Here is a 60,948-nt window from a genome sequence, read left to right on the forward strand (position 1 = left end):
GTAAAATCGTTAATTGTTACGTTTATTTCTGTTCAGTATAGATAGGTTAGCTTGTTAGCTAACATTAACTAACCAGTGGCTGGGGAGGCAGCCCAGGGGTCCTGAATAAGGATTTTGAAAATCGATGGGATCTTTATAACCACTATTGTGACTAGGATATATTTGTGGTCAGCTAGGGTACCTTCGTTTAGCTCAATGACTTCTGCACCGCCGATTGTTAGGAGGCTATGCCGTGTACCTGCTGATGTGATGACGTCCCCCGCCTCCGTCAGACTCCCGGTGGTCGTTTAATCTGTGGCAGCAAGACTCACCATCCAGGTCCAAAGTTCATGGTAACAGAGCAAGACTCTCAATTTATTCACACTTCTGTATTCTGTCCAACAGTTGACTTTTCGAGGTTCACTTTGGGCATCCGCGTTCGCCCAGCATCCGTCTTTCTTCACGAAGTTGTCCTGATGAGTCTGCGCAGTGTTATCGGAGCTACACAATTCCAGTCACGCCCATCTGAGCAACGTCCGGACTGATTTCGAGGAGGAGGGGGGGGCAAGCCATCAAGACCCACGCCATTGGCCGTTCGATAGCCAACGGGCTCTCAGCAACGCTTTCACCTCCTCGTTCGAGGAGAAGCAGTCCGCCTGCAGCAGTGCCGCGTCCAACCAGCTAGTTCGATTGACTGACAGCGAGTTAAATGCGACGCTACATGTAAATTAAGCAAGCTCGCTAACGAATTAGATATGGTTTACGGGTATAATTGCTTGTTTTCAGATACAAAAATAGTTCAAGTTGCATCATTGACATTGTCAAAGACTGGTATGACGCGTTGCACTTCATGAAATCAAGAACAAAAACTGGCGACTTTGACAGACTGAGCAGTAATTTACACTGGAAGAAAGTGAAAGACAACTCGGTAAGGTAGCTAACGTTAGTTACTATTATTTATCTGTCGATGATGTGTTACTCAGAAATTACATGTCTGTACACTGTTATTCCAATAACGTGTGAATGTCGTTACATATAAAACGGCACGCACCAGTATCATGAAAGGTAATCGACCTAATGGTAAATGTTAATTCAGAAATATTTTAATGTATGTCATGCAAACAAAATTATTAGTTATTATATTAATGCCATTTTTACAGTTATGTTTCCATCAATGACGGGTAGGCCCCCCTATTAAAAAAGGGGCTTATTATATTATAAAATGTAGCCTAAACTATGATATTAGATATCTATTTTTATAGAGTATTATTACAATCAAACTTATTCACACTGTTTTAAATTGAAGTGTGCTTGATGTATCTGACACCAAATTAAGTTCCCTCTGTGAAAATAAAGTTAGTCATATATGCTATGTTTTGTATGATGTGTTTCCAATAGCCGTAACTTGAATATTGAATCCATTTGTCACGTGATTGCTGCAACTGGACTGTGCTGTTTCTCTGCCACAGGCTATTTACTTATGTACAAGACACATTCTAATTGCTCTTCCATGCTGGCAACATTTCTGTCCTTTGTTTTCCCATATGTAGAGGGTCCAAGTGGAAGTGAGGTCAGCGAAGGAGGGGCAGGAGGAGTTAGCAGAGTAGGCCTCTATGTAACCTGAGCTGGATGTGGTAAAATGGAGAGTTCGATGTATGATAGGGGATATTTTAATGCAGATAAATGGTTAAGTCATGATCTACCATGATCTATTTCCGAATTGGTTAAAATAAGGTTAGGTTAAGGGGGTTGGGGTTGAAGGTCCAATGCAGCTGTTTTTATCTCCATATCAAATCATTTCTGGCCTGGGGTAAAATATTAAGTACCTTACTGTTATCGTATTCAATTAAAATGGTAAAAAAAAAAAAAAAAAAAAATTCTTAGCAAAGAGTGATTTTATCAAGCAAGAATTTAGCTAGGACTGTCAGAATGGTCTGATTGGAGAGGGGAAAACTGAAAATTAGTTATTGGCAGAGAGGTTTGGAAATCTATTTCATATTGGTCTGTTAACTAATTTACCGCCTGGTGATGTCACTAGCCAGGCCAAAATGCCATCCCACCAAAGCAGGATGAAATTCCATGCAGTCTTGTCAAACAGCTCTTACACTAAAAGGGCATTGTAATCATTTTCACTATATTATACAATATATATGAAATATACAATATATATATGGCCTCAGAACAACCTCAATACATCGGGGCATGGACTTTAAAAGGTTTATGAAAGCTGGCCCATGTTGACTTCAATTTTATTTAACGAGGCAAGTCAGAACAAATTCTTATTTACAATGACAGCCTACCCTGGCCAAACCCTAACCCACATGACGCTGGGCAAATCACGGCCGGTTGTGATACAGCCTGAAATCAAACCAGGGTATGTAGTGACGCCTCTAGCACTAAGATGCATTGCCGTAGATCGCTGCACCACTCAGGAGCCCTCAATGCTTCCCACAGTTGTTGTCTGAGATCCCCAAAGATTGGAAAGCTGCTGTGGTCATCCCCCTCTTCAAAGGGGGAGACATTCTAGACCCAAACTGTTATAGACCTATATCCATCCTGCCTGCCTTTCTAAAATCTTCAAAAGCCAAGTTAATATACAGATCACCGACCATTTAGAATCCCACCGTACCTTCTCCACTATGCAATCTGGTTTCCGAGCTGGTCATGGATGCACCTCAGCCACGCTCAAGGTCCTAAATCATATCATAACCGCCATCGATAAAAGATAGTACTGTGCAGCCGTCTTCATCGACCTGGCCAAGGCTTTCGACTCTTGTCATTCACCGCATTCTTATAGGCAGATTCAATAGCCTTGGCTTCTCAAATGACTGCCTCGCCTGGTTCACCAACTACTTCTCAGAGTTCAGTGTGTCAAATCGGAGGGCCTGTTGTCCGGACCTCTGGCAGTCTATGATGGTGCCACAGGGTCCAACGCTCGGGCCGACTCTTTTCTCTGTATACATCAATGATGTCGCTCTTGCTGCTGGTGATTCTCTGATCCACCTCTACGCAGACGACACCATTCTGTATACTTCTGGCACTTCTTTGGACACTGTGCTAACAAACCTCAAAATGAGCTTCAATGCCATACAACACTCCTTCCGAGGCCTCCAACTGCTTCTAAATGCTGGTAAAACTAAGTGCATGCTCTTCAACTGATTGCTGTCCGCACCCCCCGTCTAGCATCACTACTCTGGAAGGTTCTGACCTAGAATATGTGGACAACTAAAAATACCTAGGTGTCTGGTTAGAATGTAAACTCTCCTTCCAGACTCACATTAAGCATCTCCAATCCAAAATTAAATCTAGAATCGGCTTCCTATTTCGCAACAAAGCCTCCTTCACTCATGCTGCCAAACATACCCTCGTAAAACTGACTATCCTACCGATCCTTGACTTCGGCAACGTCATTTACAAATTTATCTCAACACTCTACTCCGCAAATTGGATGTAGTCTATCACAGTGCCATCCGTTTTATCACCTAAGCCCCATGTACTACTCACCACTGTGACCTGTATGCTCTCGTTGGCTGGCCCTCACCAAACCCACTGGCTCCAGGTCATCTATAAGTCTTTGCTAGGTAAAGCCCCGCCTTATCTCAGTTCACTAGTCACCATAGCAACACCCACCTGTAGCACGTGCTCCAGCAGGTATATTGCACTGGTCATCCCCAAAGCCAACACTTCCTTTGGCCGCCTTTCCTTCCAGTTCTCTGCTGCCAAAGACTGGGACGAATTGCAAAAATCACTGAAGCTAGGGTCTTAAATCTCCCTCTCTAACTTTAAGCATCAGCTGTCAGAGCAGCTTACCGATCACTGTACCTGTACACAGCCAATCTGTAAATAGCACACCCGACGACCTCATCCCCATATTATTACTTACCCTCTTGCTCTTTTGCACTCCAGTATCTCTACTTGCACATCATCATCTGCACATCTATCACTCCAGTATTAATGCTATATTGTAATTATTTTCAAGTTATGTACCCAGTAGATCCCTCTGGTCCTCTTGCACTTTAGTTACTATGCCCCCGGCCTCTGGAATATCCTGGCAGAGAACCTGAACGGGGCTGAAACTGGACATATTTAAAAAAATATTTTCTTTTTAGCTGTGATTTTCCTTTGGGTGCTTTTTAGTCGCTCAGTTTTTTTTATCCTCCTTTTTGTTTGTTTTTATTTGCAATATTTTATTCCTCTAAAGGACATTGCATAGCATTCCATGTTTGGAATATGCTCTCCTTTTCAGGAGAGAGCTTTACCCCCATGAGGGTTGTATGTAGTGTGTTCTGTGTCATTGCTACACAAATCTACTTTTATGAGGTAATAATTTCCTGTGATAAATTAAAGGCAAAATAATATCAAATTGCCTAATCTGACTAAATGAAGCCCCAATACCTTCATGTGTGTTTTTTATAAAGACTCATCTCCTCATTGCTTGTGGGTTTTTCACTTGGATCATAAAGTCAATCACTTTTCTCCTGTCTTTGATGTTAACCTGTCCTGTTATTCCTGAGTCTTTGGAGGCATTTACAGTCTTCAAAATATATAGTCCTCTGAAGAAATGTCTACCTTAATACCAGAAAAATGTCATACACCTCTATTAGGTCAAACACATAATGTCAATCATATTTTACCTGCAGGATGTGGAACCAGCACAGAAGAACATGAACATTTGGAAAGACTACCTTTATGGCCTCCACCTCCTCCATATCTTTGTAAATCATGAAGGCCCTCGATGTACTGTGACAATAAGGAAGAAAAGGGGCCTCCCGGATGGTGCAGTGGTTAAGGGCGTTTTACTGCAGCGCCAGCTGTGCCACCAGAGACTCTGGGTTTGCGCCCAGGCTCTGTCGTAAAAGGCCGCGACCGGAAGGTCCGAGGGGCGATGCACAATTGGCCTAGCGTCATCCGGGTTAGGGAGGGTTTGGCCGGTAGGGAAATCCTTGTCTCATCGCGCACCATTGACTCCTGTGGCGGGCCGGGCGCAGTGCGCTTAACCAAGGTTGCCAGGTGCACGGTGTTTCCTCTGACACATTGGTGTGGCTGGCTTCCGGGTTGGATGGCGCTGTGTTAAGAAGCAGTGTATCGGAGGACGCATTACTTTCAACCTTCGTCTCTCCCGAGCCCGTACGGGAGTTGTAGCGATGAGACAAGATAGTAGCTACTAAAACAATTGGATACCACAACATTGGGGAGAAAAGGGGGTAAAAAAACAATAAGAAAGAAGCGGTATAACATGTTAAATTTAGATTCATAAACTATAGAAAATGACTTGGTTATGGCAAGTCATAGTTATTCACTAGAAACAGTTGTCAAGGAGGAGCTGTACAAATACCTTGTCTCAAAAGTCATGAGCAACAGTTTGCTGGGGGGGGGGGGTCTATTAACTGATGATGAACGTTGTCACTGGGAAGCCATGCCCACTTTCATCCCTGACAACTAGTGCGTAGACTGCATAAGCATAAGTTGTGAGGCCTGAAATGTCATTGTAATATTATTGATTTACAGTTGAAGTCGGAAGTTTACAAACACTTCGGTTGGAGTCATTAAAACTTGTTTTTCAACCACTCAACAAATATCCTGTCAACAAACTATAGTTTTGGCAAGTCGGTTAGGACATCTACTTTGTGCATGACACTTGTGCAAGTCATTTTTCCAACAATTGTTTACAGATTATTTCACTTACCTCACTGTATCACAATTCCAGTGGGTCAGAAGTTTACATGCACTAAAGTGACTGTGCCTTTAAACAGCTTGGAAAATCCCAGAAAATTATGTCATGGCTTTAGAAGCATCCGATAGTCTAATTGACATCATTTGAGTCAATTGGAGGTGTACCTGTGGATGTATTTCAAGGTCTACCTTCAAACTGTGCCAAGACCTCAGAAAGAAAATGGTCTGGTTCATCCTTGGGAGCAATTTCCAAATGCCTGAAGGTACCACGTTCATCTGTACAAACAATAGCATGCAAGTATAAATACCACGCAGCCGTCATCCCCCTGAGGAAGGAGACGTGTTCTGTCTCCTAGAGATGAATGTACTTTGGTGCGAAAAGTGCAAATCAATCCCAGATCAACAGCAAAGGACCTTGTGAAGATGCTGGAGGAAATGGGTACAAAAGTATTTATATCCACAGTAAAACAAGTCCTATATTGACATAACCTGAAAGCCAGCTCCGCGAGGAAGAAGGCACGGCTCCAAAAACGCCATAAAAAAAGCCAGACTACTGTTTGCAACTGTACTTGGGAACAAAGATGGTACTTTTTGGAGAAATTTCCTCTGGTCTGATGAAACAAAAATAGAACTGTTTGGCCATAATGACCATTCTTATGCTTGGAGGAAAAGGGGGGATGCTTGCAAGCCGAAGAACACCATCCCAACCATGAAGCACGGGGGTGGCAGCATCATGTTGTGGGGGTGCTTTGCTGCAGGAGGGACTGGTGCATTTCACAAAATGTAATGCCATCATGAAGAACCAAAATTATGTGGATATATTTAAGCAACATCTCAAGACATTAGTCAGGAAGTTAAAGCCTGTTTGCAATTGGGTCTTCCAAATGGACAATGACCCCAAGCATACATCCAAAGTTTTGGCAAAATGGCTTAAGGACAACAAAGTCACGGTATTGGGGTGGCCATCACAAAGCCCTGACCTCAATCCAATAGAAAATGTGTGGGCAGAACTGAAAAAGCGTATGCGAGCAAGGACGCCTACAAACTCCGTTACACCAGATCTGTCAGGAGGAATGGGACAAAATTCAACCAACTTATTGTGGGAAGCTTGTGGAAGGCTACCTGAAATGTTTGAACCAAGTTAAACAATTTAAAGGCAATGCTGCCAAATACTAATTGATTGTATGTAAACTTCTGACCCACTGGGAATGTGATGAAAGAAATAAAAGCTGAAATAAATAATTCTCTCAACTATTATTCTGACAATTCACATTCTTAAAATAAAGTGGTGATCCTAACTGACCAAAGACGGAATTTTTACTTGGATTAAATCTCAGGAATTGTGAAAAGCTGAGTTTAAATGTATTTGTCTAAGGTGTATGTAAACTTCTGACTTCTGTATATATTTTTAAGTTTCACGTAATTGCCATACTCACCAGAATATGAAGCGTCCATAAAAAGTAGATTCTTCCCACCCTAAAATATTTTCTGCCTTTTTGAAGTCTGAGTATTTGTGGTTGATCTGTTGCTCTGCAGAGGCTGATGGTATAATATCTCACTATTAAGGTCTGGTTTCACAAGCGAGTCAATACTCCAGGAGTTGTTTTCATGATGCCTGTCCTAGGTCTTCATTCGATTCTTTATGTACATGATTTCCCTGAGAGATGGGAAGAATCTCCTGTCCGCCATGTCAGTCTACCTCCTGCTCTTCGCCTAGTTCATGGTACTGTTGGCAATTTCGTGGCAAACCTTGCAGACAAATCAAATTTTATTTGTCACATACACATGGTTAGCAGATGTTAATGCGAGTGTAGCGAAATGCTTGAAGAGACAAGATCTCAATATATGTGACCAGGTCTGAGTGGATGCTGTTTGTTCTGTTTGTCACATTCTCAGAGTGGGAATTATCATGGTCCTTGTGCTCCAGCAGCTTTCTGATGATGCACACTTTTGAGGTGGGCCCATGGTTGATGTCAATGCACACATAGACCTTACAGCTGTTTGCCGTGGTGTGCTGTGGCGACTTTCCTATTGCCTTGTGTCGTTCATAGTAAAAATTAAGGGGTTGTGTATTTCGACTTTTGCAGACATATGACCCATCAAGGTCACAATGTAGTTTTCGATATATTCCTCTACCTCTGGCCTACGACTCCTTTTGAAAGCGCTCTCTTAATTTAAAAAGATACTTGTCAAGAAATCCATTCTGGAAGAAAATCACAAATACAGCATATCATTTCACTCTTCTACGTTTACCTTAAACTGCCTCTACCCCCCCCCCCCCCCCACAATCAAATTTTTGTTCAATTTTGGGTTAGTGGGGCCCCTCAGCAGCATTTTTTTAAAACAGGCCCCCAATTCGCTAAGTCCCCTGCAAGTAGGCCTATAGAGAGCACTCTCTTAGAGGTGAATTACCTCTGAAGTGATGTACAAGCGAGCGCTCTTTGACTTGCCTATCAACCAAAAGCTATTGTAATATTTTGCATTATATACAAGTCCATTGTAATGATGGGTATTAAATCCTAGACAATCATTTTCTAACTATTTTCATCAATTACTGAGCCTTCACCTACCTCTCTCCCCAATAGGTTTCTTCTCACACAAGTACCCTTCTGAAGGGAAGACACAGGGGACAGCTGATTGACAGATAATTAACGTTTTCATATATTCAAAACCAGGAAGTTTAGTAGTAAAAGACAAGGTTTTAATTTAATTTATCAACTGCTCATCAGCAATTCTGCTTTATTTAACAGACATATGTACATCATTGTTATCAACCTCTTGCCCTGGGCTCCCGAGTGGCGCAGTGGTCTAATGCACTGCATCTCAGTGCTAGAGGCATCACTACAGACCCTGGTTAGATTTCAGGCTGTATTTACAACCGGCCATGTTTGGAAGTCCCATAGGGCAGAGCACAATTGGCCCAGCATTGTCCGGGTTAGCGTTTGGCTGGGGTAGGCAGTCATTGTAAATAAGAATTTGTTATTAACTGACTTGCCTAGTTAAATAAACAGCCTTATACCCTGACTACACCGCTCACATCACGGCCGCGAGCATTGCAAAATAGATTTAGGAATGTTATTCAGTTATTGCACCCACGCTGCTTGCGCTCGCCAACGAGCGTCTGCTTAGCCAAGGGCTAAAATAGAAGCCATTCCTATTTCTGACACGGATCGCGCTGCCTCTCCCATCTCCTCATTGGTTTATAGAAGCAGGTACCCACGTGCCATCTCCTCATTGGTTATACCCACGTAGGATACATTTGTCATTGCCACAAATACAAACGGTTTTGCCGGTTGTCGTGATAATACTATGAAAGTGTAGATGCTAATCACCATATAAGTTCAAAGATGAAAAGGCCTGGAAGGAGGTGAGATGACTAGAAATTATTGGGTTGTGTGGATTAATGTTTCTGTTGAAGGAATTTAATTCCTCTGTTTTAATTCCCAATTAAAATTAAACACTCTCAATTCATAAGAATTTGTAAGACCCTTATTTTATAGGAATGGACAGAGCCCGGTCTTAAAAGTCAAGTATCAGCCTTTAATCAAGAGAGTACTGCCACAATACAGGTTACCACAGGTTATAAACTGAAAATGACGTCCTTAGTTCCAGCCCCAATCCGTGCCATATCCGTTCCAGTACAAAGGCTGTCTCTCCAGCCTTCCCACATCAGTCTTCCTACCAATTTAGTATGATTTATGACTTGAGGCCTTTTTGAGTAGATAAGCATTCAAATAGCAGTCTGAAGATTTGTACCAAGGAACAGACAGAACAATGACTAACTTTTGCCCACGTTCACACACATTATTTTCAGTACTGGGATCAAGAAAGAAAATTCATATATATATATATATATATATATACACACACAGTAACATAATAGTATTCGGATTAGTCAGTCCTGATTGAAATGTATACATAATTAGTCATCATTGATTAAAAATTCCCTTAACAATATCCCAGGACAAATTAGCTAGCAACAGCAAGCTAGCTAAATAGGACAAATTAGCGAGCAAGTGCAAGCTAACTACCTAAATTGCCATACATGTTTAATGCTTTTCGACCTGTCCCCAAATCAATGTCATTAGTGTTGGATCTTGTGTTTTACATTATAGCCATTACCATATATATGATTGAATATTGTCTGCTGTTGGCTTGTGTGGATGTATGTATGTGTTAAGCAACATAGCTGACTTGAAACATTGTTAAAATCTTCAGGGCCATGGGCCTTTCTCATGATGGAAAAATACAGAAGACCGGAACTGTGCAATGAGCTGGGGAGGCACATTCAGAGCGTGGAGTTGCAGAACAAGTGGTCTTTTGTTAGATAACAGGAGCCAGGTGCGCGATAACGGTAACGAGCATGAGCGCACAGATATTCTTCACAGCAAGTTACATCTATCAACTGGAGCGCCCGGGGGCTGGTACCAGCTCGTACGACAACAATCAATAATAGGCTGGGTGAGTCTAAACCACGCCCAGTCTCTACTGTGATTGTCCCAACCTATGTCAGTATAAGAATACTGTTTACATACATCTTGTCAGTTCTCTGTTCTACCCTGCGTGGTATTACAGTGAGCCTGTATATACGAAAGTTGCATTTGCCATTTATTACTTAGCTAATAAAAAATACATAGTATAAAATCGGTGACTCATTGTTATATTTATCCTGATACCAGATTCGAATTTACGCAACCCTAACATTAGTTAAGAGTTTGTTTTGATATTTTAACCTGCATGTCGTGATCGCGTTTGGTGTAGGGGACAAAATAAATGTATGCACGATAGTGCACGCGCGCAGCCGGTGTGGGTTCCGTGTTAAGGGACATGGCAGAAGGACACAATGCAACTAACGTTATACAGACAGAGTAGGAGGAGAGAAAGGCATTCCATCACCAGCATAACTGTAGTTTTTCTATCTAAAAAAACAGAAGTTCTACTTGTAATCCTATCTAATTTCTTAGCGAGTTTGCTCAATTTACATATAGCATGTTATTTAGCTCACTGTTGGACCCGTTAGCTATTTTGAAGCTTTGGGCGAGGGATGCAGACTGATTCTCCTCGGACGCGGTGGTCGACGTGTTGCTGAGAGCCAATTGGCTATCGAACGGTCAATGGCGTGAGACGTGGGTCTTGATAGATTGGGAGCGTCACCGAAATAATATTTCTGTTCCTGTGGTTCCGGGGGGGTTACAAACGGATTACGCTTCGAACATACCGACTGGGTCATTGCCACAGTGCTGCATAACATTTTGCGCAGCTAGGCAACTATACTGAGGCAGGTATATTTTGCCAGACGGTCGAATGCGGTTGGACACATGGGGAGAATCATTTTCGCAGTATCCTCAAAACCGGCTTTTTGACACAACTGCTGAAAGCTACAGGGACATAAACACAAAAATGCTGCGCGTCCACGATAGTAGGATTGCCAGGTAAATTTGGTAGTGAGCTTGTATTAGCTGTGTCTAGCTAAACTAGCCAATGAATTGTGTGTGTGAAAGAAATGGTCAAATTTTATTTTTTCAATTTTGTATTTATTTCACCAGGTACGCTAGTTGAGAACAAGTTCTCATTTAAAACTGCAACCTGGCTAAGATAAAGCAAAGCAGTGCTTTATTATGATAGTTACTACCCCTAATAACTTGCCCAAATAACCATGTTTTAAAGAGTGTATGCGAGAGAGTGAGTGTGTATGTCAGGTAGATAGAAATGATGGTAGATACTTCCCCTGATAATTTGGTCAGATAACTGTTTGTACAGTAGGTGACATTTACATGATAGCTATCTAATAGCTATAGTTATGCTAGGTGATGGTTTGGCTTATCCTGTTCATGTCTATGTAGAAGAAGACTGGGAGGAAGTGGAGAGGACTCGGGGACAGGTATCAGAGGGAGAAGGGCAGAGAAAGAGAAGAGGTCTGAGTCAGCAGCTTCATCTAGGACCTCCTGAGATTATTATGACCCTCCCGGAAGTGACCACTGAAGGCCTTGAACAGGATGTGGCCGTGGAGACAAATGAGGAGAGAAACATGGAGAAATGAAGAGGAACAACGTCACACCAGCCCCCAGAACCACTCAACTCATTTCAGCAGAGTCTCCTCAAAGCCACCGAGAGGGATGCAGCCCAACCTGATCCTCACATTAAGGAGGATGAAGAGACCCTCTTTGCCATGAGCCTGTTGCCAACCCTGAAGTGGCTGTCTCAGCAAAGAAAAGCAGCAATCAAGGATAAAATTCAGTAGCTGCGTTTTGATGCAGAGTTCTATGGTGTGTTTTTTTTTTCTTTTTTCTTTCTCCACTACACAGGTAGTGTTAAATTCCACACTCCTCAAAAGGCTCATTACTCCCCGTCCTCTGTCATCTCAGGGAGAGGAATTAGTCAGGCAACTGGCCGGATATATGTCCGGTTCTTCACCTGGATCTCCACTGATCTAACGCGACCTTCGGTCCCAGGCATGGTCTTAGTTATACGGCCCACCGGCCAGGAGGCTCGAGGCAGCTGAGGGTCCACCATCATTACTACTTGGCCAGTTTCCAGGCTGGCCATTTCTCTCCGCCATTTCCCTCTGTGCTGTAGACTTTGTAGGTAATCCCGAATGAATCGGGCCCAAAAATGGTCAGCTAAGATTTGGCTGTGTCGCCACCGGCGTCTGCCTACGAGGTTGGTATCAGCATACATGGCTTGAGGAAGTGACGCATCTCGGCGTCCCATCAAGAGCATATTCGGTGTAACCGGATCGGGGTCAGCGACGTCTGCAGAGAGATATCCCAAGGGTTTGGAGTTCAGAATCCCTTCCACCTCTATCAGGACGGTCCTCAAGACAGTTTCAGTGACAGTTTGGTCCCCTAGTACGACTCGTAAGGCCGTCTTTACAGATTTGATCTCTCGCTCCCATGTTCCTCCAAAATGAGGAGCGCCTGGAGGGTTAAATTTGAATGAGATTTGTTGGTCCATCAGCTGATCCTGGAGGCTGGGTTCCATGGCTTGGAAAGCTTCCTCGAACCTGGCTTCTCCTGCCTTGAAGTTCGTACCTGTCAGCCAGGATCTTGTAGGGTTTCCCCCGTCGGGAGATAAACCACCGTAGGGCCATGAGGAAGGCTTCAGTATCCAAACTCTCCAGTAGGTCCAGGTGGACACATCTGGTTGTCAAACACTTGAATAGAATGCCCCAGCGCTTTTCCACACGACGACCTAACTTGATCATCAAGGGGCCAAAGCAATCTACTCCTGTTGACCAGAAGGGTGGTTTAAGGAGGTGCAAGCGAGCAGGTGGTAAATCTGCCATTTTGGGCACCGTAGCTCCGGCCCGCCATCTGACATTCTACGCAGGCGTATTGGTGCTTACGAATGGCTCCTCGTCCTCTAATTATCCAGTACTTCCGCCTCATCTCCCCATAAACCCTCTCTGGCCCTGGGTGGAGAAGCCGCTCATCATAACTCTTGATGAGGAGCCTGGTAAGAGGGTGTCTGGAGTCAAGGATAATTGGGTGGATAGCATCTGGGTCCAAAACCTCTGCTTGGCGCAGCCTCCCTCCGACTCTGATCACTCCAAGGATTGGATCATATTCTGGGGCAAGAGAGAGAAGATGGCTGTCCTTAGCCACTTCCCTACTGGCTTTCAGAGCTTTTAACTCCTCAGGGAAGCTAACCGCTTGTGCTTGCTGGAGGAGTAGCATCTCTGCCGCGAGGGAGGTGGGTATAGAAGCCACCCCATCTGAGGTCTGGTTTGTGGCGGTGATCAGATCCGGCAGTGTTTGGGATTGTGTTAGGTCAGGGATAGACGTTGTTGGTTCCGTAGAAATGCTGTAGCATTGGGCGGACTTCCTTAACTCATGAGCTTCAGTTGGTTGCGGAGGGGCCGTACGCCTGGGGGCTGTCGGCCACTCGTTCTCTGGTTGGGACAAGAATGGTGGTCCCAAGCTCCAGCGATGGGGTTGAGCCAGTTCCTGCAGGGTTTTACCTCTAGTAATGTCATCAGCAGGATTGTTTATGCTATCAACATACCTCCAGTCCTGGACTTCTGTTAGGTCTTGGATTTCCGCAATGCGAGTTCCGGCGAACACCTTATACCTGCAGGACTCAGACTTGAGCCAGGTCAATACAGTGGTCGAATCACTCCAGTAGATGACCCTTTGGATTGACAAGGTGAGCTCGGCTCGCAAGGTAGAGGCCAACTGGGCTCCGGAAAGGGCAGCACTGAGTTCCAGCCTAGGCATTGACAACTGCTTCTTGGGTGTGACCCTGGACCTGGCCATGACAAAGGAGACATGGGTGTGGCTGCCTTATCCTCCACTCTAAGATAGGAAACCCCCCATACGCTCGCTCCGAAGCGTCACAGAACACATGCAGTTCCAGGCATGATCCCGGTTGGTCAGCACAGGATGGTACATAACATCTTGGCATTTGGACATCAGAGAGCTCCGTTAACTCCGTTTCCCAACAGATCCATCGTTCCACTAGGTCAGCCGGGTGGATTGGTTCATCCCAGTCCCTCTTGGTCTGCCACAGGTCCTGGACTAGGACTTTGGCCCGTGTTGTGTATGGCAGGATATACCCAAGGGGATCGTATTGACTGGCCAGGGTCCGATAGATGGTGCGCAGAGTGGGGGTTTCGGTACTCTGGGATGAGCGGTGCTTATACCCCAGGGTATCCGGTATGCAGCTCCACCTCAGGCCTAGAGTGGGCTCTTCTGGGTTAGCACCCGACTGCGTTAGCCATAGTTCACTGCTACTGGACCTAGCTTGTGGCGGGAGGTGCTGGATAACCTCCGCTCTGTTACTAGCCCACTGTCGGACCTCAAATCCCCCTTTGGACAGGAGATTCCGTACTTTATCAAGGAGTGCTTTCGCTTCAGCTGTGGATGGGATGCTCTGTAAGCAGTTATCCACATAGAAGGCATTTTCCACTGAATCCAATACTTCTGGGTCACTGTCTGGATGCTCCCGTGCGTGTCTCTGCAGAGCGTATATGGCACAGCAAGGACTGCAGGTGGTGCCAAATGGGAGTACCTGCCATTCATAGATTGTGGGCTCTGCATCTCGTTCCATATCTCGCCATATGAACCGGAGCAGTGTGGTGTCGGAAGGCAGTAAACAAATCTGATGAAACATGGCTTTGATGTCTCCACTGATGGCTGTAGAGTGCTGCCGGAACCGGAGAAGGACACCTAGCAAGGAAGGACCTAAGGTTGGTCCGGGGAGTAGACAGTCATTCAGGCTTTGACCAGCAGCTTGGAATGAACAGTTGAAGACAAGTCTATACTTCCCACCATGTTACTGGATAACATGGTGAGGGATATACCAGGATTCACGGAGTGCGTTTCCCTCTTCATGAGCTGTCACTTCAGTGACGTAGCCTGCCTTCACAAGGTTATAAATCTCTCGGTTATGAACTTCTGCAAGCTCAGGATCTTCACCAGGCATAGTGGGTGTACAGCCCGTGTCGTGGTTGCCAGAGGAGGATGGTTGGGCACCCGTAGCAGTGGAGTTGCATACCTGCGAACGCCATCCATTTCAGTGGTGGTGGTGCTCTTCTCCAGGAGGTCTAATGCATAGGAGTCATGTTTCGAGCGAGTGACCTCCTGTAGCTTCTGGTTGGAGAAGGTGTCCATCTTCCAGAGCATCTCAACATTCCGAAGGAGGTCAGTGGCTACATCTGGATTGCTTCTGGTGAAGAGGACTTGCTGTGACTGTACAGCTTGGGTGGAGAGAAGTAGTAGATGGGATGGACCTTGCACAGCCCAACCCAAGGATGTATGGACAGCAATGGGCCATCCTTCTGGTCCAGCTCGTATAGGCTCAGTCGGGGTGACGAGATGTGGGTGGTCTGACCCAATTAGGATAAGTGGTGCGACTCTGGCCAGGTTAGGAAGAGGCAATCCTCGTAGATGAGGATATTGTTTCTGTAGAACACTTACCGGGCAGGAGTGCTCTGCGAGCTTCAAGCCATCTGCCGTGAAGGCATTGGTGATGTTATAGGCCATGTCCCTGTTTCCTGAAGGTGAAATGCTAAAGGTTACAGCAGAGCCTTTCATTTGGATAACATCATGTCGCACCGTTCTGAGATTAAGGGTCTCGGGGGTCCCCTCCAGGTTAAGCTGACGGGTGGCCGCCGTGAGAATGATTGTTCTTTCTGACCCATCATCTAGAACAGCAAATGTATCAATGCTTCTCCCTTCACTTTTCAGAGTGGCCATGAACCACCTTCAACATGACCCTTGGAGACCGCTTCTGCTGGTCGAGGTACAGCTCCTTTGCAGCTCCTACCATGAGCATACTCTGCTCCTCCTTTGCTTGGGGAATTAGATCATGCAACACAGTAAGATGGATCTCTTTACAGCGGTTGCAGGGTTTCCTCAATGTGCAGGTCTCCGCCTTATGGCTACAGGCACACTTGTAGCATCGCTCACCTGAAGTGATCCAGGCCTTCAATTGAGTTTGAGTGAGCTTTTTTACCCTGGGGCATGAGCCAAGGAAGTGCCCCTTAATATTGCAATATGGGCAGTAAGGCTGGAATTTGATGTTCTTGCTCTTGAGAGGGGTCTTCTTCCCGGGTTCCTCCCCGGCTTCAATATATAAGTACATGGTAGTGGGATTTGGCCTTTTCTGTCCCTCCTGGCGTTCAAACTCCTTCCTTCCCCCGGTGGCTATGGCTGAGATTGTGGCCTGGTGAGCGATGCTCTTCGCCTTTGCCTTCACCTCCAACCATGCGGCCAGGTCTCTAAGAGCATAGGTGCTTCTCGAGCCCTCTTTCAGGATGCCCTTATTCAAACAATGTTCAATGAAACTGTCTCTGAGGTCCACTGGAAGTTTGCTAAGAAGCCTGTCCACGTGGGAGCCACATTTCAGCTCATTCCCGTCTTCTCCTTCAACGGATTGAAGCATCGAGGTCAGAGATTGGACAGCGAGGGAGAATTCTTGGAAGGCAGCATGGTCTCCCATTTTAATTGGAGATATGTTCAGGATGTTGTTTAGTTCATTCTGGACTAGCTGACGTGGCTCACCATATCTCGCCTTCAGGGCCCGGAGAGCTGCAGTGTATGGTGTTGCGGAGTGCATAAAGGATTGGGCCAGACTGTATGCACTGGGAAACCGCAAATGATCCATTAGTACTTGGTATTTGTAGCGCTCTGACAGATGACTGAATACCCAGTAGGCTCTCCAATGCCATTTCCAAAAGGACAAATTCACTCTCCTTTCTGTTTTCAAAGTATAGCAGTTTGGGTCTGGGAATTCCATAGGCTGAGGCTACTAGAAGTTTCATAATGTTGGCTCCCTCTTCTGGTTGCGTGAAGGATAACCCCGGGACTTCTGATGAGCCCACTGAGGCCTCATTGGGCCGGTCCCCTACTGTCCCAGACCCTCCATTTGTGGCAGCCGGTATTGGGCGAGAGCCCTCCGACCTGTTGTTTGAGGACTGGCCTGGCCCTGGACGAAAGGAACGATTTGCCTTGGTTGGTAATTGGCGGAAAGGCGAAGGAGTGATGCTTTGTCCAGATGGAGGAATGCTAACTTGTGTCACTGGCATAGAGGGCGTTGGCGGAGCGGCCTGTCTCCCGTGCTCCGTGTTGGCTGTTGACCCCGGAGCCTCCGGGGACTGTGTGCCATGCTGTACCAGAGGGGCAGGTTGGGAAAGAAAGGCAGACAGGTCAGGTCCATGTGGAGGGGTGGTCACGTCAACTCCCTGTTCGTTCCTCTCCAGGAAGGATGAGACCATCCGTGCCTTCTCCAATTCCCTTCTGGCTTGACGGTGCCGTCGCTGCTGTGCCAGGTCCTTGGCAATGAATTCCCTTTCCTGTAGAGCTCTACGGGCCTGCACATCCAATTGGTGACATCGTTCGTCAGCCTGTCGTTCCTCCTCAATCTGACGCTCAATTTCCTCCAAAGCTAATAGTTTCATCCTCTCTTGTAGGACACCGGTCTGTGAATCGCTGAGGGCTAGTGAACGGCGGCTGCCATGGCCACTTCCAAAGGGGTATCCACTGGTCGAACTCCCACTCCGTCTAGAGTGCTTCAACGATTTCCCATTAGTTAAGGGGTGAGCGGAGCCTGCCTCTGGAAGCTGGTTGACCTGTGCGGTGGGAGTTACCTCCTCCATAGGTTCTCCATGTAGACCACTTTCCTGCTCCAAAGCAGTTTCCGGTCCTTGGCTCAGAGGGGATGATTGATGGCTGAAACGTATAGTTGATCCATCAACACTTTGAGCTCTGGTGGGCTTGCCCTTTGATGTTGGAAACTCGACCACATAATCCTTAAGATAACCAGGTGCTTGCCTGGTTCTTCTGGTGTTGCTGGTGGTTGAGGATGAAGCCTTTCTTGCTTTAGGCTTAGCTCCTGGATATTTCCTTTGTTCCAAGCCCTTTCCCTCAGCTGCTCTCTCGTCTTCCTTCCAGTGGAGACAATTCTTCCCTCTCCGCCTCCATTTCCTTTCCACCTGTCTTTGGTTCAGTCATCATCCCGCTCGAAGGACCATTGAAAGATTAGTGGAATCTGTGGGGGTAGCTGGACAGGTAGGATGACTGACAGTGAAGGTGAACAGGTTGTCACGTGTCAGGTGACAGGAATGGATGAGACTGAGGCAGGAATTCCTTTAACCATAAAGTGGTATATTTACTGAGTAGTCTGTGGTGGATTCATGGACGCACAGAACTTCTGGATCAGATGGTGTTAAGGAAGAGAAAGCAGCGAGATCAGGCAATGGCAATTTCCTCCTTTTATGGAGTTGAGATCTGTCGGACATTTCCACCTGACCTAATTAAAGCGCCCCTGGCCCAGCTGAGTAAATGGCAATGAATTAAAGGATTATTCCACCAACTCCATGGGCCTTTTCTACAGGTAGTGTCATAAGTATTGTGTCAGTGAAGTAAAGTAGGTCATTTTTTACATTATACTCATGTACACTAATTGATATTTCAGACAAAGGATTAACTTGAGGAAAATGTATAGCTGTTGTTTCTGGGTTAGAAAATATCCTAAAACAGTTTGCAGTCTAAATATTTGTCTGTCATATTCATCTTTTGATTTAAAATACAAATTCCATGAGTAAACAGCAAGAATTACCAACTTTACCACACTGTGCCAATATTTATTCCACTAACTACACAAGTAGTATTTAGTTATCATGAATCTCACATTTTATGGTGTTATTATGTAATGCTTATGTGTTGTTTTTCTCTTCCCTTCCAGAAATAGTCAATTTAGCCGACCAGCTCACAGGAAGGACAGTCAGAGGAGACTTGTCTGGTTGTTGTTTTGACCTTCTCCTCCAATGGGTTTTGAGCGGGAGGTGAGGAGAGAGGGCACGAGGAAATACAACTGAGACATTCCAACTGTCCTCAATTGAGATTATCCAACTGTCCTTATTCCGCTTACTATCTCCTTGTTAGTAGTCTTTTTTTAGTATGGAATTCATAAAGTAAATAGTTTCTCAATACTTAGGATAGCATTCATTATTAGTTGTACATAGATTGCATGAAACCTGACACTGGAGAATTCAGATTCTCTTGTTCTTTTACAAGACTAAAGGTGAAATGCGTGCTTACCTTTGTGGCTACACATTCACTTTTCGTTTTTTCAGACACACACCACTCCTCTCTGTCCCTCAGATCTCCAGTGCCCTGCCCTTTCTCTTTATGGCCATGTCTGAAGTTCCTTACTACATCTAGGCTTTGAGTAGTCCCTGTATCTGTCTGCAGCTGTGCCAAAAATACATGCTCTTTTTGTTCTCTTACAGGCTACACATTAATTATTGTATTTTTACATGCACACACAGACAACTCTTTCAATAGTTTTTATTTTTTGTAACATTTTTACAACACATACCTGTCATGTTCTTTCCTGTACTTGAATACTTATTAAATTCTAATGTTTTCATAGTCTGTTTAATTTGTTTATTAATATCTCATTTAGACTTAATCTGCTTATTTCTTCCCTACACCTTTGCAGATCTAACACAAGATTAAAGTAAAAACACATTCGCTTCCTAATTAGTTTTCTCCACCTGCATTTTGTCAGAGCAGTGAATATGTTGGTAAACTGTACTATTTGTATGGACCCAAGGTTAACTTTTCCCATTATCATACTAACTGTATGTCGTATAACCTTAGAGGTCCTGCTCATCTGATGTACCATGCCAGGTGTGTATAATACTGATGTTAATGGGAGAGGGAAGGGGTTAAGGTGTGGTCTTTACTCCCAAATTTCACTTAAATATAACTTCCAAATGAAGAGAAACAATGAGACTTAAAGTAATCTGGGGGAAAATGCAATTTTATGGACAGCGGTGGATGGTTCTTAAAATAACCTTGGTTGTTAGGGGGCTCTTCAAAGAGCTGTTTCACTCCACGGCATATTGTCATGGGACTTCACCTGCTGGTGATGAAGTAGGTGGTCAGCTTCTCCCTCACCTGGAGTGCCTGTCTGGGGGTGTTGTTGGCACATGCCCTGGTGACATCAGGTAGGTGACCATTTGGCGTGCCCGTCTCCACCCAGAGCGGCTCCTGGAATGACCTCCGCAGGTAGTTGTGGAGAACACACGTGGTCTTTACGCAGGCATCAACATTTGAGGGGCTGAGACCAAGCACTCCCCGATACATCGATACATTCTCCACCAGGCTGCCAGAATCCCAAAGGCGCATTCAACAACTAACCTTTACCTGGATAGTCGTTTGTTAAAGATCCTTGCAGACTTTGGCAATGGCAGCTGGCGTCCAGCGTAGGGCCTCATGAGGTTGGGCTCAAGGGAAGGCCTCGACGAAGACGTGGGGACCGGGTCCCAGGTCTTCAGCCCCAGGGAGTGAGGGAGGTGGTGGAATCTCCAGGGTGCCATCCTGAAGTGCCTGGCCGAAGGCAGAGTCCCACCATCACTTCCCTTGCCTTAAGTACCAACATTGACGACACGGAAACAGTTGATGGCATCTACAACAGCCAAGAGTACAACTGAATATGTACCCTTGTTGTAGAATTGCGAACCCGAGGTCGGTGGAGGCTGGGTGACTACATGTTTCCCAGCAATGGAGCCAAGACAGTTGGGGAAATTCCACCTCTCCAGGAACTCTGTAGCGATGGCCCTCCAGTCTTCCTCTTTAGGGACAGGCATGTAATCACCAACCAGACAGTCCCAAATGGCTTGTGCCACAGAGGGGACAATGCCTGCCACCGTGGACCGTCCTGCTCCGAAGCTGAATCCGATGGTACTGTAGGAATCCCCTGTCAAGAATCTGAAATATAATCCTCAATATTGTGTGTAACTTGAAATTCCACCCACATATTCTACCTACTCATATACCTAGCTCATTAGTTTATTATGCTCCAATAATTAAATTGTAATAGTCATCAACCATCATTAAAAATGCCTTGGAGCAGTACAACTCAGTCTAGCCCAGACCAACTCTACTCTTATGAAAAAAAGGTGCCATCTAGAACCTAAAAGGGTTCTCCGGTTGTCCCCATATGAGAACCCTTTGAAGAAACTTTTTGGTTCCATCTATAACATTTTCCCCAAAGGGTTCTACCTGGAACCAAAAAGGATTATCCTATGGGGAAAGCAGGAGGACACTTGGAACCCTTTTTTCTAAGAGTGTAAGTAATTCCAATAAGAATTTAATGAATTACTAACTGTCTTGAACAACAAGGGGTCCTGGAGAAGACTATCCCACCTTCATCAGGGCAGAAGGCACCCCAACTTTATTTTCATTTGGTAACATTGCATCATTAAAAAATTATTTTAAACCAACTTTGAGAAAAGTTAGTCCTAATGAACATTCTGTGAAAGTAAATCTGTCACATATGGGCAATTAACTAGAGCCCTTTAGCTAGCTAGGTTTCACATAAAATATCTAATATAAATCAATTACGGTATCAAAGGCTTTAAAAATGTACTCAAATGTAGCTTACCGGAGACAAATCGCCAGGCGTTTAACTGGGCTGATGGACTCCCGGTAGTTGGTATCCATCCGGGCGATCCTGGCTCCAACCATCTGGAGCAGGTGATCGAACTGGCTTTGGTCCAGACGAAAGTAACTTTGAAATTCTTCTCCAAACAGTTAAAGATCTTGAATGAGACTGAGACGGTGGAACTCCCCTCCATGCTTTCGGGACTTCAATCTCTAGACCCACACAGACCTGCGCTTTCGGCAGGGCTGGTCCCTTACACCCGACCAACAGCGCGATCAATACCACCTTCATCACCGTTTGGTCTCATTGTTGAAAGAGCCTACTCTGCTATCTTGACTATTGCATTCCGCTCCAAAACTGCATTTTGGATGGAAATGATATAGGCTCGCACAATTAATTTTTAGATGTCATCGAATAAATATGTATGCTACTTGGCAAATGAATAAAATATGTAAAGAAATTATGCAATCAAACTTTCTTATTATGGAATCCCACATTCTTTTTACTGGATATGTGTGCAACAAAAATTCAACATTCTACTACTTTCTGTCAAGTCTACGAATACAATTTGATGCATACATTCGATTTACCACACATAACGTACTACAACTGCCTCTGCAACGCAATGCTGCAAGACAAACGCAGCGATCCATTGGAAATTAATGTACTTCTGGTGTACCAAAACGCAATATCACAATCAGTGTGTTCGAAGCATATTGTTTGAAAGCTGATCGTTTGCCAAGAACCAAACGGAAGCAATCAAGGAGAACGAAAATGGGCCTAACTGAATTTGTCCAATAGAAACGGTCGTTTGTATTTTCTGTTTGGAGAAAAACGGTTTGTTGCAAAACGTTTTGAAACATTATCTGCCTAATGATCACACCCCAAAGTAACGAATGCGAAAGTTTGAATGATTGCTTTTTTATTCTGACTGTACTGTGATTAGCTGGGTCGATCGTGAAAACTGGTGGCAGCATGAGGACAGAGGGATTAGATTAGTGTCTACAAACTATAGTGCTTGTTGTATTGGTTGCCTTTCAGGATTCTCTGATGGAAGCAAAGGCACTCCTAACCTCAGGGTCTCCTTTGTCATCCAAAGGCCCTAACACATGCCAGACCAGACTACTGATTAAATCAAATACATTTTATTGCAGTAATATTTGACAAATATAAACAAACAAAACAAAAGACGAAGCCATATTCAATCAAAAACACATTTACACCAGGTTACATGGTCTTGTACTGGCTGTGTTTGAATGAGTGTCTACAAATAATAAATTAACAGCTGTTAATAGATATTCAATCAAATATACAACATCAGCCCACATTATGATTTGAGCCAATCATTTTCCACAATAAGCTGGTCATTTTCTCTTCGGTTTGGGAATGAGGTAGTTACCACTTGTTGCCACAGGAATGAGGAGCTTCCGGGATTCCATTGGGAGATATTTCTCAATCAACACATTGACTGGCATGCTGTCAGTCACAAACCCCTGTCTGGAGAGAAAAACAGAGTTAGAGAAAGACGAATGCACGCACACACGACAAGGAGATTATAGTACATGCTGTACACTTAAACACCTGACGAACCACAGCTATAAACAAACCTCCGCATCAGCAGCTCTACATCCTCTACCTCAATGGTCTTCCTCTTGGCGTGAGCAGCAAACATCTCCAAGTCATCAGCTAGTCGGTCAAAGTAGAGCTCCATTCTGGCAAGTAAATGTTACACATGCATCCATCAATACATTATCATTAAGTAAGTCCTCTATTGTCACTAATACAAATAATTTAACATCAACGATAAAAGAACAGTTGTATTCTGATGTTTTCCTGTCTTTAAACAAATCGGTACATCACTAAATCACTTAATGTGCAGGTTAATGAACAAGCACTTTTCCCTAAGATGGACGTAGATTCTTACATCTCCTTTAGGACAGGGTAGACATCTGTAGACACCTTGGTCTTGGCAAAGTGTTTGAACACGCTCATGATGTAGCTCTTAGAGAGACCAGGATCCTTCTTGGCCGATCCAGTCCGCTTTCCCCTTACCGCAGCTGCAGCACCAGCCGAAACACTGAGGCCTCAAAAGACAACAGATTAGGTCACAAGCTTGCACACAAACTAGCACACAATACTACTACTAAAATGATTGCATGTGTTTGTGTGTGACTTGCCTTGGTTGAAGGTCTTTGAGAATAGTGGGTGTGGCCAGGGGGTCAATAGGCAGAGCATTCCTCTTCTCTCTGACAAACGCAGGTGTCTTCATGGACAGCTCTGTAGGAAAGAAGGGGTTAGTCATCACAACATATACGCATGCGCACAGACACCTGAATACAGATTTTGTGGATCCAACCTTCACTCTGGATACCATCCCCCTCTTCCACATCATCCCAGTCCTCCTCATGGTCAGCTGAGCTCTGGGCAGTGATGGGGTGCAGGGATGAAATGCTACTACGAGGGGCATTGTTCTCAGGTTCAAAGGTCATCTCTAAAGAAGGCATGGAGTTCTCCATCTCCTCATTTCCAAGGCTGGTGCCTGTTCTACTCAAACCTTCCAGCTCATCTTCCTGGGGCAACGGGGAGGGAGGGGCGCTGCCAAGGGTTACTGTGCGGGTGTGGGCGCTCTCACTAGCTCCCACCTCCGGCCCGCTGTGCCACTCACCAGCAGTGTCCCCCTCTGACCTTCTGCCTGCACACCCTACAAAACACACACAAAGACATCAATAAAACAGTCTCACAAATATTAAATTAAATACAATAGAAAATAGAATAGACCCACTAAGATTATTTTTCAAACTTAAAAAAGACTGAACAGTCTTGTTGACAAGCAGTATTTGAGCCAAGTGGAATACTGTCCACATCAGCCAATGTCACATATTTCATTATCACATCATGCTCTCATTACCAACCTGACTCACCAGTCTCTGTAGGATGGAGCTCTGCTCCCGTGCTCTTGTAGCCCCTCCCTCCTTCCATCACTCCAGCAACCTTGACACCACCCTCTGAGCAATAAGCTCTCCGACTGATGTGCATCACGTTGTGTACTAAACTCTGTGATGTCAAGCCTTTTTCCACTACCTGTCTCCCTTCATCTGCTACATCTTCTGTCTGAGTTTCAGTCATCTCCTCCTCCTCTCCTTCTGTCGGAGACTCGGCTACCTCTCCTTCTGTCGGAGACTCGGCTACCTCTCCTTCTGTCGGAGACTCGGCTACCTCTCCTTCTGTCGGAGACTCGGCTACCTCTCCTTCTGTCGGAGACTCGGCTACCTCTCCTTCTGTCGGAGATTTAGCCAGCTCCTCATCTTCTCCTGTCCGGGAGTCAGCTACCTCTTCGGTCTGTGATTTGGACTCCTCCTGTCTCACCAAGGCCTCTCTCTGCCCAGCATCAACAGCCAAATCCTCTCCATCTTTGTTGTCTATTTCCATCTTGTACTCCTTTTGTTCCCCTACCACCTCCATATCTTTCTCCTCCTCATCCTTCATTCCTCCCATTTCTCGCTGGATCTGTGTGCCTGTGATGGTGTCTTTGTCCTGGGTGGCGATAGTGAAGGTTGTTGCTGCGTCATCAGGCGGGGCGTAGAGCTCTGTTTTGCTGGTGATGATGTCATGGGTGATGTCAGGAGCGGTGAGGTCACTCAGTCCCAAGGTGAACCCCTCAGAACGAACGGTCTCACTGAGACCCTGCTGATCCTCCCTAACACTGAGCTCTGAAAAACAGGGAGAGGGAGGTGGGGGTGGAAAGAGAAAAAAAAAGAGGTGGAAGTACTAGGTTTAAGTTTGACTTTTCACACAAAATGTAGTCTTACATAAGAGTCTCAATCTCATATTGTTCCCGATAATTTAAGTGCATATCATACAATATAATACACCGAACAAAAGACAAGCAGAGATATAAGGGGGAAGAAATTATATAGGATACAGAGGAAAGGGCTTACCAGGGTCTCCACCCATTGCCGCCTTTCGATTCCGTAGGGCCTCGTCAAACTCCTCAAGGCAATTTTTTTTACGATTTGCTACCTTCCTTTGAAATCTCCTTTTCTCAGTCCGAATGTCCACAAAGGGTGTTTTCAGAGAGAAGGTGATAGAGCTAGAAAATATGAGAAAACAGCCTCATTTACATTTCTGACATTCACTACTGAAATTCAATGAGAGAGCAGAAGTTTTTCCAATTTGCAGCTCTTTACCTTTTAGAGGCAGAAGACAGGGATGAGAGGTATTTTTCTGTTGCACTGCCACCTTCTCCATCTGCAAACAAGGAATCCACAAACATAAAATTCTATCAGGAAGTGAATACATCCATCATCAGACTCCTAACCAACAGGCTCCGAGACAGCTTCTACCCCCAAGTCATAATACTGCTAAATATCCATAAGACAACTAAATAGTTAGTCCGTGTAACCATTAATTATCTGCATTGATCCTTTCTTCCACTGACTTTATGCACTCACAATACTATATACAGACACACATTCTCACATAAAACCCACACACATCATGTTACTCTTATTATGATGCCTAGTCACTTACCCTGCCTACGTGTACATACAGTATCTACTTCAAATACCTCATACCCCTGCACATTGATCTGGTACTGGTACTCCCTGTATATAGCTCCATTCTTGTGTATTTTATTCCTCGTGTTACTATTTGTATTATTATTTTCTAACTCTGCATCGTTGGGAAGGTCTCGTAAGCAAACATTTAATGGAAAAGTCTACACCCATTGTATTTGCCGAAAAATACAATTTAATTTAAACTTGAACCCATGAAAAGTAGGATTGTCAGTGGGTCAAAATGAGCGGAAGAGAAAATTTCTTCTCATATAGAGCAGATAACCAGTATGTTTAATCACACCCTGTAGCATGTTCAGAACATGCTCCAGTTATAGATGTCACACAAACTTAACCATGCGCACACACTGTACAGTGCTGACCATGACCTTCATGTTCAAGCTGCCTGTTGAATGCTGTTATGTTGAGACTCCGACGTGGTCGCTTCCTGCTTAGTCCCTTCACCGTATTTGACAGGTTTACTGTGGTGGTCATGTCAGGGAAATCCAAGTCAGACAGCCCTGTACTAGGAGGCACAAACAAAAACAAGGTGTGAACGCACAAACACATCACCACACCAATAATGCAGAGGGCTGTGTGTCCTGAGTGCACCTCTGAGGATATCATCCTTGTCTGTCAGCATACCTTGGGCGGTTGCTGTGATGACTGGAGTTTGTGGAGGGCAGCTCTGGCTTCTTCCTGACTGGCCGGTCCTGAACCAGAAGGGATGTCTCCGGCTCTAACCAATCAGAGAGGAGACAGAAGAGAAACAAAAACAAAGATCACTGAACAACTGGCCATAATGTGCCCATGATGAGCATATAATAAAACATACATCTTACCGCTAGTCAATAATTAAAACGCTGACCCACACACTCTCACTGTGATATGACAACACTCACCTGTCTGCAGGATCACCCTGAGTAGGTATCTAGGTGTGATGTCATCGTCATAGAGAAGTGAGGCTGTGGCTGGTGCAGGCGTGTTTATCTTCCCGATTCCCTCTGATACAGCCCACCTCTTACTGGGTGGCTCTGGCAGGGAAGACCTGGAAGTGCTCTGTATGAGAAAATACAAAAATGCTGATGAACTCAACACAAGCCTTGTTTAAAACAGTTCCTCTGCCCAACACAGACAAACGGACAGAAAGACAGATCTTCAAAGTAATGCCGGGCGGACACTACACAACTTTAAAATCCTAATCTCCCTGAGCCTCTCACATTAAATGACCGTCTTTCCTGTAGTTGTCTTACCAACATAGTGCTGCGCAAACAAACGAAGGGAGGTCACGCACGACAACATTCTTCGGTCTTGAGGATTCTCTATACCATGCAGTCTTGACAAAGATGTGATTTCATAGCTAGAACGAGCTGTGGCTCAAAGCAGCCTCAAACGTTATCAGTCAGACATTCATGCTTGTCATACAGAGTTGAAATATCTAGCCAATACATTTTTAATTGAAATACATTGTGTGTAAATAGCTTGTCAGAGCTGTAACGATTTGATACTTTGGCAAGTACAAACACATACTAGTAGTAATCATCGCTCCTGCTCGAGAGTACACATTATGGGTGATGTGATACAAAGTTATCATCTCACTGGCTATTGCTGATCACCGTTCTCAAATCTTGTCATTACACATGTCACACTACAACAGTATTGCAGATTTTGTGCAGATAAAATCAAACACCTTTAAAAATATTGGACGTCTGGGACTGCTCAAAGACAGGATCGGTAGCCCTCTGATTACATCTCTGACCCGCTCACATTAAACAAGCGTAGCTGATGGCCGCTCACCCAGAGTAGGCAAGGACATGGGGATTTTGTCTCCGATCTCAAAACCTTGTCTGGGACAGCTAAAATTGGGGCCAAAATCACAGTGTACACCCAGCTTAACCTGACCTCACGAAGCTTCTTTTTGATGCTCTGTTTGAGGGCCTCCTGTGGGGTAAGGGCCCCAACACCACTCCTCCTTAGTCTGATACTATGTCTGACTCTGGACCCAGGGGACTGGAACTGAGCCTGGGAGGCACTAGAGAGGACATAACACACATGGCTTATTCCCTTAAAATGTTAACATTTATCAGGAGATATCACAGTTGACAAGAGAAGGCCTGTCAACCTAACAGTAGACAATCGCTAGCCAAAGAAAGTTTAGTTGATCGATAGTAGGTACTATGGGTGACACTTTGACAGTGTTGATTTACCTGCGGGAAATTGGTGACCTGGAGGACTCCGTTTGAATTACATTTTGCAGGAGAATTCGAGCAGACAGGTCCTCATCTACAGAATCCATGGCATAACCTTCAGTCTGTCGAAACAGAAGAAGTCAACGTCTTATCGATATTCTGGAAATAATTGACATGCTGTCAGTTTCAATTAGTTATCTAGCTCACTACCGGCTTAGTACTTGCTAGCTAACGTTAATGCAAATAAACACATAACTTACTACTTCTGAAAGTAAGTAAGTGGGGCGACTAACGCGTTAAAGTTAACTACGCTAACGTAACCTAGCTAACTAGCTATCCAAACTAAGCTAAAGTTAAATTTATCATACTGACTGACACAATCAAGGAATTCTACCGAGTCGTGTTCACGATACGTTAGATTCGTGTCGCCTCTATGTGGAAAAACAACGTTTTATTGTGCTATTTTATGATAGTATCCTAGCAAGCTTAGGATGCTATAAAAAATTATATATACAATAAAAAAAACTTGCTAGTTAGTGTTTACCTTTAGCGGATGGCTCCCGTGTTTAAAATGTAAGTGAAAACTCGCGAGATGAGAATTTGGGGAAGCAGAAAAGCTATTCGGGATTCATTATGGGACTTGTAGTTTATTTAAGTTCTTAGTTCTGATACACGATTGCTTGGAAAACAGTAATAATGGATACAATAGTTAAACATCTATCAACATAATACACTTATGAGATATTATACACAAATACGTCTAAAAACTATATTAATTGTGCGCAACACTAAACAAAATGTCATATTTTTGGGGCTGCCTGCTTAGGACACAAAACAGGAAGTTGTAAGCATTGTGGGACGTGTAGTTCCGCTTCGAGGCCGATGGGCTTGATAATAACGCGAGGAAGAACGAAACAAAAATAAATTAGATAAAACTTCAATAGAATAACAAGTTTATCAGATTTTCATTGGAATAAATATGCCTGGATTCACCTGCTGTGTCCCTGGCTGCTACAACAACTCTCATCGGGACAGAGAGCTGCGGTTCTACACATTTCCAAAGGATACCACGCAAAGGGAAATTTGGCTCAAGAACATCTCCCGGGCCGGGGTGAGCGGCTGTTTTAGTACCTTCCAACCCACTACTGGACACCGCGTCTGTAGCGTACACTTTCCCGGTGGCAGAAAGACCTATACCGTTCGAGTACCGACGCTCTTCCCGCTGAGAGGAGTGAATGAACGCAAGAATCGAAGGGGCAGGAACAGGAAAGCGTCTGCGGCGGCTCCTGTTACAGCCTCCAGTCCAGGTAGTATTGTCATCACAAACGTTGTTTCGACAGCCCCAGGTGCCGCTGAGACCGCTCAGAGCGATGCAGTCACCGACACAGCTGCTACTGATGGCCCTATCGTGGTGCAGATCGGCCCAGACGGCGAATACCTCGAACCTGTAAATCCAGCCGCGCAGGGTGACGGGTCCTGTTTTACTGCAGTCGTCTCCAGCTCCACTGACCTGGCTGGGGGCGACGATCCCCCTGCAGACGCCGCTGCCCAGCAGCAGACTGTGCAGTACTACAGCGTTGTCAGCAACCCGCTGGACCACGCGTACTCGCTGACCACCGGGACCACCTCGGCCGAACTACTTCGGAAGCTGAACGAGCAGCGGGACATCATCGCACTCATGGAAGTGAAGATGAAGGAGATGAAGGCAACCATCCGCCAGCTGCGCGTAACCGAGGCCAAGCTACAGGAGGAGGTGCGAGAGCGGGACCGTTTGCTCTCGGCAGGAGCAGCGGTAAAGAAAATGTGACCATCATTCCCACCCAAAGGATGGATAGCTAAAGACCGTCGCGACCTAAGACTTTAACGTGAGATGAAGGGGGTCCGTGGAGAGCAGAGCAAACCCTCTTTTTTTACAAAAGCGATGACAATTTATTTTCAATAGAAGAGATTTGACTTTTTGGTCTACTCATGCTATTTTTGGCTAGCTAGTTGATAGTAATAATCCCATAGTTTCCTATAAAACATTGCCCAATTTAGTCCACCCGTGTGTTTGCTAAGTGCAAGCAGCCTTTTGGGGGAGTGTAAAAACATTGGCCAATGCATTCTTGTGGATTGCCTGGCTGCAACTCTGTAGCCTACGTTCGACAGAACAGGGGGTTGGGGGAATTATTAGGCCACTTTTTTCTGGTTGTTTTCTGTTTGTATGTCAGTGTCTGTAGTTGAATTCTCATTGCAGTATATTAAACACCAGCTTTTCAGCTCAGAGGCCATCCTCCAAAACAAGGTTGCTTTGTGACTCTAGCTGTGGGAAGATGTGTTGGGTATCATAAAAGTATGTGTGCTTATGAGGTGCCTATTTCCACAAGAGACCTGTCTTGATCCATGGCTCTCTGGTTGCAAGGCTTTTACACCACCTAAAGGTTCACTGACTGTGTGTCTCAACCTTCTTCCAAATAGTTTGATACAGTATCTATAGTTGCCACTCACGTATGGATATTATGTTAACCTCTGACTGTTGAACTTTGACCTGACAGCAATGACTGTTCTGAAACGTAAACCATAACCATTTGAAGTAAATTTAATTTTGAAATAATATATCCTGAGTTGTTTCTTTATCTGTTTAAATTGATGCATGAGTGTTATTCTTAGTGCAGTGATCAAATCATGCAGTTGATGTCTATCATTTCTATTCCCCTTTTCAATTGAAACAGACTTTTTCTTAGAGAAATTCACTTACCTTGAACATCAAAGGGATCTAGAATCATGACTTAATCTTATCTTGATTATAAGAAATGTGTTGGACGTTCCTAATATTTTTCATAGTCAACTTACACACAGCACTGGCACACACACGTACCCCCCCCCCCCCCCCAGACATGCCACTAGGGGTCACAGTCCCCAGGTCCAGAACAAATTCAAGTAAATGTACAGCATTATACAGATCCATGAGTGCATGGAACTCCCTTCCATCTTATATAGCGCAAGTGAACATCAAACCTGTTTTCAAAAAACAAATAAAGCAACACCTGATGGCACAATGCCTATCCCCCATGTGACCTACTTGTTGTGTGTTTGTTCTGACATTCATGTGTAACTGATAAAAACATTAACATGTAGTGTGTGTATGTATGTAACTGTAAATTGTAAAGTCTTTTGTCTGTAATGTATTTTTCGTTAAGCGTCGGACCCCAGTAAGACTTGCTGCCGCCATTGGCGTCTACTAATGGGGATCCTAATAAATTAAATGACTAGCTCACATTAAAGAATATCTGGTATGGGGAGTTCATTTTCAAAATTAAGTTTGAATCCTCTCACCAGACCTGCTGCACTATACAGACTGTAGATGGCACTACACTACAGCTTGGACATCAATGTCACTGGACTTTCCCTCCCCATTCTGTCTGTCAAGTGTGCATCCCTATAGATCACATTTTCTCTATCTTTCTCCCTTGGCGGATCATCGTCCACTATCTTACCTTCCTCTGTTATATGGGACGTTATGCATTCTTACCCCTGTCCTTAGCATCAGTAAACTGTAATTTATAAGAATCTTTTCTACTTTCTATTGTATTATTTTGTTGTAGATTCTATCTATTAGTTAGTGACTTGTCTTTAGCAAACAGTCATTAAAATCCATTTATCATAGTTAAATAAAGGTAAAAGCGAGATGTGATTAGCATTGCAATGTAGGGGGCGTGGCGACAGATTTTCATGCGAATATTCTAAGATACGCATAAAAACAAAACGCGCATTTTCCCACGATATGTGTTTCCATCAAATTAATTTGTCGCTGATAAAAGGCGGTGCGTGATGACGTAATACACGTAGAAATACCCTTTGTGGTATTCAAATAAAAAAGAGAAGTTAAGTAGGTTTCCACCGCATTTTCAACTCAAATGATGGTTTTATCACAAACTATGTCGCGTTATATAGTGAGTGTGCACACTCTTGGAACGTGCGCTTTAGCGGTGTTGGCTTGAGCTCACGTATAGCTTACATTATTATTATGGACGAAAGAGCGATATTATTTTTATTTGTCAAATGGCAGCCAAACATCGATGATCATGTCGCCATAACAAGACCCTCGATATTTATTGGAAAGGAGCAGCAAGCTCATCACCTTGCACTTTCACCACCCTGTGAAATTCATCATAATTGATTTCATCTGTAGTCTAATAAACTGCATGGTTTCCCAAATCGTAGTTGGAGGACGACACATGTCATCGCGTGACTCCCAAGTTTACTTCGATATGATGGTCATTGTTTCAATATTCGCGCATAAAAGCGTTTCCCATCGACATATCTCGCATAATTCATTTTACCGACACAAAAAGATCCCATTATGTCTAGCGTATTGAGTTTTGTCAACATTTGGAATGTTTTCATCTCGCTCGTCATGAAATGTTTTATCCTACATGTACTTTACTAGCATAAAAAGGTTTAATGGAAACCTCCATTTGTATGGATTAAAAAGCACTGGACAGTCAAAAACACTGAGGGATGTCAAATTATAACAGTGTAGATTAAGGAAAGGAGACGAGGAGGCCCAGTAAGAGTATTGATATGCACCCTCAGTCTTCTGACCACACCACTCTGAGGCTCCACTGCTGGTTAGCAAAGGGTTTGTCAGAGGGCTAACCCCTCACATGAAAGCTCAGAGCTGTTTCCCAGGGTAGGTAACCTGTATGTGTGTATGTTTATTAGACAGTGTGTAAATTGTGTCTGTGTGAATATTCTGTGTACATTGCATTGCTAGTTATTTTGGAATTTAAAAATCAATGATGTGTGTAAACTGGATGACTCACTATGCAGTTTGTGTATATATGTACATTTGTCATATGTTTCCCACCAAAAGAATGTACCTTTTCAGCTGACATGGGTACAGGAATTATATGTGTGACAGAGAGAGAGAGAGAGAGAGAGAGAGCGAGAGCGAGAGCGAGAGAGATGAATGGAGAGAGGGGGGTTCCTAATCCTAATCTGGATTTATTCTCTACCCCAGGTCCCAGTAGAGTTATGTAATGACTTAATCTAGGCCTGTCAATCAAATTTACACAACTCTCTCTCCCTTTCCCTATCCCCTCTTTCTCTCGCTCTCCCCCCACTCTCTCTCGCTTTCACCACACAGTATCTGCATAGAGTAGCCACTCATGTCTAATCATTTCACTGTCTCTTCCTTAGTGCCTTATATAATATGAATCAAATTCCCTAAAACAATGTGCATGACTCCGCTGCCTCTCCTATCATGGTACTTTCAAGAGGAAACCCTATGTCATTAAAGAGTATTACAAGATTAAAGTATAACACTGTGTTTTGACGTGAATGTCTGTGAATTATATATTTTTTTACGAAACAAACAATTCATGAAATCCTCTATCAAACAATCCCATGCCAAAGCTCTCAGTAGTCATCGCGTGACTTGTGTAAGTGACCACACTGCCATGCATCATTCCAAGTGGATTTGCCTCTATTTGTAAGGATTTACATTTGCTTTGTGGCACATTTCTTACTTTGGTTATGTTAAGCCTGTTTAACCTTGTTTGCCCATGTTGATTTTGTTAGCCTGTGTGTACTCTGGTGCTATATATTCTACTGTCCTTGCCTTTCATTGTTAACCATTGTTCTTCTCTATTCTCTGAACAACCATAGAGATAAAGCACATACACTTTATCTGACCATAGTGTCCCTACTTCTTAATCTACCTAATCCGACCCTCAAATCTATATGAAGATGCCATCCATTGAACTGTGGGAGATTAAACAGCAGTGTGACGATCGTGGCTCTCAGCTTCCTGCCATGCTGAGACCCTTATTCTGCAATCAGATAGTCAGGGATATTGCGTATAGGACCTAATCTCAATCCCTGCTTCCAGTTGTCATTCTGACTGTCATTCTGATGGACACACACACACACACACACACACACACACACAGGGGCATAGCAGGTATCTCCAGAGGCTGTCAGATTATTCAGAAGCTAATGGTTGTATTAAACCGCAGATTACTGTTGAGATATCGTTCCTCCCATGTGTGACTGTCTACAGATGTGAAACAGGACTTATCTACTAATGCACCCAGCGCCAGCCATCTGGGGGGCATGGAGGGTGGAGCCAGGGGGCATACAGTGGGAAGTGGGTTGTTAAAACTGTCTGTCTATAATCCAAAGGCTCAACCAGGTAGGGCTGTCATTAGATGGTGGGCAGAGGGAAACTCCATATATGATCTGTGTGTGGGTAACTAATGTTGCCTGAACCCTGCCCCCCCTTGTCCTCTGGGAGCGGAGTGTCCCAGAGGATCCTGTGATTCCGAGCTCGTCTCTCCCAGGTGGGCTGGTTTCTCTAATCCTCACTGGGATCTCATCCATCTGCCAGCTTCTTCCCAAAAATCGGATTATTTAACCCAGAACAGCCCACCTTACCGTCCTAGAAAACAAGACATAGTCCCACACAGGCAAAAACTATGAAAATACACTGTATACAGTATATGTGTGTGGGGGTGGATAGGACAGATTTACTGAGTAATCTCAATAAACCCAGAATAAATTCCATTCATTGAGAAATAGTAACTCCAAACATCTGGAATTTGTGGGTCTGTGTTAGGGAGTATTTCCCCTCTTTTGTAAGAAACTGTTCTGCAAACTAAACTCAACAAAAAAAGAAACCCCTTTTTCAGGACCCTGTCTTTCAAAGATAATTTGTAAAAATCCAAATAACTTCACAGATCTTCATTGTAAAGGGTTTAAACACTGTTTCCCATGCTTGTTCAATGAACCATAAACAATTAATGAACATGTACCTGTGGAACGGTCGTTAAGACACTAACAGCTTACAGACGGTAGGCAATTAATGTCACAGTTATGAAAACTTAGGACACTAAAGAGGCCTTTCTACTAGACTTCTAATTCCATTGTCACCCTCTCTAACTGGACTGTTGATTCGGTGATCTTACTAAGGAAATATACTGTCAGGACGGCTATCTGTTTATCCTGGACAGGGACACATTATTCCACTTCTGTTAGTCACGTCTGTGAAACTTGTTCAGTTTATGGCTCAGTTGTTGAATCTTATGTTCATACAAATATTTGCACATGTTAAGTTTGCTGAAAATAAACTCAGTTGACAGTGAGAGAACGTTTATTTTTTTGCTGAGTTTATATAAAGCCCATATTTCTCAGGAGCTCCACTTTCTCTTCTATCTCTCTACCAAACTATTGACACACTGTATTGTGAGTTTGTGCTATGTGCTATTTTACCTCCACTAAATGCCCTTAATACTGAGATTGGAAATGAGAATGCTTTAATCCAGTGTGCTATGATGTGACGTCCCTGGTCCGTTGCCCCCAAGCTTTCCACAGCTTGCCTTCCACCCCTCCCCTACACACACATCCCCTGGATGCAGCACGTTGGCCCTTTGCTCTGTTAATCCCGTGAACACTCACTACGATCTGCCTGTATGCTCTGCTCTACTCTTGAGCTCTGATGATCCAACAAATGAATGACAGGACACCTCACTCTGAGAAGACACCAAAATTCTGTCCGGGATTATAACACTGCTGTGAACGTCATCAGAACAGAGCCCATTAATTGTGTGCTGGGGCTCCACTGGACTCAGTTGGGCCAGTTGAGTATGAGGTCCCATGCCTGCACCGTGACTTTCCTCCTGCCTGTTGCTCTTTACCTCTGTAAGGATGCTTTCCCCTTATCTATTTATGTATTGTATGTCTGTGTGTCTCTGTGTGTGTTGTAGTGATATTACTTTAGTGTGGTGAGCGCAGTTTGATGCTTCAAAAGGCAGCTTTTACCTCACTCTGCTCTTACTAGTTTCCTGTATTTTTTCTGTTCAACTGTTGTTTGTTAAAATATTTGAAACTGAAGGGATGGCATAAGTAGCAGAGCAGGAGTGATGGTAAGTTGGTCAGGAGAGGAGAGCAACTGTATGGGTGAAAATGTATTTCTTTCTGAATCCATTCGGATATGAAGGAGAGAAATTTTACGAAGCACTTATCCTAATGAAATACATGCTGTTCTATCTTGTTCTGAACAGCGCAGTGTGTGTGTTTATGTGTGTGTGTGTGCTTCCCACTGTCGTCTCTCATGGAGTTGTGGGACAGCTGGAGAATACTATCCCACTGAGTGCTGAGGATAGGGGCGGTACCTCCTGTAGTCTATGGAGTTGACTAAAGGCTATAAGAATGTTACGTTGAGAGAGAGAGAGAGAGAGACATAATGCATGTTGTGCTAGGACACCAGAGCAAGAGATTCATTTGTTGAGTTTGTTGCATTCACCCCAACCTTCCCCCTGTGGTGATGCTCATCTTCATGTTCCTTCACCACCCTCCCTCAGGGCTAATATGCGTGTGTTTGTGATTATATGGTTGTTTGTTTGTTTACCAATGTGTGTGTATATGTAGTTTACACACACACACACACACACACACACACACACACACAGGGGCATAGCAGGTATCTCCAGAGGCGGACAGGCTGATGAATTACCTTACTCCGATGCTAAAACCCCAGACGTAAATAAACAAATTAAAAGTAATCTATTAATAGCAGTGGACAAAAGAGCTTATGTATCTACTGTAATTCACATTCATACTCTTCACTTCCTCAGATCTGGCTCCTGTGTGTTGGGCTGCTGCACTCCCTAGCTCCTGTGGCGTCATCTACAAGAGCTTTGCTCAGTGTCTCCTCACTCTGGGGGACAGTCTGGGTGACACACAGAAAGAGCAGAGCACACAGGACATTGACACAGTCTGCAGGTGAGTCTCTCTCTCCCACTCCAATTTGACACCTACTCAATCACTCCAGCTCTCTTTTTCTCCTTGCATATTCTCCCATCTCCTTACAAACATTTTCAGACCAAGTCACTCCTACAGAATCAGACTGTAACCCAACATGTGCTCCAACACTTGAAAACACACACACGTCCCACATCCCTCATTCACAACCTTCAGACTTCCTTGGAGTATTCCTTTCACATACTTAAAAAAAAACACTCCCTCATGTTGTCATATTTGCCCCCTTACAGATCATGGGATGCATTCCATGTGTGTGCGAATGCGGCACTTGCCGGTTGTCCTGGAGACGCAGCGGCTGTGTGGGAGTCTCTGAGGCAAGAGTCTAGGAAGACACAGTTTTCTGGAAACCTCTATGACATGTGTGCCAGCCGCACCATACTGGCACCCAATACAGTGCCCGTGCCACCCTCCCTGAGCCCACCAACATCAGACCAGACCAATCAAGAAACTCTAAAAGGGTACACGCATCACCTTGGACCCGCCTACACCACGCTTCTGCTCTCAGCATGCATCTCTCTACTGCTCCTTCTCAGGATGTAGCCCGAGCCTCCCTCAGACTGCTATAGGTTCTCTGTGAGCCTTGTGTTTTACTGGACTGAGCATAAAATTAACCAACACACACCTGGGAAAACCCCTCACTCCAAAACACACGCAAGCACACATCCTCACGCCAAAATGCATACCTCCTCCAACATGCATACACACACAGGCATGTACATGTACACACAAAAAAACACTCACGCGTTATGGACTTCATTCATGGCACATAGCTCATGTAAGAAAGAAAGACAGGAACAAAAAATAGAAAGAACAAATCTAAGACCTTTTATAACATCTTGAGTTGTTTGGATTCAGAATCTGAGTTGTTGACCAATAGTATTAATGTAAAATTAGATATCAGACCTACAGAACCCCTACACCTGTATACACTTTCGTGTTTTTATATGAGCTATACCTGTCAAATGTATTTTACTCAGCCACCACCTGACTAAATCCCTATATTCCCCAATCATTGATTCTTGCATTGCCTGTGTGGGCACTGGGCATGGAATAGCCACCACAAACAGTGTGCCTGTGGACTTATTATGTAACGATTCATCATAATGTAAAAATGATATCAGAAGCTGCACTTCCCTTAGATACATGTTTGTTTTCATAGTTTCATGTCAGATTTCTCAGAGCAGTTGCTTTAAGGGATGCATGCATTGTTTCATTCAATTGTAAGACGTAAATTCAAACAGACACACAGCTGATTAATCCAGACAGTTAGATTTGATAATTCATGCATTCATTTGGAATAAAATATATTTACAAGGATATGTATGGTGTAGTATGCAATGTGTGTGTGTGTGTGTGTGTATCTTGTGCGTGTGTTTGTAATCTTTGCTCTTAAATCCTTTCATAACAGAAGGTCATGAGCAGATCAATCTAATCTGTCTTTGTTCCTGCCCAGCATCCCTCGATGCACCCTGACAGCCCAGGACACACTGCACATCCTAGCCATATGTCAGAGTAGGGGAGGGAGGAGGGGGAGAGGGAGGAGGAAACATGAAGAGATGGTGAATTATGATGTGAACATGGTCATGAACAGAAACAAAGATTTAGAGAACAGTAGACAATGCCATTTGTGCATGCGTGTGGCTATGACAAGAGAGATGAGGAGACAGGTGGATATATTTTTTGTTAATCCTCTTTTTGGTACCTTTATTTAAAGACCAAATCTACTAAAATCTATTCTCTAGTCTCCCTGTGACCAGTATTTGACCTGGGCACCGGGCCATGTTTTCTTTCAGGGAGCCCTGAAATCTCACCCTCAGTCCCAGGTAGATTAAATGATACAGTCCATGTGTTTTTGCATTAGCAGGTCTGTAATAATACTACTGCTAAAACACGCAAAGACTTTGACAAAATAACTACTCTTTAAGTTCACATTTATGCGTGATCATCATCATCATTACTCTATTTTCTAAACTTGTTTTTTATGTTTTATTTTCTGTAATTGGGGTGGCAGGGTAGCCTCGTGGTTAGAGTGTTGGACTAGTAACCAGAAGGTTGCAAGTTCAAACCCCCAACCTGACAAGGTACAAATCTGTCATTCTCCCCCTTGTTCTACCCACAGTTCCTAGGCTGTCATTGAAAATAAGAATTTGTTCTTAACTGACTTGCCTATTTAAATAAAGGTTAAAAAAATGATGAGCCAGTGTGTATTGCATATTTGGTACTTAAGTGCCACCTAGTGGTATATTTAAAGTATTTGTGTAACAAGCACTGAGACAAATTCCCCATACTGTACTATAACGTTTTATTTTATGAGCCCTGGCTATAATCTGCCTGGGATTATTTTGGAATGGATTTGAATGCAGTTCATGAACACTTAATTCAGAACACTGAGCCTGAGAATACAGAATATATTGTATAACCAGTAATAGGACAGCTAAAAAAAAATAAAAAAATAGGACAGCTACGAAAAACTAACAAAAAAAACATTGTTTTGAGCGGAAAATGTGTTGGGTGTAAACCCATGGCTGCGAAATAGCTCCACAGCAGCTCTCTGTGCTTACATTGTACCCGTCTTCAGCAAAACAAGGCTTTCCCATATTGAACACCTAAACCTAGTGTTGTTAATGCTATCAAAGCCTTCTGCAGGGTTAGTCCAGCTCCTCAATGAGACAACCTGGTTTGCTGGCTTCAGGGCTCTGCCTCTGTCTGGGTTCTCCCTGAGGTTCTGATATCACCAGTTCTGGGGCATCCCCCGCCTCTGGGTCCAATGCTACTAGGTGATTGGTGGGCGATTTGTTTGACATTTTGTTACAGACCCTGAACAGTGAAGATGAGCATGGACCTGAGGTAGATGTGGTCTCTGTGGTCCACACTGTCCCACTCTGATGTATGATTGGATCTACATCGTTGTTGTCTCCTGAAACAACCTCTATCATTGGCCGGAATACTTGTTGGAAACACAGGTGGTCAATTCAGACATAACACAGCTTACCCAAATTAAATACACTCTCTGCTGATATAAATGCTGTGTTGACCTAATGAAATATTAGCATGCGAGTAATTTAGAGACAAATTGTGTGAATTTGGAATATGCCTGCTGACTATTGTACAATAAATGCTAAAGGTATCCTATTCTTTATTTTGGGTAATAAAAGTTACAGCCTAGTGTATGGTATGTAATGTACCTGAGAGGAGAAGATCCAGGTGCTGTCTGGATCTTCAACATCCACATCCTCCAGGTCAGGGAGATCCTGTAGAGTCAGGTGACCATTAGTCAGGGGACAAGGCTTTGGTGCTCTAAATGAAGGTTAGAGTCAACAGCTAAATGATAAAGAGTCTGAGGCAGTCTGTGCTTTTGGATAAGACACTGATGGAGAGGGACTAGATAACAAAACATTATTACAGTGTGATAATCACTCTATTATAGTGACTGGTAATGCTTGGCTGTGGTGGTCAGTCTGACTCACGTCAATACGAAGTGGTGGGCGTGGCCCCAGGTGGATGGTCTCCAGGTCCTCTGTCTCCTCTAGCTCAGTCACCATTGGTCCAGGACCGTGCTCTACAATTCTCCCAGCTGTCTGAGACTGTGGCTAGCCACATACTGACTGCTCTCTCTCTAACTTCTCTCTTTTTGGCTGCCTTCTTTGTAGTTGTTCTCTCCTTGACTGGTTTAACTTAACAGTTCTTCCTTTAAGCTTTCTTCTGTTGCTTGCTCTCCATCTGGCTGATCTCCCTCTTGGTGCTTTCTCTCTAGCTGATCTCCCTCTTGGTGCTCTCTCTCTAGATGATCTCCCTCTTGGTGCTCTCTCTAGATGATCTCCCTCTTGGTGCTCTCTCTCTAGCCGATCTCCCTCTTGGTCCTCTCTCTCTAGCCGATCTCCCTCTTGGTGCTCTCTCTCTAGCCGATCTCCCTCCGGATCCTCTCTTTCTGGTTGTTCTCTGTCTAGCTGCTTCTTCAGTGGCTGTTCATTCCCTAGCTCTTCCTTTTCTGTCTGTTCTCTCTGTGTCTGTAGGAACTCTTCATGGGCCTCCAGACTGTCCTCCACAAACGCCTGGATCCTCTCCTCCCAGCCTGGGCTCTGATTCTGCCTCTGGTTCTTTTTACTGGGGCTCTCAAATTCTGGAGTTGTAGTGGTCTCATACTCCCCTAGAAAAGGTCAACACACCCCTATCAAACTTCTCTACGTCATATGTGTGTAAGGAGGTTCCAAGTGTGTGTGTGTGTGTGTGGATATGAGTGCGTGTGTGCGTACCTCTCTCTTGCAGCTCTCTGAGTCGCAGTTTCTCCATGGCTTGGTCTCTGATGGTTGACATGGTGTCCAGACTGTCCTGGATCTTCCTTCTCTCTTGTGTTTGCCATGATTCCCTCTCCCTGCGCTCCCCCTCCGGACCCGCTGTACCCCACGCCACCGCACACGCCCTTCATACTGCAACCACATGACAATCATACAGCATCCAAGAACCAACATCACAGACCACACAATGACTCAAGCATAAGTATGACATGTACGGGCAAGCAGAGACAAATTGGTAATGCACCTGTCCTTTGGGAACACAGGTCGGTCATCCAGGTATGTGAGCTGTTTGAGATGTATGATCATAGTCTTCCTGTAGTATGGGATTTTCTTTATCACTTCATTTCCCATCAGGTTCAGCACACGCTGAGGAGGAGGGAACAACAAGGGTGTATTCACACACACACACACACACACACACAGGTATATTATCAGCATGAAGCAAGAGTATTTGCATTTTATAGTCAGTGTGTCATGCGCATGGGCATACTAATGAATAAAGATGCTATGATCTCTATTGCATACAGTACTGTTAATCTGTGCGACCCTGTTGTGAGCATGTCTTCTCACCAGTCCAGGCATTCTCTCCAGCACAGTGAGGATGTCTGGGTCATCCAGCAGGTTGTGGGACAGGCACTGACTCAGATGCTCCACGTCTCCCACTGTCTGCAGCTTATTATGGGCTATCTGCAAGGTGCCCAGATCAGGCAGGCAGGCTGGGAAAATACTCACAAATCAAATAGATGGAGTCACACACACACAGATAGGTGCGGTACGTAGAGTGAGGACAGACTCACCAATGTTTTTGATGGTGCGTATGTAGTTGTTGCAGACATTGAGGGTGCAGAGCTTGCTGAGTGGTTCTACTGAGTGTACTCCTCCAGATTCTCTTTGGTGGAGAGGCCTAAGAGGGGAAAACATAAAATAAATAACATAAGAATACTAAAAGAACTAACAGTGCAGTTGTATTCCACCTACAATTCTATATAGACCACACAAAGCTTATGATTTTAATTTCTATAAATTATTCATGCAACAATATATCTAACCCTCCATAAACAACAACAATTTCAGACACACCTTTGAAGTGCAAATACAGTGGGTTATTCAATCGAGGTGTCATGTAGAGTTTATTTTGCTTGCAGTGGTCCTTCAGAAATGTCTTTGTCATTCTGAGGAACATAAAGCGTCACTAGTTAGAATGCTAGACAGAATGAACAATAATGTTAGAAGACTACTGACAGCCAATTCCTAGCTTTTAAGATTACCTTGGACCCGAGTCATTTTCCTCTTGTTGTTGGGCTTTTATGAGTTTGTCGACTTCTGTATGTGAGGACACACAAGTGAGATAGGAGGATAACTTTAGACATGGCTAAACTCATGCGATTATTTAACATGTTGCCATGTGCTGACTATTATGCTAAATTATAGTGAACTGTCTAACCTAGTTTACTGGAAGTTGCAGAAATATTGCTGAACGCGATGTCAACATCTCCAGCTTGCAGGGTCATACTGGACTCCTCACCACATTCTTCTTCCACCTCACCGGATTCGAGGGGTTCAGGATGCATCGGCGATAGTTTTAACTTCTATATACACTATTTACTTGTTTAGTTAACAGTTTCTGTTAAAGTATTAGCCAGTTGTAATAACTTGTCATAAACTCCCTGTCAGCTTTTTTCAGGTAACGCTTTGTGGTTCCATAGCAACGGTGAGGCATCAAACGACAACCGCCATTCTCTCAAGATTGGTTGTGCAAGCCAGAGTCATATTTAATTTAAACTTTATTTTATCAGGGAATCATACTGAGACCAATGTCTATTTTACAGATGAGCCTTGAATTATATAAATTAAAAGGAAATACATTATTTTTAAAAACTAAGAAATTCGTCAGTATTAATGTGCGGATTCGGTGACGCTAAACCGCGTGGCACCGTGGTATGGCCCGTTACGTCATCGGACGAAATCGGGGAGGAGCACGCTTCTCAAATCGAACAGTAATCTGTGCCGCTCGGTCATTTTGTCAACCCATGCAGCATGGTGCATCGTCTAGAAACATACAACATATCTTTTTCATCAAATAAATGTTCGAATTTTCTAACTATTTTTTATTGGGAAGGCAGATAAACCGTTATAATAAAAAGCAATCCATTTAGCATGGGAAAACACAGAATACTAGTAATTATTACACGTGCTTAAAACCTTTTGTGAAGAGGTAGCAGTATTTTCATTTTTGAAAAAATAACGTTCTATTTTGTCAGGACAAGATGCTAGAATATGCATATAATTGACAGTTGAAGATAGAAAACACTCTGAAGTTTCCAAAACTGTAAAAATATTGTCTGTGAGTATAACAGAACTGATGTTTCAGGCGAAAGCCTGAGAAAAATCCAATCCGGTAGTGCCCCATGTTTTGAAAGCGCTGCGTTCCAATGCGTCCCTATTGAGCAGTGAATGAGCTATCAACCAGATTACTTTTTCTCCGTATTCCCCAAGGTGTCTACAGCATTGTGACGTAGTTTTACGCATTTATGTTGAAGAATACCCGTAAGTGGCTGTAAAGCATATTTTGAAAATCTGAGATAACAGGGTGATTAACAAAAGTCTAAGCTGTGTAATCAATGTAGCCTATTCTGAATAATACATGTATTGTCGACCACAAAAAGGCAGAGATCCTATACATCTATGTTTATTTCTAGTTACGTATATCTATGCACTTATTTGAACTAACTCTTACAGTAGGCCTATGTGTAACAGTATAACTTTAGTCCATTCCTCGCCCCTACCCGGGCTCGAACCAGGGACCCTCTGCACACAGACAGTCACCCTCGTAGCATCGTCACCCATCGCTCCACAAAAAAACACGGCCCTTGCAGAGCAAGGGGAACAACTACTTCAAGGTCTCAAAGCGAGTGACGTCACCGATTGAAACGCTATTAGTCCATTCCTCGCCCCTACCCGGGCTCGAACCAGGGACCCTCTGCACACAGACAGTCACCCTCGTAGCATCGTCACCCATCGCTCCACAAAAAAACACGGCCCTTGCAGAGCAAGGGGAACAACTACTTCAAGGTCTCAAAGCGAGTGACGTCACCGATTGAAACGCTATTAGCACGCACCCCACTAACGAGCTAGCCATTTCACATCGGTTACATATACAAGGATACGATGGTTGCATCATCCATTGTTGGACTTCTGAATTAATGAAATGTACCCATTGATTATTTTTAAATTTAATTTATTTTTATTTCACCTTTATTTAACCAGGTAGGTCAGTTGAGAACAAGTTCTCATTTACAACTGCGGCCTGGCCAAGATAAAGCAAAGCAGTGCGACAAAAACAACACAGTTACACAAACAAACGTACAGTCAATAACACAATAGAAAAATCTATGTACTGTGTGTGCAAATGTAGAAGAGTAGGGAGGTAAGGCAATAAATAGGCCATGGAGGCAAAATAATTACAATTTAGCATTAACACTGGAGTGATAGATGTGCCGATGCTGATGTGCCGATGCTGATGTGCAAGTAGAAATACTGGGGTGCAAAAGAGCAAGAGGATAAATAAAAATATGGGGATGAGGTAGTTGGGTGTGTTATTTACAGATTGTCTGTGTACAGGTACAGTAAGCTGCTCTTACAGCTGATGCTTAAAGTTAGAGAGGGAGATAAGACCCCAGCTTCAGTGATTTCTGAAATTCGTTCCAGTCATTGGCAGCAGAGAACTGGAAGGAAAGGCAGCTAAAGGAAGTGTTGGCTTTGTGGGGTATACCTGCTGGAGCGAGTGCTACAGGTGGGTGCTGCTATGGTGACCAGTGAGCTGAGATAAGGCGGGGCTTTACCTAGCATAGACTTATAGATGACCTGGAGCCAGTGGGTTTGGCGCCAAACATGTAGTGATGGCCATCCAACGAGAGCATAAAGGTCACAGTGTTGGGTAGTATATGGGGTGTTGCTGACAAAACGAATGGCACTGTGATAGCAAATTGGATGGAGTCAGAGTAGAGTGTTGGAGGCTATTTTGTAAATGACAGCGCCAAAGTCAAGGATCAGTAGGATAGTCAGTTTTACGAGGATATGTTTAGCAGCCTGAGTGAAGGAGGCTTTGTTGCGAAATAGAAAGCCGATTCTAGATTTAATTTTGGATTGGAGATGCTTAATGTGAGTCTGGAAGGAGGGTTTACAGTCTAACCAGACACCAGGTATTTGTAGTTGATCTTCATATTCTAAGTCAGAACCATCGAGAGTAGTGATGCTAGTCGGGCGGGAGGGTGCGGGCAGCAATCGGTTGAAGAGCATGACTTAGGAATGCTGCATGAGTTTAGTTAAACTGTCATACTCCATCAAAACCCAAAATGCAAGCTTGTTTCAATCCAATGTTTGTAAACAAAGTAAATGTAAACAAACACTATATAGCCTATAAACATGTTTAGAACTATAATGTTGACATCATGGATGCTCAGTCCTTGATTCCATAGCTCTGTCTATGAATGTGACAGTGGTTACATTTCTCCAGCCCTATCCCACAGCTTTTTACTGAAATAGGGGTGGGGATGTCAGTTTGTTATTGTTTGAACTGCTGATTTACACTTTAAGGGTTCAATATGCAGAAATCACTCTGCCATTTGCTTGTTGCTAAAATTCTAATAGTTTGCTAAATTTAGGACAAGCTGTATAGTGTAAAGAATCATTGTACTGTCTAAACTGACGTGGTCTTCCTGTCTGGGTTGGCGCCCCCCCTGGGGTTGTGCCGTGGGGGAGATCTTTGTGGGCTATACTCGGCCTTGTCTCAGGATGGTAAGTTGGTGGTTGAAGATATCCCTCTAGTGGTGTGGGGGCTGTGCTTTGGCAAAGTGGGTGGGGTTATCTCCTGCCTGTTTGGCCCTGTCTGGAGGTATCATCGGATGGGGCCACAGTGTCTCCTGACCCCTCCTGTCTCAGACTCGAGTATTTATGCTGCAGTAGTTTATGTGTCGGGGGCTAGGGTCAGTCTGTTATATCTGGAGTATTTCTCCTGTCTTATCCGGTGTCCTGTGTGAATTTAATTATGCCCTCTCCAATTCTCTCTTAGGACCTGAGCCCTAGGACCATGCCTCAGGACTATCTGGCATGATGACTCCTTGTTGTCCCCAGTCCACCTGGCCAAGCTGCTGCTCCAGTTTCAACTGTTCTGCCTGCGGCTATGGAACCCTGACCTGTTCACTGTGATTGCTATTATTTGACCATGCTGGTAATTTCTGAACATTTGAACATCTTGGCCATGTTCTGTTATAATCTCCACCCGGCACAGCCAGAAGAGGACTGGCTACCCCTCATAGCCTTGTTCCTCTCTAGGTTTTGGCCTTTCTAGTTAGTCTTTCCTAGCCACTGTGCTTCTACACCTGCATTGCTTGCTGTTTTGTGTTTTAGGCTGGGTTTCTGTACAGCACTTTGATATATCAGCTGATGTAAGAAGGGCTACATAAATAAATGTGATTTGATTTAAACTACATTTATTGTAGGCTAAGATAGAGTCAGCAGGAACACACAACATTTGTAACAGAATCAACTCTTTTTTTTTTTTTACAACTGACGTCATAAGCTACATAGTGAGAATTGTGTTAACCTTTTCAATTGAGAGGTCTATTTGAAAAGCTTGGCTTTCTATGAAGACACCTATATCAAGGCTTCCACACCAGTGCAGTGACATGAGCAAGACAGAAGGGGGCAACACAAGCATGTGGGCACGAAGCTTCCCGCAAATGGAGCTTGTCGCAGTGTCCGGTTCCTTTTATTTCCAGCACATGTTACCAGAGGTAAATCAAATGCATTGCTATGAAACATAAAATATCCGCCTAGGCCTACACAATTGCACCACATTGTATTATTCTCATCTGATATGAGTTGCAGTAAACATGGGAAAGTCAGTGACTTAGCCAATAGTTAAATATTTACCAAATAAAGAAAAAATAATGGACACAATAAAAGTACATAACAATAACGAGGCTATATACAGGGGTACCGGTACCGAGTCAATGTGTGGGGGTACAGGTTAGTCGAGGTAATTTCTACATGTAGGTAGTCCGGGTGGCCAATTGATTAATTGTTCAGCAGTCTTACAGTCCATAACTTGGGTGACTGGGGTCTTTGACAATTTTTTGGGCCTTCCTCTGACATCACCTAGTATATAGGTCCTGGATGGGAGGAAGCTTGGGCCCAGTGATATATTGGGCCATACACACTACTAGAGGTCGACCGATTAATTGGAATGGCCGATTAATTTGAGTCGATTTTAAGTTTTCACATCCATAACCATGAATCATGACCAGCCTTTCAAAGCACTTCATGGCTACCGAGTGCTACGTGGCGGTAGTCATCTAGGGAGATTACATCCGGGGCAGGTCTTGTTTTGAACCAGTACTCCTGTAGTTAAGCTATATGGCACTACTTCCAGGGACACTACTACCTCCAAAGATGGCATTAGCCAACTGTTAATCACAGGTTTTTTGTGTACCCAAAGTGAGGAGCAAGGAAGGGTTTATAATGAAGTGTTCCATCTCAGGGAGGGGTATGAGCCCAAAGTGTCACATGATGACAAGGCTGTGAACCTTACACAGAACATTAATAAGGAGGTAAGTACTTACAAAGCTTCTTCTCTGGGCCATAATCTTTCTGAAGATGTCCCTTCATTTTTACCAGTCCACTTAGAACTCTTACTGACTGTTATTGATGTCCATGATTGATTAAGCATTTTGTCCTGTTGTACCAGGAAAGGGGTAGGCGGGTGCCTGTCCTCTCATCGTCTATGTACGGCTGGCATGTAGACAATCCCCTGGAGGCTCCCGACAAGAAGAACACACGCGTGCAGATGGTGAACAAGGGGTTCTCCGATCCCGAGGGACCTGTCTCCCATTGGAGATAGAAATGGAAGAGTTGAATGAAAAATTCAAACCTTAATAAAAGATGCAAAGTGAAACTTTATGCACTGTAGGATATATATGCCAAACACACACACTCATATACATTTGCATCCGGAAAGAGAGGATCTGGACAGAGATCAGCTAGAGAGCTAGCAACAAGAGGGTGAGAGGTCAGCCAGAGGGAGAACAAGCACAGCAGCAGAATAAAGTAATGATACTGCGAAATAATGGCATTTAAGCCCTTCTCCTACTTAACCAGAGTCAGATGAACTCATAGATACAAAACTTATGTCTCTGCATGCAGTATGAAGATGCAGCAGGTAGTTTCGCAAGTCAATGCTAACTAGTGTTAGCACAATGACTGGAAGTCTACATGTATGGTATCATTGCGAAAGAAATCAACTACAAAAAAGGAAGTAGTTAGAGAGTGGTCAGTACGTGGCCAACCAAAATCTGACAGCTGAGGTGATCATAGATCAGGGTTGGAGAGTAACTGATTACATGTAATCAGTTACATGTAATGTGATTTTTTTAAACTGCTAATGTACTCATTTACATTATCAGCAAAAAGATTGTGCTTTTGGATAAGACGCCGATGGAGAGGGACAGAGTGCCCCAGACTCATAATTTTGATCTGGATTCTAACCTTAAATTTAGAGCACTAAAGCCTTGTCCCTTGACTAAAGGTCACTTGACTCTCCACATGATCTCCCTGACTTGGAAGATGTAGATGTTGAAGCTCCAGACAGCACCTGCATCTTCTCCTATCAGGTACATTGGATACCACACACAATGAAAGAGGAGAACCTGAGAGAATGTATTCTCTATTGTCCGACAGCCCTATGCTGCATGTTATTTGTGAGCTGCACCTGAGAGTTGACACTGACCTGCTCTTGATCCTAAAGTTTACATTACAAACAAGAAGGGTATTCCATCTGTCAAAACGTACAACTTGTAATTGTAAATCACAAGCTTTTACCTGCTAATCATACAATTCCATTTTATTTTTGTAAGGATGGAAACAGGATACTAGATCATCCAAATAAGCCACATTAAACCATATAGTTGTCAGGTGCGCTGTCAGCATGCGTCACGCGGCCCGTTATCCTATGTGCTCCTGTGATGTTTGCGGTTGGCACCAGGCATTCTAACGCCGAATTCCTTTGAGCATATTCTACCCTTAGTTGGCCTCTGTGTAGTCAGAGTCAACCAGAATTCTAGACGAATGTCGCTAGTATCACTTTTACGCACATGCACCTTTATGTACCGCGCTCCTCTGTTCCTATACTTGCCACTGCCTGTCACCGTTCTTCATATAACTGGACAATGAGCTGAACCACAAAACAGGCACCGGATACAATTGCAATCAGTCGATATAATCGACAACTATCATTAGAAATCAAGCGATATGAATCATGGGGGCACGGTTCCCCACTCTGATTACCGCCTACTTGGAAATTACGATATGAAACGTTGATTTGAACCTTCTGACCAACTAGTGGGTCAATGGCGCCCCACTGTCTGATTCATATCGCTTGATTTCCGATGATTGTTCTCGATTAAATCGACTGATTGGTTCTGTATGGGGTGAAACATATTATCCCATTGGGACACACACTAGTTGAAGCAACGTTGGTTCCATGTAATTTCAATAAAATTACGTTTAACAAACGTGAAATATTTGTTGAATTTAAGTATGTACCCAGTGGAATTGCAGTGTCCCAGTCACACACACAATTATATACACACAGTAACGGTCGCAGCCTGGTGTCATATTTGTCACCTCAGAGTGAAATGTATTGGCTATTTTATGAGTCCACCTCGGATTCTCTTGTGTAATCATGGCGACCACCTAGGGTAAGGCCTATATATACAGTATATGTAGCACAAATGTATGAACGCCTACTTTTTCTTTCTGAAGCCATAACGCGGAGGACTCATTGGGACTGGAAACTTCAGCGACATTTCATTTAAACGAATACCCTCGCACTATTGCTATTTGAGGCACAAGGCGGGCTTGAAGGCAGAAGCGCTTTGGAGCGCAACGGTAACATCTGCCATCCCGACTCCAGGAAACTGTACTGCAAAGACGGACAAGGACGGTGACCTGTGTGGCCAAACATGGAATAACTTGCCAGTGAGAGTAATAGCCTGTTGGCGAGATCTTTGTCGCACGCTGACCCCCCACGGCTCGGTTCGTTCGGAGCCATCTTCATCGTACTCAAATCTGCCCTAGGCGTGGGACTGCTTAACTTCCCGTGGGCTTTCGAGAAGGCGGGAGGAGTTAAAGCCATCAGCGTTGAAATGGTGAGCGCAATCAAAAATCAATAACCAAAATAGTGTGATTGTTCTAAAAAAAAACAACAGTAAAGTAATAAAACAGAACCATTTTTTTTGGTCCACTCAATCAAGAAATGTGCTGTAACTTGGTGTCAATTCAATCAAAAAATACACGATGGGAAATCTGTGGAAGTCATAGCACCCTTGCAACTTGTTGCACCCTTCATTAAAGTCAGAATTAGTTTACTTTATCCTGTTAATACTTAAATGTTCTCATATTCGTTTGTGTGTGTGTCACAGTGGTGAACTGGCCATCTGTCATATTGGGCAAATGCCAGATAATCTTGTCAATTTTTAGCCCAGTGGGCCTGTTTCACAAAATTATCATTAACTGGCTAATAATGGGTGCCTCGGGAAAAAAAATAGGCTGGTGTGGCGGCCTCAATGGGAAAAAATGGTTAGAGCGTTGGACTAGTAACCGAAAGGTTGCAAGATTGAATCCCCGAGCTGACAAGGTAAAAATCTGTCGTTTTGCCTCTGAACAAGGCAGTTAACCCATTGTTCATAGGCCGTCATTGAAAATAAGAATTTGTTCTTAACTGACTTGCCTAGTTAAATACAGGTAAAAAAAAATATGCCAGGACTGATTTCTGGTCCTAGTCTGCCCCTGTGTGTGTTTGCATGTGTGAGGCTGCATACACCCATGGCCTAGGCCTGCTTTGTTGAATTTCCTCTCCTTGGTGTGAATGAGATGCCTCTTTTCACAGGCTAACTCTAATGAAGGGCTCATGGGCCAGGAGTCGGGTAGGCACCTATGCATGTATACTGTAATAGCAGCAGTAACCACCACGAAGACCTGCCTGTGTGTTTGTGTGCATATGTGTGTGTATGTGTGCTTCTTTCTGGATGTGTCTGATGGATGAATGATTTTCTGCATCAGGGCTATGACACACTATTAGTCTAGCTGTTTCCGTCTCACTGTATCATTGATGGGGAACATGGTTTGCATGTGTACCTGTTTCCTCCAGCATCTTCACAAGGTCCTTTACTGTTGTTCTGGGATGGATTTTTACTTTTCGCACCAAAGTACGTTAATCTCTAGGAGACAGAATGAGTCTCCTTCCTGAACGGTACGACGGCTGCGTGGTCCCATGGTGTTTATACTTGCGTACAATTGTTTGTACAGATGGAAGTGGTACCTTCAGGCGTTTAGAAATTGCTCCCAAGGACGAACCAGACTTGTGGAGGACAACAATTTATTTTCTGAGGTCTTGGCTGATTTCTTTTGATTTTCCCATGATGTCAAGCCAAGAGGCACTTGAAGGCAGGCCTTGAAATACATCCACAGGTACACCTCCAATTGACTCAAATTATGTCAATTAGCCTATCAGAAGCTTCTAAAGCCATGACATCATTTTCTGTATGTAAACTTCCAACTTCAACTGTATCTCTGTGTGCCTGTCATCGTCATATACTACATGATGGACGAACATTCAGCCGTTGTTACCCCAGAGCACAGTGAAGGGTCAGTGAGTGTGTGAGTTGGTTTGTGTGAGTGTGTGTATGTATGCACATGTGTGTTTGTGTGCACGTGTTTCTTTGGCAAGTACATTTATTGGTTGTCTCTGTGGCTGTCTCTGTAGCTCCACCCCGGTTTTGGGACACTGTAAAGTCCATGGAGAACAAGAGCACCTCCTGACAGCTGCCCACTACACTGAGGCTAGGTAACACAGTCACCACTGATACATCCATGATAATCCAACATTTCAATAAGCATTTCTCAATGGCTGGCCATGCCTTTCCCCTCGCAACTCCAACCCCGGCCAACAGACCAAGCCTCCTCAGCTTCTCCTTCACCCATTTCCAGACAGCAGATGTTCTGAAAGGGCTGCAAAACCTGGACCAGTACAAATCAGCTGGGCTAGACAATCTGGACCCTCTCTTTCTAAAACTATCCTCCACCATTGTTGCAACCCCTATTACCAGCCTGTTCAACCTCTCTTTCGTATCGTCCGAGATCCCTAAAGATTGGAAAGCTGCCGCGGTCATCCCCCTCTTCAAAGGGGGTGACACCCTAGACCCAAACTGTTACAGACCTATATCCATCCTGCCCTGCCTATCTAAAGTCTTTGAAAGCCAAGTTAATAACCAGATCACTGACCATTTCGAATCCCACCGTACCTTATCCGCTGTGCAATCCAGCTTCCAAGCCAGTCATGGGTGCACCTCAGCCACGCTCAAGGTACTAAACGATATCATAACCGCCATCAATAAAAGACAGTACTGTGCAGCCGTCTTCATCGACCTGGCCAAGGCTTTCGACTCGGTCAATCACTGTAGACTCAATAGCCTTGGTGTTTCTGACGGCTGCCTCGCCTGGTTCACCAACTACTTTGCAGACAGAGTTCAGTGTGTCAAATCGGAGGGCATGTGGCCCGGACCTCTGGCAGTCTCTATGGGGGTACCACAGGGTTCAATTCTCGGGCCGACTCTTTTCTCTGTATATATATCAATGATGTCGCCCTTGTTGCGGGCGATTCCCTGATCCACCTCTACGCAGACGACACCATTCTGTATACTTCTGGCCCTTCCTTGGACACTGTACTAACTAACTTCCAAACTAGCTTCAATGCCATACAACACTCTTTCCGTGGCCTCCAGCTGTTCTTAAACACTAGTAAAACCAAATGGATGTTTTTCAACCGTTCACTGCCCGCACCCGCCCGCCCGACTAGCATCACCACCCTGGACGGTTCCGACCTAGAATATGTGGACAACTATAAATACCTAGGTGTCTGGCTAGACTGTAAACTCTCCTTCCAGACTCATATTAAACATCTCCAATCCAAAATCAAATCTACAATCGGCTTTCTATTTCGCAACAAAGCCTCCTTCACTCACGCCGCCAAACTAGGATAGTCAGTAAAACTGACTATCCTACCGATCCTCGACTTCGGCAATGTCATCTACAAAATAGCTTCCAACAAACTACTCAATACCCTAGATGCAGTTGCACCCCTAAAAACTAAAAACATTTCTCATAAGAAACTAGCTCCCTGGTACACAGAAAATACCCGAGCTCTGAAGCAAGCTTCCAGAAAATTGGAACGGAAATGGCGCCACACCAAACTGGAAGTCTTCTGACTAGCTTGGAAAGACAGTATCGTGCAGTATCGAAGAGCCCTTACTGCTGCTCGATCATCCTATTTTTCCAACTTAATTGAGGAAAATAAGAACAATCCGAAATTCCTTTTTGATACTGTCGCAAAGCTAACTAAAAAGCAGCATTCCCCAAGAGAGGATGGCTTTCACTTCAGCAGTGATAAATTCATGAACTTCTTTGAGGAAAATATCATGATTATTAGAAAGCAAATTACGGACTCCTCTTTAACTCTGCATATTCCTTCAAAGCTCAGTTGTCCCAAGTCTGCACAACTCTGCCAGGACCTAGGATCAAGAGAGGCGCTCAAGTGTTTTAGTACTATGTCTCTTGAAACAATGAAGAAAATAATCATGGCCTCTAAACCTTCAAGCTGCATACTGGACCCTATTCCAACTAAACTACTGAAAGAGCTACTTCCTGTGCTTGGCCCTCCTATGTTGAACATAATAAACGGCTCTCTATCCACCGGATGTGTACGAAACTCACTAAAAGTGCCAGTAATAAAGCCTCTCTTGAAAAAGCCAAACCTTGACCCAGAAAATATAAAAAACTATCGGCGTATATCGAATCTTCCATTCCTCTAAAATTTTAGAAAAGGCTGTTGTGCAGCAACTCACTGCCTTCCTGAAGAAAAACAATGTATACGAAATGCTTCAGTCTGGTTTTAGACCCCATCATAGCACCGAGACTGCACTTGTGAAGGTGGTAAATGACCTTTAAATGCCATCAGACCGAGGCTCTGCATCTATCCTCGTGCTCCTAGACCAGGGGTGTCAAAGTCAAATGGACGGAGGGCCAAATAAAAAATTTAGCTACAAGCCGAGGGCCGGACTGTTCGAATGTTCATTGAAAAATTTTTAAATGACGCATATAGTCTAGTGAACCTAATTGAACCTACTGAAAACCTAACAAATATATTCCAATATGATCAGATAAATAAAGCAATATTTTCTTATGGCTCTGTCAGTAATCTTTAATTTTCAACAGACACAAAAGACAAATTTCCTTTATATAAAAATCCCCATAACATGAACATTAAATGAAAGAAACCGGTATTCAAGGCACCATCAGTAGCCTATATTTTCTATTTTAGCAAAAGTGGGCTAAATTTACTTCAAAGAAAAAAACAATAATAGCAATTTTCTATCATCCACTCAACTGAAATATTTTTAATGAAAATTTTAATGAAAATTGACAACTGGGCAATGTCAGAAATGTCGGTGCTCTCATCCACAGCCAAGGAATATGCAATGAAATCTTTTCCCTTTTTCACAAGCTGCTCTTTTAGATTGATGGACAACTGGTCTACTCTCTCGGCAATGGTGTTTCTGCTCAGACTCACATTTAAAAAGAGTTGCCTTTTTTCTGGGCAAACTTCGTCACAAACTTTAATCATGCAGTTTTTGATGAAATCCCCCTCCGTAAATGGCCGGGCTGATTTAGCGATCTCTTCTGCCAAAATAAAACTGGCCTTGACAGCAGCCTGGCCTTGTGATTTGGCTTTTTTGAACAGAGCCTGTCGAGATTTGAGGCCTCGTTTTAATTCCTCTGCCTTTTGTAGCCTTTGTTCCATGTCCATATTCTTGTTTTTGTCCGCGTGTTTCGTTTCATAATGTCGTCTCAGATTATACTCTTTCAGTACCGCCACACTTTCTCCACACAGAAGACACACAGGTTTTCCAGCTACCTCCGTGAACATATACTCCGACTCCCACCTTGTTTGAAACCCCGGTTCTCAGTGTCCACCTTCCGTTTTGCCATTTTTGATGGGTATCTGAAAGTTAATTTTACTGTGATGCTGACGACTGCTGTGCCAATAAATATTGAAATGAAGCAGCCTACTGCTCGGTGCGTCACCGTTGCATTGTGGGAAATGTAGTATTGGTGCGTGTAAAAGATCTGCGGGCTGCCGGCTTGCTGCGGTCTGCGGGCCGGTTCTAATAATAAATCAAGATCATCCCAGGGGCCGTAAAAAACCTTCTCGCGGGCCGGATGTGGCCCGCGGGCCTTGACTCTGACATATGTGTCCTAGACCTTAGTGCTGCTTTTGATACCATCGATCACCACATTCTTTTGGAGAGATTGGAAACCCAAATTGGTCTACACTGACAAATGCCTGGTTTAGATCTTATCTGTCGGAAAGATATCAGTTTGTCTCTGTGAATGGTTTGTCCTCTGACAAATCAACTGTAAATTTTGGTGTTCCTCAAGGTTCCGTTTTAGTACCGCTATTGTTTTCACTATATATTTTACCTCCTGGGGATGTCATTCAAAAACATAATGTTAACTTTCACTGCTCTGCGCATGACACACAGCTGTACATTTCAACGAAACATGGTGAAGCCCCAAAATTGCCCTCGCTAGAAGCATGTGTTTCAGACTTAAGGAAGTGGATGGCTGCAAACTTTCTACTTTTAAACTCGGACAAAACAGAGATGCTTGTTCTAGGTCCCAAGAAACAAAGAGATCTTCTGTTAAATCTGACAATTAATCTTAAAGGTTGTACAGTCGTCTCAAATAAAACTGTGAAGGACTTCGGCGTTACTCTGGACCCTGATCTCTCTTTTGAAGAACATATCAAGACTGTTTCAAGGACAGCTTTTTTCCATCTACGTAACATTGCAAAAATCAGAAATTTTCTGTCCATAAATGATGCAGAAAAATTAATCCATGCTTTTGTCACTTCTAGGTTAGACTACTGCAATGCTCTACTTTCCGGCTACCCGGATAAAAGCACTAAATAAACTTCAATTAGTGCTAAATACGGCTGCTAGAATCCTGACGAGAACCAAAAAAATTGATCATATTACTCCAGTGCTAGCCTCCCTACACTGGCTTCTTGTCAAGGCAAGGGCTGATTTCAAGGTTTTACTGCTAACCTACAAAGCATTACATGGGCTTGCTCCTACCCATATTTCCAATTTGGTCCTGCCGTACATATCTACACGTACGCTACGGTCACAAGACGCATGCCTCCTAATTGTCCCTAGAATTTCTAAGCAAACAGCTGGATGCAGGGCTTTCTCCTATAGAGCTCCATTTTTATGGAATGGTCTGCCTACACATGTGAGAGACGCAGACTCGGTCTCAACTCTTTACTGAAGACTCAACTCTTCAGTGGGTCATATGATTGAGTGTAGTCTGGCCCAGGAGTGTGAAGGTGAACGGAAAGGCTCTGGAGCAACGAACCGCCCTTGCTGTCTCTGCCTGGCTGTTTCCCCTCTTTCCACTGGGATTCTCTGCCTCTAACCCTATTACAGGGGCTGAGTCACTGGCTTACTAGGGCTCTTTCATACTGTCCCGAGGAGGGGTGCGTCACTTGAGTGGGTTGAGTCACTGATGTGATTTTCCTGTCTGGGTTGGCGCCCCCCCTTAGGTTGTGCCGTGGCGGAGATCGTTGTGGGCTATACTCAGCCTTGTCTCAGGATGTTAAGTTGGTGGTTGAAGATATCCCTCTCGTGGTGTGGGGGCTGTGCTTTGGCAAAGTGGGTGGGGTTATATCCTTCCTGTTTGGCCCTGTCCGGAGTTGTCCTCGGATGGGGCCACAGTGTCTCCTGACCCCTCCTGTCTCAGCCTCCAGTATTTATGCTGCAGTAGTTTATGTGTCGGGGGTTAGGGTCAGTTTGTTATATCTGGAGTACTTCTCCTGTCCTATCTGGTGTTCTGTGTGAATTTAAGTATGCTCTCTCTAATTCTCTCTTTCTTTCTCTCTCTCTCGGAGGACCTGAGCCCTAGGACCATGCCTCAGGACTACCTGACATGATGACTCCTTGCTGTCCCCAGTCCACCTGGCCGTGCTGCTGCTCCAGTTTCAACTGTTCTGCCTGTGATTATTATTATTTGACCATGCTGGTCATTTATGAACATTTGAACATCTTGGCCATGTTCTGTTCTAATCCTAGGTTTTGGCCTTTCTTGGGAGTTTTTCCTAGCCACTGTGCTTCTATACCTGCATTGCTTGCTGTTTGGGGTTTTAGGCTGGGTTTCTGTACAGCACTTTGAGATATCAGCTGATGTACGAAGGGCTATATAAATAAATTTGATTTGATACTCCGTAAACTGGATGCAGTCTATCACAGTGCCATCCGTTTTGTTACCAAATCACCTTATACCACTGCGACCTTTATGCTCTAGTCGGCTGGCCCTCGCTACATATTCGTCGCCAGACCCACTGGCTCCTGGTCATCTATAAGTCTATGCTAGGTTAAGCTCCGCCTTATCTCAGTTCACTGGTCACGATAACAACACCCACCCGTAGCACCCGTTCCAGCAGGTATATCTCACTGATCATCCCCAAAGCCAACACCTCATTTGGCCGCCTTTCCTTCCAGTTCTTGGCTGCCAGTGACTGGAACGAATTGCAAAATTGCTGAAGTTGGAGACTTTTATTTCCCTCACCACTGCAGCTGTACATAGTTCATCTGTAAATAGCCCACCCAATCTACCTACCTCATCCTCATACTGTTTTTATTTTATTTACTTTTCTGCTCTTTTGCACACCAGTATCTCTACTTGCACATCATCATCTGCTCATTTATCACTCCAGTGTTAATCTGCTCAATTGTAATTATTCGCTCCTATGGCCTATTTATTGCCTACCTCCTCATGCCTTTTACACACACTGTATATAGACTTTCTTTTCTCTACTGTATCATTGACATGTTTGTGTTATTGGCTTGTTTATTGTTAACTCCATGTGTAACTCTGTGTTGTTGTCTGTGTCACACTGCTTTGCTTTATCTTGGCCAGGTTGCAGTTGCAAATGAGAACTTGTTCTCAACTAGCCTACCTGGTTAAATAAAGGTGAAATAAAAAAATATATAAAAGAATTGGTGAAGTTGGATGGTTTTAGCGTTGAGCATGAATACCTCAAGGAAATAAGGATGGATTTAAGGATACAAGAAAGTATTCAAACAGGACCTGATGTCCAGCTGTTGTAGGAGCTATTGTGGAAGCTGTCAGGCAAGACAGGCTGTCAGCCATATCCCTTTCTCTGTTCTCAGGCATCTTTGGCTTCCTGACATTTGGCCATACAGTGGCGGCTGATATTCTGATGTCATATCCTGGAAATTATGTGGTCATGATCATTGCCAGACTGCTATTTGGAATATCAATCATCACCATCTATCCAATTATACTTCTGTTGGGAAGGTAGGGCCCCACTTGGACAGCACAAGCAGTTGTTTCTGTGTGTTACCATGTAACTGAGTCTGTGTGTAAATTTATGTTCATTGCACAGGTCTGTCATTCTGGACCTGATGTTGCAAATTCGTCGCTGTCGGCACGGTGGGGTCACACACTCGTTTGAGAACCGCTGCAGAGTGATTCTGACTGTCATCTGGATCACAGTCACCCTCCTCATCGCCATGTTCTTCCCTGACATGAGTGAGGTCATCAGTGTTATCGGAGGAATCAGTGCCTTCTTTACCTTTCCTGGTATGAAACAAAGTGTGTGTGTGTAGGCATGTGTCTGAGGTTGTTTGTGACTCACAAGCGTTCCTGTGTTGAGTTGATCCTGTGTTTGTGTAAAACTTGTCAACTAACATTGAGATATGTGTTGCAGGGCTTTGCCTGGTATTCACTATGTAGTCAGAGCCTGTGTCGCCCAGAGTCAGGTGAGTTGAGTAGTTTGAAGTTATGAGATCACCTGTTGGTGTTGAATTTAATCACAAACTGCCCATTAAACATAAGTTAACTGAAGATTTGGTCCAATAAATTGCATAATATTGCGTTACTATAAACATTCATGAATGTTCCTGATTGCACCCATTTCTTTCTCCATTATCTCTCTAACTCTTTCTCTCCCTGTCTGCAGGGTGGTGTGCACTGTGTGGGGTGTGATTACTGTAATTGTTGGCGCCTTCATTTTTGGACAGAGCACTACCATATGGAGATCGTCCACAGATCCATCAGAACCACCAAAATCACCAGCACTGTCATCTGTCATTATCAATATCATTATGATTGTATCCGGGTTCTGTTTGAGGTTAATCATGTTTTTAAAGTTGAGGTTTATGGGAGTCAGAAGTCTAGAATAAGATATTGATGTAGTGCTGCTATATCAACTCTGCAGGTTTAAAAAAAAATGTTTATTTGACTAGGCAAATTCTTATTTTCAAGGACGGCCTAGGAACAGTAGGTTAACAGCCTGTTCAGGGGCAGAATGACAGATTTGTACCTTGTCAGCTCAGGGATTTGAACTTGCAACCATTTTGGTTACTCGTCCAATGCTCTACCCTGCTACCCCAAGTGAGGCACATAACCAACTTATATTTTATTTGCTTGTATCTCAAACGTATTCAGTATGGAGCATACTGTATATGACCCTTGTTTATCAGATTTGTTGTTTTCTGAAATAGTTTGAGATGTACTTCGCTCATCCAAAAGCACAGAATAAATGTATCTATAGTATGTTCGGATGGGAAAGTTGATCTATGTATTTATGTATGCATGGGCATGTATGTGCATTCATAAATTATTATTCCTTTGTGGCCATCACAACTAATCACAACAGATATACAGCTACAGTCCAGTCAGCGTGCAGTGTGTCATGTTACAGAGCTGGGGCAGGGAGCAGTGTGTCATAGGGACAAAGGCAGGAAGACTGAATGAGTTCTTCTACAATGAGACATTGTAAATTAAGACTGCTCCTCTGAATGACAGATCATATGGAAACACTTACGTTTTCTGTCCCTTTGTACTGTATTTCTTTTTTAGTTGCACTGCTTCTCTTCTCTCCCACTCTCCCTCCCCACTGACCTCCCTCTATCCCAGCTGTGAGTACTGGTATATCAGTGATGGTGCGGTGTAGATCCTGACAGCGGAGATGCTGAATATGACTGTTTTAGTGTTAACCAACGTCAGACTCAGGAGTTATAGCAGAGTGTGAAGCATGTCTGTGAGTCGGTGTGTGAATGAGTTATGTGACAGAGTGGGGAAATGAGGAATGTACTGTAGCTATGCATAGAGAGACATAGGCACTATTTGAAGTCAATTGGATAATTACTGGATACTGTTATGTAAATTAAACAGGAAGACAATGGAACAGTCCGTCAAGCATTTAATCAATGTGACAGTGGCAGCACACACACAGCTCTGATAGCTCGCAAGCTGACGGTAGAATATGTTAATGATTACTATGGCTCACATGGAAGGAGAGGAGATTGTGTGTTTTTCCCCCCAGATCTTTACTGGCAGGGAGTGACTGAGAGGGAAACACTG

General features: G+C 43.9%; 5 protein-coding genes and 1 pseudogene across 15 annotated transcripts in view; 3 read left to right on the top strand and 3 right to left on the bottom strand.

Moving 5' to 3' along the window:
- LOC135549631 (glucose-fructose oxidoreductase domain-containing protein 2-like) overlaps positions 1 to 468 on the bottom strand; it is a 6,045-nt gene extending 5,577 nt beyond the window's left edge. The window contains exon 1 of one of the 2 annotated variants that reach the window (XM_064979782.1): positions 239 to 468. The gene's annotated coding sequence lies outside the window, so the exon portion shown is untranslated. Of the gene's footprint in view, positions 1 to 181 lie in introns of both variants that reach the window. The other variant, XM_064979791.1, reaches the window with a different exon arrangement.
- A 22,207-nt stretch (positions 469 to 22,675) lies between these two features.
- LOC135549644 (centromere protein T-like) lies at positions 22,676 to 29,509 on the bottom strand. 10 transcript variants are annotated; one of them, XM_064979835.1, is made up of 14 exons: positions 29,420 to 29,509; positions 28,307 to 28,410; positions 28,002 to 28,131; positions 27,002 to 27,158; positions 26,745 to 26,838; positions 26,456 to 26,625; positions 25,734 to 25,794; positions 25,485 to 25,636; positions 24,459 to 25,256; positions 23,903 to 24,247; positions 23,724 to 23,823; positions 23,471 to 23,623; positions 23,154 to 23,258; positions 22,676 to 23,043 (listed from the first exon to the last, which is right to left on the bottom strand). In XM_064979835.1, the coding sequence occupies exons 2-14, from the start codon at positions 28,393 to 28,395 to the stop codon at positions 22,911 to 22,913; spliced, it is 2,487 nt and encodes an 828-aa protein (XP_064835907.1). In that variant the 5' UTR covers positions 28,396 to 28,410; positions 29,420 to 29,509; the 3' UTR covers positions 22,676 to 22,910. The 10 variants fall into 10 exon arrangements, 9 of the variants coding, with proteins under 9 accessions (XP_064835907.1, XP_064835900.1, XP_064835932.1 ...); XM_064979828.1 differs by lacking the exon at positions 29,420 to 29,509 and adding an exon at positions 29,282 to 29,370; XM_064979860.1 differs by lacking the exon at positions 29,420 to 29,509 and adding an exon at positions 28,833 to 28,937 and having other exon boundaries at positions 26,489 to 26,625.
- Positions 29,154 to 31,837, top strand: LOC135549684 (THAP domain-containing protein 11-like). The gene has a single exon (XM_064979887.1). The coding sequence runs from the start codon at positions 29,268 to 29,270 to the stop codon at positions 30,093 to 30,095; it is 828 nt and encodes a 275-aa protein (XP_064835959.1). The 5' UTR covers positions 29,154 to 29,267; the 3' UTR covers positions 30,096 to 31,837.
- Positions 31,838 to 35,781: 3,944 nt separating this feature from the next.
- LOC135542395 (neuritin-like protein) lies at positions 35,782 to 37,630 on the top strand. Its single transcript, XM_064969348.1, has 3 exons — positions 35,782 to 35,968; positions 36,904 to 37,051; positions 37,321 to 37,630. The coding sequence occupies exons 1-3, from the start codon at positions 35,782 to 35,784 to the stop codon at positions 37,628 to 37,630; spliced, it is 645 nt and encodes a 214-aa protein (XP_064825420.1).
- A 3,099-nt stretch (positions 37,631 to 40,729) lies between these two features.
- On the bottom strand, positions 40,730 to 42,882 carry LOC135558909 (dynein axonemal assembly factor 1-like). Its single transcript, XM_064993160.1, has 7 exons — positions 42,654 to 42,882; positions 42,466 to 42,557; positions 42,183 to 42,289; positions 41,956 to 42,101; positions 41,630 to 41,751; positions 41,344 to 41,517; positions 40,730 to 41,237 (listed from the first exon to the last, which is right to left on the bottom strand). The coding sequence occupies exons 4-7, from the start codon at positions 41,965 to 41,967 to the stop codon at positions 41,228 to 41,230; spliced, it is 318 nt and encodes a 105-aa protein (XP_064849232.1). The 5' UTR covers positions 41,968 to 42,101; positions 42,183 to 42,289; positions 42,466 to 42,557; positions 42,654 to 42,882; the 3' UTR covers positions 40,730 to 41,227.
- A 9,160-nt stretch (positions 42,883 to 52,042) lies between these two features.
- Positions 52,043 to 59,929, top strand: LOC135542467 (putative sodium-coupled neutral amino acid transporter 8; annotated as a pseudogene).
- Positions 59,930 to 60,948: the final 1,019 nt, after the last annotated feature.

This window comes from Oncorhynchus masou, chromosome 1 (genome assembly GCF_036934945.1).
Source record: "Oncorhynchus masou masou isolate Uvic2021 chromosome 1, UVic_Omas_1.1, whole genome shotgun sequence".
NCBI lineage: Eukaryota > Metazoa > Chordata > Actinopteri > Salmoniformes > Salmonidae > Oncorhynchus > Oncorhynchus masou.

What these genes read in the sequence shown, in the direction of transcription:
- LOC135549684 (XM_064979887.1), top strand. Translation starts at nt 29,268, where the DNA reads ATGCCTGGATTCACCTGCTGTGTCCCTGGCTGCTACAACAACTCTCAT.
- LOC135549644 (XM_064979835.1), bottom strand. Translation starts at nt 28,395, where the DNA reads ATGGATTCTGTAGATGAGGACCTGTCTGCTCGAATTCTCCTGCAAAAT. An exon ending in TCAAAAAGAAGCTTCGTGAG is followed by an intron (nt 27,159 to 28,001) that starts GTCAGGTTAAGC and finishes TTTCTCATACAG; the next exon opens with AGCACTTCCAGGTCTTCCCT. An exon ending in CTGTACAGTGTGTGCGCATG is followed by an intron (nt 25,795 to 26,455) that starts GTTAAGTTTGTG and finishes CCTTGTTTGCAG; the next exon opens with ATGGAGAAGGTGGCAGTGCA.
- LOC135542395 (XM_064969348.1), top strand. Translation starts at nt 35,782, where the DNA reads ATGACAGGACACCTCACTCTGAGAAGACACCAAAATTCTGTCCGGGAT. An exon ending in GCCTGTTGCTCTTTACCTCT is followed by an intron (nt 35,969 to 36,903) that starts GTAAGGATGCTT and finishes TCACTTCCTCAG; the next exon opens with ATCTGGCTCCTGTGTGTTGG. An exon ending in GACATTGACACAGTCTGCAG is followed by an intron (nt 37,052 to 37,320) that starts GTGAGTCTCTCT and finishes GCCCCCTTACAG; the next exon opens with ATCATGGGATGCATTCCATG.
- LOC135558909 (XM_064993160.1), bottom strand. An exon ending in CCTGTGTTCCCAAAGGACAG is followed by an intron (nt 41,518 to 41,629) that starts GTGCATTACCAA and finishes ATGTGGTTGCAG; the next exon opens with TATGAAGGGCGTGTGCGGTG.